General features: G+C 49.7%; 1 long non-coding RNA gene and 8 other non-coding genes across 10 annotated transcripts; 4 read left to right on the top strand and 5 right to left on the bottom strand.

Annotated features, from left to right (window-relative positions):
- Positions 1-7,632: 7,632 nt before the first annotated feature.
- Positions 7,633-7,704, bottom strand: TRNAQ-CUG. The gene has a single exon. It is a non-coding gene; the product is annotated as a tRNA-Gln (tRNA).
- A 3,667-nt stretch (positions 7,705-11,371) lies between these two features.
- On the bottom strand, positions 11,372-11,443 carry TRNAQ-CUG. The gene has a single exon. It is a non-coding gene; the product is annotated as a tRNA-Gln (tRNA).
- Positions 11,444-29,875: 18,432 nt separating this feature from the next.
- On the top strand, positions 29,876-39,543 carry LOC115640053. 2 transcript variants are annotated; one of them, XR_003997803.1, is made up of 3 exons: positions 29,876-30,288; positions 31,977-32,079; positions 38,727-39,543. It is a non-coding gene; the product is annotated as an uncharacterized LOC115640053 (long non-coding RNA). The 2 variants fall into 2 exon arrangements; XR_003997802.1 differs by lacking the exon at positions 29,876-30,288 and having other exon boundaries at positions 31,773-32,079.
- Positions 30,024-30,105, bottom strand: TRNAS-GCU. The gene has a single exon. It is a non-coding gene; the product is annotated as a tRNA-Ser (tRNA).
- On the top strand, positions 38,167-38,238 carry TRNAC-GCA. Its single transcript has one exon. It is a non-coding gene; the product is annotated as a tRNA-Cys (tRNA).
- Positions 39,544-41,826: 2,283 nt separating the features above from the next.
- On the top strand, positions 41,827-41,899 carry TRNAK-UUU. The gene has a single exon. It is a non-coding gene; the product is annotated as a tRNA-Lys (tRNA).
- A 2,006-nt stretch (positions 41,900-43,905) lies between these two features.
- Positions 43,906-43,979, bottom strand: TRNAI-UAU. Its single transcript has one exon. It is a non-coding gene; the product is annotated as a tRNA-Ile (tRNA).
- A 742-nt stretch (positions 43,980-44,721) lies between these two features.
- Positions 44,722-44,795, top strand: TRNAT-UGU. The gene has a single exon. It is a non-coding gene; the product is annotated as a tRNA-Thr (tRNA).
- Positions 44,796-46,209: 1,414 nt separating this feature from the next.
- TRNAS-ACU lies at positions 46,210-46,291 on the bottom strand. Its single transcript has one exon. It is a non-coding gene; the product is annotated as a tRNA-Ser (tRNA).
- Positions 46,292-61,413: the final 15,122 nt, after the last annotated feature.

Raw genomic sequence — 61,413 nt, 5'->3', positions numbered from 1 at the left:
TTCACTGCGCCACTCAGCAGCCATTATCCAGATTAGTGCCTTATGAGCTCTCGTGCTGGCAGGCAGATGCACAGGCTGCTAGGCAGCTACCCTAGTCCCAGGATTTTACAGCATCTACAGGGTAAAAGGATCTATTTGAGGTTTAGACCCCACTGGGAGCTGGGTAGCTGAGTGCCGGAGACGGGAGCACTTCTTCAACTGTTTTCAGTTAAGCCTTCAGCTTGTGGGGGACGAGGTTCAGCCTTGGATCTGTGTTTGCAGCAGGCAAGTGCCTCTGGCTCAATCGGCCCCCCTCTCTGTTTTAGCAGACTAAAACCCGGAGCAAACGCACACGCCTTGCAAAGGAAGAGGAGCCGGGATCTCGAACAAATGTCCACATTTTATTAAGATGACGTTCAAAGAAAAAAAAGGGTATGGTACAGCATTTAGGCGTAGAAGTTTCTGGGGATCAGGAAACAACATACAGATTACCCAGGGGGTGCGAAGTTCGGATTAAGATCGGGTGGCATAAGGAATACATAATCTGCAATAGCCCCGACTGGGGGTAAAAGGTTAATGTATAGACATTGAATTAGAAGGGTATGTTGTCCATGTGAGGACTACATTCATGTGTGGAGCATAACAAGCGGATATGAAGACGAGGATGGATTGACCCGCGTTTGGTGAGTTTTAACATTCAGTGTTTTTAATCTTTGCCAAAAACTAGTTTAAGCAGGGTCGGTATGAACTCTGCCTTGCCATCTGTTCGTGATCTGTTGTAAAGGCCTTTTGAAGTTGATGTAATTTGCATGGTTACACCCACCCCAGATTGCATGATGGGAGTGCATTTTTAAACCACAAAAAGAAAAAACCATAAAATCTGCACTTATATACTTCAAAAAAAGACCCATAACACTAAACATAAATATTCATTTTCAATTTCTCTTAATTCACTTTGCTTTGGAATCCATGTCCCTTGCCTAACGAGATTCTTGTGGGTTCGGGTGAGTCCTGAAATCATGAACTGCTAAGTACTGTTCAACTGTCCTTGATTCATATCACCAGGATAACTACATTTTATTACTCCTGCCCTAATAAGAAAGATACTGGGGATCCCACAGCAGCTGAAATGACCATTTGGACAAGCACCCCCATCATGAAATGCAGGGTGGGTGTGACCATGCACATCAGCAACAAAAGGCCTTTACAACAGATCACCAACAGATGTCAGGGTAGAGTTCCTTCTCACCCTGCTTACATCCTTCCCCCAGCCAAGAATTGGTGGTCCTGATAAATCACACTCCCTATTATACCAACTCATTGGTGTTGAATGCTGAAGTTATGGCTAGCAAAAGTAGCCACCCATCTCTGCCTTGTAGCATCCAGCTTAGCCCTTGTTAACACATAAGTCAGTGGATTGTTCTCAGTCCATACCTGAAACTGAGCACCAGACAAGTAGTCTCAAAATTTCTCAGTGATGGCCCCTTTCAAGGCCAAAAACTGCAGCTGGTGGATGGGATAGCGAGTTTTGCTATCAAACAGTCCTCAGCTGGCAAAGGCTACAGATTTACATTTGCCTTTCACTTCTTGGTACGGGACTGCTCCCAGACACTCCAAACTGGCATCAGCATGCAGGATAAATGGTTTTTTTTCGGTCAGCGAGGACTAGGACTGGCACATGAATCAGGCAAATAATGATTTCCCGTAAAGCCCTGTCACATCTTTCATCCTACCATGTCCCAAATGGAGAGGAGAGGAGCCCCTCCCCTGTCTCAGGCCAAGTACACCAGATCTGTAGGGGTGAGGTGTCTATGGCCCAGCTCATACCAGGCCAGGCCTGCCAGAGCTGCTGGGGAGAGGAGTTCCTCCCTCAGCCCAGGCTCACCGGAGTTGCTGTTGCAGTGGGGGAGAGATGTCTCTCACCTGGTTCTCAGATGCTCTGGTGAGAGGGGGCAGGGGGAAGTTTTTTCTTCCTCCCTGCAGCTTAAACCTCTCACCCCTCCCACCACCACTATCTACTCTAGCCTGATCTCTCTCTCCCACCTCAATTCTCTCTTTCCTGGCTTGGTTCCAGAGCCCTCGCAACCCAATTCTCTGCCCTAACCCTGAGCCCTCTACTGCACCCTGAACTTCCATTCTAACCCCACTCTAGAGCCTGCACCCCTAGAGCCAGTGCCCTCAGCCCCCTGCACTCCAGCCCTCTGTCCCATGTAGCCTGATTTAGGGTGTACCAATAATATTAATTTGGATAACATGATGAAAATTTAATTTATTAGCTTACATTTTATTTAATTTAATTGAGTTACAAAGTTACAGTAGCATTACTGCTATTCAAAAGATACATATGGCATTATGTGCAACAAAGTTTTGGTTAATGTCCTCACACCCTTCCTTGATAACTTGGTAATAAGAGACACAGGACCAGCCTTGCACTTCGGGTTTCTCAATTCTTGAGTGAAAGATGCAGTGCTTAGAAAAAGCTAATGTTACTTAGGGTTTACTTGACTATGTTAAACTTAAAATCAAAACCTAGTAAACAAAGAATAAAAACTTAGGGAAACTGAACTTAGCCTAGTTCCCTTGAAACTTAAAGTTTAAGAACAAGTACAGCCTACTGATAGTACATAGAGAGAGAGTGGAGGAAGTAAATCAGAATGATAGAGCAAAGTGCTCTAGCGAGGTGGGTTACCTCTTTTATAGGGCACAAGTGCCAGAAATCCTTCCTCCTATGCCCAAATTTCATTCCTCACCCACAAAAGGTTAGGGTATGTTTACTTCATAGGCTAGTATGTTTGTGCGTGTTGATGACATGTACATATGCACATAAGTTCCCCTGTGGTGTACCTGTTAAGTCTGTGGGTACAACACTGAAAAAAAACCCTATGCCATTCTCCATTGTCGATTGGTCTAGGTAAAGGTCTTAGACAGGCATGGGTACTTATCTATTTAAGTAACAAGATAAAGGTCAATTTACCTTTCTGAGTAAAATGTCACAATATAGATATGCTAACTTTGCCTTAACTTACCATACAGGATATGGCCTGTAGGTCCTCGTAAGTCATGTGCCCCAGTCCCCTAATCATTTTTATTGCCCGTCGCTGGACTCTCTCCAATTTGTCCACATCCCTTCTCATGTGGGTCCCAACCCCAGAAGTACTCACATTTCACCCCATTGGCCCCAAAATGCCAGCTTTTAATATGTAAATAGGGTGCTGCCATGGTCAAGTCACTCCCGTGCTCTCCAGCGGAGCCTGCTGGTGGAGATCAAGGTGAAAATTAGCCAGGACATCACTCAGTCAAATCCCTGTGCTCCCAGCAGGTGGTGTCGGGAAAGCTCCGAGATGGCTCACTTCCCTTTCTCTCATCAGCTTCAGGCCCCAGGGTTACAAATGCACAAACCAGTTGGGATTCTCCTCTGGGCTCAGGGTGTGGGGCTGCTCTGAGGGGATGGACTTGCACACTTGGGATATTAGTGCAAAGATACAATTTCAATTTCTCTTAGAGAAATTGGAGGGCAATTTATATTTGGTAAAAATCTTATTTAGTGAAAGGAAATCTGCAGTGACAGCCTGGTTACTGGGGTGCAAGACACTTTCCTCCTGGGAGAAACAAGAAGTTAGAATTAGAAATTTACATCATTTGTTCTAATGTTGGCACAGGTTTAATTTTACTTCTGTATAGGTTTGTTTCAGGCTGTGACCATTTTGGTTTATTGGATTGTTTTGGTTTTTTTAGTTGGAATGGAGGTTTTAATTGACATTTGCTGGATGGAATGGCAGACCTGCAACACCAGTTTTGACATAGTTCTGCATATTTTATACAGATTTGGCCAATATTCAAGGATTCAATTCCTTTATAGGCGGTTTCTGTAGTCATGCTTATTTATTTGATGTTATTTTATCATCCTGCTGTAGCACACCTTTTTGATAAAATGTTGAAATTATTAATTTACAGCATTTGTTAGCTTTTATTTTTAAAAACAAAGTTTTCTTAATGTTTGGGTTTTAAATTAAGCATTATTTTGGTTTCAATTTTTCATTTAGGCTTTGGTTACTGATAGGATCTTTAAGAACTTTGGATTTAATACTAAAATTTGAACAGATTTAGAGTATTTAAAGTAAACCCTGTTACTATTTTATTTTAATAAAGTTTGTATTGCTCTAAACCCTGGCCGGGGGGAGAGGAGATTAGCCTGGCCTTTCACTGAGAAGGAACAGAGGCATGGGAGGCATGGCCCCCGTGAAGAGTGGGGCAAAGTGATGTGGGGCACAGCCCCCCCAAATTTTTTTTGTCTAGGTCACCTCAGTCCCCCACTAAAGGAGAAGAGTCTGATGCCACCTCTGCTGGTCACTCGGTGTCACTGCTGCTCCATGGGAAACATGCTCTGTGCATTATGCAAATTGGTGCATTACCATGAATGGTCCGTGGGTGTCACTGCTCGTAGAGGGCAGACACACGCTGTGCATTACACCACCTGGCCACTGGGTGTCACTGCTGTATCAAGGGAAACAGCTTCTGTGCATTACCCTGAATGACCACGAGGTGTCACTGCTGCTCCAAGAGATACATACTCTGTGTGTTACCCTGATTGGCCACTTGGTGTCACTGCTGCGCCAAGCAAAACACCTTCTGTGCATTACTCTGACTGCCCACTAGGTGTCACTGCTGCTCCAAGGGAGACATAAGAACGGCCAGACTGGTTCAGACTCAAAGTCCATCTAGCCCGGTATCCTCCTGTCTTCTGACAGTGGCCAGTGCCAGGTGCCCCAGAGGGCATGAACAGAGCAGGGAATCATCAAGTGATCCATCCCCTGTTGCCCATTCCCAGCTTCTGGCAACCAGAGGCTACAGGTACCATCCCTGCCCACCCTGGCTAATAGCCCTTGATGGATCTATCCACCATAAACTTATCTAGTTCTTTTTTGAACCCTGTTATAATCTTGGCCTTCACAACATCCTCTTGCAAGGAGTTCCACAGGTTAACTATGCAACTGCCCTGAGTTTATCCTTCCTCAGGTTGTATATGGAAATGAGGATGAGGATGAGGAGAGCCATGATGTGTCTGTCACTGGCTGGTGACTCAGTTTCCTCTAGCCAGCAGTGCTGCAGGCTCCTTTGGTCAGTGCCCATGCAACTGTGTCTGGGGAAGGGGGAGTAGAGGCTCATGCTCCCCAGCCCCACGCCCCACCCCTAGCAGCTGGGGAATCCAAGCCAAATTTAACCCTGGTAGCTGGGCTGGGATTTGCCTGGGCTGGGGTAGGGCTGGGGAGGAATTGGGAGGGAGACAGACGCACCTGCTGTGAGGGAAGATCCTCCCATTCCCTGCCAACCCCCCTCACTCCTTGCAGCACGGCACCCCCTAGCAATTCCTTCTCTGTCATGGGAGCTCTCTGCTGCCTGCTTCTCCCTTAGCATCGTCTCTCCCCACCCTGGGGCACTGGCATTGCCCGTCCTGTGCAAACAGGCAGGCCCTGGTGTGCCCCATGGCACTGCCCTGCAATTGTGGGGGCAGCTGTTGGATGGAACCATATCGAAATATGAGGGTCGGCAAGGCTGGGGACCAGGACTCCTGGGTTCTCCCCTCAAATGTGGGAGGGCAGTGGAGATTAGGGGGTAGAGTGAGAGAGGGGCAGGGCTGGGATCCAGGGATACTGCTTTTTCTGGTTTTCTCCACCTCCTGCAGCTGCCTCGGTCCTTTCAGTGCGTTTCTTGTTCCAAATTCATTTGCTGACTTGTGTAACTCACCCCAGAGGTGGCTGCATCTCAGTGTTGGGTGAGGCACCCCTGGCTGCATCACCTCCTAACCGTGTCTCTCTCCCCCTTCTGGTGACCCTGCAGCACTCAGCAAACATCCACAAGATCATGGGGCACTTTGAGCACTGGGCAGGCAGGGGCCAGGCGCCCAGCCCTCCCTCCAGAGAATGGGACCCAGCACCCCCTACTTTTTACAGGGATTAAAAAGGGGCAAAGGGGGCAAATCAGAAGAGGGGGTGGCCAGGGTCTGAGCAGGGGGTGGAAATTGACTGGTCGGGGGATCAAGCAGCTGGAGGCAGAGTTAGGAGAGGGACTGAAGGCAAAGTCAGGGAGGGGGGAAAGAGCTGGAGTTAAGCCCAGAGGGAGGCGCTGCCAGAGGGTTAAACCCCGGCACAGGCAGGGACAGAGGGGTAACAGTTATCCCGGTGGGCTGAGACTCCAGTGTTTGCAAACATGGGTGGGGGGAGCAGAGGGCTTTTTTATTTCCCCTCTCACAGGCAGCACCTCTCAGCATGGACTTCCCAGGGCTGGGCTCTTAAAGGCACAGGCATCCCACCGCCTAGACACTGCAGCTCCTCTCTGATGTAACCTACCGAGGTGCTGCAGTAGGAGACTCAATTCAGTGAAACTGGGCATTCCCTATACGCCCCCCCAATCAGGGGGCTGTGCACCCCCTTCCCCGAATTTCCCCAGCATCCCCTCCCTCAGTGGTCAGGTAGTTACATGCAGCGCTGCCAATGTTGTCATTGGTTGCAAATTTGAATGGAAATTGAAACGTTAACACACACTTTAAAAGCAGATACAACGTATGAAAACTACTTGTACCTGAGAAAGTAAAATAGGTTTGGAAAGTCTGGACAAAGCCGGGTTTCCTCACCCAGCTGTTGTGTTTGCTGACAATGTTGGTGCATTGGCTTCGGCAGTGTTGGCCAACCTTAGAATTTCAAATGATGATTTGTAAGCGAGGTGTGAATGAGCTCTCCCCTGACAGCTACTGATGACCAGGGTTGGGAGGAGGCTTTGGGACCAGACTGTATTTACATGAACTCACCTACTCTGCCGAGGTATCCAGCAGACAGAGCTGTGCTGCCTCTGCTCTAGGTGCCCGGAGGAGGGAATGTGTGTGGGGCTCCAGCCTGGGACTCTTCCTCCCTCCTGCCAAGCCCTGACTATTAATCCTGTCCTGGCACTCCTTTCTTCAAGCGCCATGTGGGCCAGAGGAAAAGTGTGGTAGGAAGCACAAGGGCCAAACTTGTGAACATCAGGTACAGCAGCTAGAATCCCAACTATCAGGGTAGCAAGTTCTAGAGCCCTAACCCATTGTGGCCATCCCAGCCAAAGACCTGGCTCTAGGAGGTGTGAGTCACCCAGCAGGAGGGGAAAGATTCACTCTTACACAGCTGGAGACAGGGAAGTTGAGCTCTGGGGCTTTACCACAAGCATGGGTGGCAAGTTTGTAGAAATTTTGGTGGTGCCCAGAACCCATCCCCCAACTGCCTAAGGCTCTGGGAGGGGAGATCAGGGTGCAGGCTTTGGGGGTGGGAAGAGCTGCACCGTCTGGGAGGGAGTGCAGGGCTGAGGATTAGAGATTCATGATGCAGGACAGGGCTCAGGAGCTTAGGGCAGCCTGCCTTGCCAATAGTGGTGAGCAGGCACTAGGACCCTGGGGCAGCCAACAGCAGTTCTGCTCAGAATTGCTCTACTCCAGCAGTAGGAACAGCAAAGGGACAGGCACATGCTGCTTTTTGTCAGGCAGGGAGGGACATGCAGGACCCAGTGCCAGGGGAAGAGACCCAGCGCCACGTATTGCTGGAGCAGGGCCCCGCAGCCCTGAATATTCCTGAAGCCCGAGCACTGCAAATGTATATAACCTGCTGCCTATGACCACAAGCCGACACAAGGTCCCACTGAAATTTGAACTCAGATTACAGGATTCAGAGTCCTGAGTGCTGCCCATTACACCATGGGACCAGATTGTGCTGCCTTCTCTGCACATCGGTGACCCTCATGGGGCTGGCTTGTGTAAGGGGGCTCTTGGCCCTTTACTAAAACTTAGTGTGTGTGTGGGGGGGTTGGTTGGCTAGTTCCCAGCACCAATAGAAGGGGGAAGGATCAATGGGAAATCAGGACCCTGAGACTGACAGTCCCCATGGACAATGGGGAGAAGCCAAAGCTCCAAGCTAGCTGCCCTGACAGGCCAAGCAGTGTAATGAGGGAGTCACCAGGCCAGGGGGTCCCATCCTCCATGTGAGCTGGAACTGCCTGGGCGAGAGTGGGGCAGAGCTAAGGAGAGAGCAGGAGCCTGAGAAGAGCCGGGGAGCAGAGCTGTGCAGGTGTAGTGCCAGAAACTGCTGCATGTAGGAATTTGCAACCTGTAGCAGTTACTGATACCTGAGGTTGTTCTTATTTGATGACCTGTCCTAATTGGCTAAAACTTGACAGTGGTTTCTCTAGCAAAGGTCAGTCCCTGGCCCCTTGGTCCAGACATCCTCCTTCATATCAGGCTAGGGTGACCAGATGTCAAAGATGAAATATCAGGACGCGGGGAGCAGAGCAAAAAAAAAGCCGGAGGTCCCCCCCGCCACCAAGCGGCAGTGGCACAGCCCCATCTCCAACCAACTCTTGGCTCCAACCCCCGCTACACCCCCAGCTCCCCCATCCCCTCGCTCCTGGGCCCAGTCTGGGCTCTGAGCTTTGCAGCCGAGCCATGATCCGGGCCCCTCCTGCAGCTCCCGGGCAAGGGGTGAACCAGGCAGCTCCCAGCAGGAGCGTGTCCACCCCACATGTGTCTCCATCACCCGCCCACCTGGGCCCTGCCTGCTCCGCACTGCCCCCAGCCCCACTGCACTGCCCCACAGGCTGCAGGGCTGGAGCAGCTTCCGCGCTGCACTCCCGGCCATGGCCATGGCCCGTGTGCAAACCTGGGAGGGAGGAAGAATGCCACGTGCTTGCGGAAGAGGCAGGGCCAGGGCCAGGAGACCGATCCAATGGGAGAATGAGGGGGCAGAGTCGGGGGGGCATAAGTATCCCTCCACACTATGCCTGTGTGCCGGAGAAGAGGACAAAGTTATTTATTTCTCCAGGGTCCTGACCAAACATCGGTCGGGACACGGAACAAACAAGCAAATATAGGGACAGTCCTGATAAAATTGGGAAATCTCGTCACCCTACATCAGCTTCAAGTTGAGAATCATTTCCCATTCCCGCTCTGTGGGAGGGGAGACTTTTAAACGTGCTCTCTGTGCAACTGCACATGGCTAAGCAAAGAGAACAAACCCCAAATCCCCCCCGTGCTTTGGGAGCCAGGTTTGCTGTGGGAATTCTGTAGTTCAGATGACTTCACACCTGGTCATTGTGATTCTTTACCAGTTTCTCTGGCAGTGGGGTAGTTTTGTGCTCACAGCTATGATGGCCAAGTGGTTAAGGTGTTGGAGTTGAAATCTAATAGGGTTCCCCTATACAGGTTCAAATTCTGCTCACAGCAAGGCCAGTATTTTAGCCAGTCTCTAACCCGGGCAACACCTCTCTACAACCTCCTGAGACACTCTCAATTCTCTCCCCAACCAAGAGAATCCTGTTCTGCTCCTTTCATAGAGATCCCTGGGGCACCACCTCACACTGTGTCCCTGAGGTGTCAGGCAAACTCTCAGCACCTGAAGTCTCTGCCACTCACCTGGTGCCCCATAGATCAGCCATAGCCCTGGTTCTGCTCCTCTCTCTAGTGTGCGAAAGGAGCCAAGTCAGCGACTCCATGGGTGCTACAGGGCTGCAGAACCAATAGAGGAAAAAAAAAAGGTGCCCAGCAGACACCTCTGCCCCTGCACCTCCCACCTGCTAGCAGGCCTGGCTGATAAGCTCCTCCACTTCTCCTTCAGCGCCTCCCGCTGGCCATTGATGGGGTGTGCTGGAGGAGTGAGGAGAGAAAGAAGTGGGGCAGGGTGGGATGGGAAGAGATTTGATGGTTTGGGGGCAGGGCCTGAGGTGGAGCAGGCATTGAGCACTGCCCGGGAACTCTCAAAGTCAGCACCTCTGAGCGCAGAAGCCTTCCCTGAGTCTGAGCTGCCAGGATCCCTGCCACAAGTCTCAGCCTCTCTGTCCCACACATGGCTCTGGGCACCACCAGGAATCATTTGGCTCCTGGCACACAAGGCAACTTAAAAGCTGAGTCCCTGGACAGCAGCTCAAACCCTGGCTCCTCCCATTAAGAGCCTGATGCTCTACTGACTGAGCTAGCCAGGCTTGCTAGGAGCCTCCACCCCTCCTCTTCTTCTCCACGGCCACTGCCAATTCTTCCTCCTTCCTGCACCTGAGGGTCACTAAATCTCCTCACCTAGACAGCCAGCCCGTCCACTGCACCCCAATCCCTCATGCCTGAGCCTCCCTGCCAAAGTCCTGCACCTGGCTCCATAGAATTAATTCTCACATGTCGCTGGGAACTCGACTTCTTGTGCCCAGAGAGTCTCGGCCTCGCTCAGTAGAAGACCCGAGAAACACTAAAGAAGTGCTTGGAGGGGGCTTTTGTCCCCTGACGATGTGGCCTAATGGTTAAGATGTCTGACTTAAGATCAGGTGATTGAGAGTTCAAGTCCTTTCATGGTTGTGCTTGTGCAGTTTTAACTTCATGCTGAAAGTCCTGCTCCCTTCAGGGCTGGAACCTCTTCTTGGCTGCTCAGGCCAATGCTCTGGCTTCAGCTAGAGCCCCAGGAAGGAGTTGGGAGTTGGGTGTCACAAAGGCTGGGGCAGGAGCCCCAGGCCCTTCCAGTCTAGACTTTGCCCTTCCTGACTTGCCAAAGATAATGGGCGGCTGCTCGGGCTGGCATGTAGAGCAGTTTCCCTCTTCCAAGTGTGCACCTGTCCCTGTACTTGAGGGGGCTTGGTAAATAGCACCTTGGGAGCCTGCGTGTTTCTCTGCTTCTCGCCAGCTGGGGAAAAGCCTCTTGGGGTAAAATCTCCTGCCCCACTGCAAAAGTGAGCACTGTGAGTAGGAACAGACAGAGGCCACACCAGGGAGCTGGCCCTGCTTTCCTACCTTCTTCTGATGTTGGCCACAAAGCATCAGCAGCTGCCCTGCATGCTGGTCTGTGGGTCGCTTTCAGTGGGTGTTTGGCATGAAAGGGAGCAGCCTGGCCAGTGGTCTTTGTGGCTGTCTGCTGGCCATGCATAGGCATGGTCCCCCCCTCCTCTTGCCCCGCTTTCAGTTGCTCTGTGGCTTATAAACCTTCCCTTGGAGCTGTCAACACCAGCCGCCCCTGCTCTAGGTGTCCGGAGGAGGGAAGGTGTGAGGGGTTCCAGGCTGGGCTCCACCTCCCTCCTGCCAAGCCCTGACTATTAATCCCGGCCCTGGCACTCCTTACTTCAAGCGCCGTGTGGGCCAGAGGAAAAGTGTGGTGGGAAGCACAAGGGCCAAACTTATGGGCATCAAATGAAGCAGCAAGAATCCCAACCACCAGGTCAAACCACAGGACTACAGGCAGCCATAGCCACCTCTACACCCCAATCCATTGCAGCCATCCCAACCAAAGACCTGGTTCCAGTGGGTGTGAGTCACTCAGCAGGAGGGAAAGGACTCACTCTTAAACAACTGGAGACAGGGAAATTGAGCACTTTGAGCTCCAGAGCTTTACCACAAACCAACACAAGGTCCCACTGACATTTGAACTCAGACTGCAGGATTCAGAGTCCTGAGTGCTGCCCATTACACCATGGGACCAGCTTGTGCTGCCTTCTCTGGCCATTGGTGACCCTCACGGGGCTGGCTCGTGGAAGGGACTGTTGGCCCTTTACTAAAACTTAGTGGGGTTTTTGGTTGGCTAGTTCCCAGTCCCAATAAAAGGGGGAAGGGTCAATGGGAAATCAGGACTCTGAGACTGACATGCCCCTGGGCCAGTGGTCACCAACTAGTAGGGAAAACGTGAGAATTTGTTAATGGAGAAAAATTCCTGGTGAAAATTGGCAAAGCTGTGCAGATTTTGAAAAGTTCCAGTGAATTTACACATGAAGATACAAACAGAGAGACAAACACACAGAGAGAAAGAGAAAATCACAGACTGCACAGGCCCACACAGACATAAACAAAAACCAAACCCACACAAACCCACACAGCACACAGAGGCATATACACAAAAGGGAAAGCCACACAAAATATAGAAAGAACAAATCCACACCAAAAAATACAGCAAAAGCCCACAACAAGAAAGCACAAAACCCACATATCAAAAGAATACTAGGCAAAAAAACAATCTGTATGCAAAAATCATACACACATGCACACAAAACTATGCCAGTCATCCACCAAAATCACACAGGACCCACATGCACATCAACAGGACAGACGAAAACCACATCAACATATAGAAAGTCAGGCAGGGTTTGAGTCTCACAGAGAAGAGGGTGAGCACACATGTGGTTTGGGGAGCAAAGACTGAGGGGGAGTCAGGGGCAGTGCGCTGGGCAGTGCTCTGGGCTCTGCCTGACCCTGGTGGCTGGCAGAGAGCAGAGCCTGGTAGATCTGTGGAATCTGCCCTGCTCTCTGTAAAGCAAGGGGACCTCAGTGTCTTCTGAGCTGCAATTGTATTTTCTGTAGGGTAAACTGATTGGCAGAACCCATTTGCTTAAAGAAAGCTAGTGCTTTAGGTGAGGTTTGAATTCACAACTTCAGCATCACTCCACTCAGCACGGCTACTATAAGTCCTGTACTAACCCATTACCCCTCTGGTTCCCAGCTGAGGGTCTCGCCTCCTTGATTCATGGATGGATTAGGGGTTAAGGGGGTTGCATTAACTAAAACAAATCAATATTAATGGCTGCTGAATGGCAGCAGCAGAGGTGGGGAGCCTTCTTCTGTGTGATAGAGCTGGTTCCCACCTTTCATTGCTGAAGGGAAGGTTGGTGCTTTGAGCCCACCCGGGGCAGGAATGTCCCATGGGTGAGATTAACTGGACTCAAGAGAAGGGAAGGGAAGTCTTTTCTAACCCTGCCTAGCTCCATTGGTCTCCTGCGGCCCTTTGGGCTCTCTGCTCCCGCTGGGGAGATGCAGAGACAAGCCCCCATCTGGGTGAGTCACCGAGAGGCTGTGTCCCATGGGTGTGTGTGGGAGAGGGGGAGGGTTGGATTGGGCTCAAGGGGAGAAGGTTGTGTGTGACAGTGTGTGGGGGAGGGGGAGGGTGTGTTCCTTAGGATATAAATGATGGAAAACACAGGGGCAGTGACAGTGAAGCCCCGTGTCTCAGTGTTATGACCCTGTGTCGTGTGCTGCCATTCACTTTCCCCTCCTATGGTCTCATCTTTCATTGAATCCAGCATTTTTTCACCTGTCATCACCACAGAGGTGTCCCACATGCCTCAGAATCAGAGACGCCAAGGACTGGAACTGATTTCAGCTGCTGGACAGCTCTGCTAGGTCTTTATACATTTGCACAGGAAAATGCTGAGTGTTTAAATTCATTTCAAGCCCCCCCCCATTCAGCGAACTCCTGAACATACTGGAGATGGGTCTGGAAATCGATTTTCATTCAACAAAGTTTTTCAAGGAATCACTTGGATTGGAACTAGGAACCTATTATCCTGCAGGGAAACATTCACCCACTGATCTATACTCGCAACAGAGAGTGTCATGTATAGCTCAGAGCAGGAACAGTTTTTAACCTAGGGGTTACTAAACTTTCTCTCTATACAAACACCACAGCTTACAAACTCCCCACCCCCGCTCTGTGTCACCAGAGCACAACAACAACTCTCCTTGGAGCATGCACAGCTCCCCAGCTCCCTGCCCGTCAGTCTCTCCAGGATTGCTCCAATCCCTTAAAGCAGGGTCTCAACCTCAATTTACCTTAGGGGCAGTGCCAGTCCTCCAGTCCTCCCAGTGGGCCAATAATGTCACTCATACCACTCAGAACCTGCCCCCCAAAACTCTGCCCCCCATCTGCCTAAGGCTCTGAGAGGGAGATGGGGGGAGGAGGTCTAGGGTTCAGGCCCTGGGTTGGGGCTGGGGATTGGGGTGCAGGAGGGGTGCAGGCTCTGGGGGGAGTTTGGGTGCAGAAGGGGTGAGAGGCTGGTCTCTGGGAGGGAGTTTGGGTGCTGGGTGCAGGCTCTGGGCTGGGACAGGGGGAGGGGGAATAGGAGGAGGGATGGGGGTGCAGGCTCTGGGAGGGAGTGTGTGGAGGGAGGGGGTGCAGGCTCTGGGAGGGAGTCAGGGGTGCAGCGCTTACCTGGGGCTCCAAGGCGGGGCAGGCTGGGGGGCCTCTGAATGCTGCTGCCCCCAGGCATCACCCCCACAGTGTCCCATTGGCTGCAGGGGCTTGCAGTGGGGGCAGCGCGTAGAGGCACAGCTCTGCCCCGCCCTGCCATGGGGAGGGGCCAGCAGCCACTGGAGCAAGCAGGCAGATACTGCACTGCCAGGGCCCCTGGAGGGGAGCACCTGGGGGCAGCAGGTGGGGCCAAGGGAGTGAACTGGTCCCAAAACTGCTGAAGCCCCACGGGCAAGACCTGGGAACCAGGACTGTCAGCCAGACAAACACCTTTAAGAGGAGACGTCCCTCTCCCTGTCAAGAACTGATCTTCCTCCTTCAGTTCAGTGACAGCCTGAATTGTTCCTTATCCCAGCAGAGCCAGAGGATTGAAAGCAGCAACATCGAACCCCTGTGTAGCTCGCAGGGATGGACATAAACACTCCCTGGTATCTGAAGAGATGTTCAGCTTTGCCCTTGGTCAACTACAAGGCGAAAGGGAAAGGAGGTGGCACCAGATATAAAGAGTGAAACACGACACTTCATAGTTATGCCCATGGTGGCTGCAAAATCTTTTTATGTTCTTCTTCTTATCATCGGTGTATTGTTTTCTCTGGAATCTAGGCCTTCACCAAGAAATTTTTACCTTGATAAAATAATCAACTGCTCTTGGTGAAGGCAATGGACTTAACACCCACTGGGGTGTCCCTACACAGGTACAAGTACTAACAACATGGCTGCATTTTGGCCATAGTTTTTAATAAGGGCAATAAATTGAAACAAACCCCTGTTAAATCATTTCCCAGCCTGAGTCCTTCACCCACATTGCTTAGGGCATTGGGCCACCATGTGGACGTTTCATTTCCCACCTCAATTTCACACAGAGACTCAATTTCCTTTGCACAGATCCATGAACAGAAAAACCTCCCTGTGTCTCTGGTCTGAGCCAGGGCACTCGATTCCAGTGCACCCTTCTCTCCTGCGATGGCGATGGTCAAACAGAGGGGACGTGGCACCTGCATCCCTGCCAGGGAGATATTGGCTCGGCTCTTTCTTTCTGCTGCTTGTTCGTCCATGAAACATCGAGGGTGAAATGCAAGGCTGAGTTCATGCACCAGCCCCCGGAAATATTTCAGTGCCCCAGAGAAATCCTGCCCCCTGCTATTGGAACGATGTGCTGGAGATTTGACTAGGAAAGAGACTGTCTGAATTGTCAGAGTGGGGAATGAACAACAATCTACAGCAATGTCGTTCACACAAACACACTCTCATCCTGCTCCAGCCGGAAGGGAAATGGGCAGGAATTCTCACTGTTCAGCCAAGGACACACTTACACTGATGCGCAGCCATGAGTGTGCTGGGGAAGCTGGTCTGAGCAAACAATTGGAATGACAATTCAGTGAGAACAGAATCAGCATGTAGTGAAACAAATATATTTTAAGTAGTTGTGGCTGAGTGGTTAAGGCGCTGGGCTAGAAATCCATTGCGGTTTCCCAGCACAGGTTAAAATCCTGACAATTGTGGTGGTGGTGTTATTGCACTCTTAGTGCCTGAGCATCCACAGTGTGAACTGACGCCAGATCTAGTTTCACTCTGTCTACACTTAAAACACTGCTGTGGCGCTGCTATAGCTCTCTGGAGCAGACAGTGACTGGAGGGGTTTTCCCATCCCTGTAATAGCTACATTGACAGAACAGTTCTTCCTTTTCTTTAGCACTATCTAACCAGGGCTTAGGTCACCTTAACTCTATGGGTTGCGGGGGAGATCACACCCTGAGAGACGTCGCTCTGCCAGTTCAGTGCCCAGCGTACACCAGCCCTTAGATCCCTCTTGGTATTTCAGTGCAGGCACTGACCTGTGAGAGGAAAACATCAGCTCACAAACACAGAGACTGAATTCCCCACATTTAATCTCGCTGCACTTTCCAGAAAGTCACAAAATTCCATTCATTCTTGCTAGGACAGAGAAAAAATAAGTGACACTAAGTTTTTGGCTTGTTAAATAAAATTAAGTGTTTAATTAATATAGTAAAAAATCTGTACTGATTCCTCTAACTAACACTAATAGGAACAGAGACAAATCGTGTCAGTGGTGGCTAATTTCGCAAATGATCTTCCCATTATTAATTTCCACGCTTCCCCCATTGGAGGTCTGGGCATCTCCAGTGTCATAGCTCTGCATTCACCTTCCCCTTAGAATTGTTCTCAGACATTCGCCTTCCTCTGCAGCGTGGGGCACGGGTCACTTGCTGGAGGATTCCCTAGACCTTGAGGTCTTTAAGCCACAAGTTGAGGACTTCAATAACTCAGACATAGGTCAGGGGTTTGTTACAGGAGTGGGTGGGTGAGATTCTGTGGCCTGCATGGTGCAGGAGGTCAGACTAGAAGATCAGAATGGTCCCTTCTGACCTTTAGTCTATGAATCTATGAATTTATTCCCAAATTTGGAAAATTGTGCAGTTCAGAATGTGAATAGTGACCCTTCTCCTTCCTGCACCTGCTCTACATTGCTCCCCAACAGCTTCTCCCCCTGCACAGTCACCCCAGCATGGCAGTGCAGCCCCCCAGGGTTCAGCAGGGGCCCCTGGAAAGGACAGTGGGTGCAGCTAACAGTCTGGTGTGCCTGGCAGTGAGGCAGCTGTAAAAAATCAACACTCCCCCTCAGAAGTACAGAGATTGCATTCCCCAACTTTAACATCATGACCCCCTGGTGAAAGCCACACGTGCCAGTTGTATTTTCACAGGGAGATGCAAAAATCAAGTGACACCAATTTTTAAGTTGAGTAAATAAAGTTGAGGAGATAGTTATTAACCTCACAAATATACTAAAGATCCCTCAACATAACACCTCAAGGTGAAATATGTACAGAGACAAACCTTGTCAGCAAAGGCTCATTTCCCAAACAATCCTCAAAATGTTACTAATTCCCACCCCTCATCCACAGGAGCTCTGTGCAGTGTAACTGCTCTGCAGGCAGCTTCCCATTAAATGCTGTTGTGGGACATTCCCAGACCTGGAAATGTACGAACAACAGAATTTGAAGAGCAAACCTGGCTCCCCGCACCAGGCGGGATTTGAGTGTTTTGTCCCTGTCACTTAGTCTTTGTCAATAGTACAGACGCCATGGTGGACTCTAGGCTCTGCTTGAGGGATCCTGGCACAGGGGCTGTGGGGCAGAAAGGATTGTAGATTCTGACCTGTGCTCTGGAGAGGAGGTAATAAGTGAAGGGGCATTTTTGACTTCTCCCCTCCTCAGTGTCCCAGGGCTGGAATTGTACATTCCACAGGGCCAAATGAGGGGGTGACACCATTTGGTTAATGAAAACCAGTGCTCCAAGTGAGGCTTGAACTCACAACCTCAGCATAGCTCTCTCAGCACTGCCCTATAAATACTGTGCGCAAACCAACTGTGCCACTGGAGCACCTGTTAATTATGATGCTCTGAGACTCCTAGGTTGATGAAGGCGAGGAGTGACCCCAAAACATTCTCAATGGAGCTGAGAGCCGGTAGTGACAAGTGTTGGTACTCAGTGGGGTTGCAAGCAGGTAGTGTTGTACTCGGTGGGGTGGATACTTCTTAAGGGTTCCAGGCACCATTTCACCCTTTTGTTCGTCCCTGTGTAATAACAGAGCTGGTTAAGACTCACTGTAGAGACTTGCTGCAGACCAACAGATCTGAAATCACTGATCACCAGGTCTAAGCATTAGTCCTGCTTTGGGACAGTGTCTCTCATCCAAGAAACTGCCTAGTCTGTGCTAGCAGTGAGGCTCCCTCACTAACACCCACCTCAGCCCCCCCACCCGCCCCGTCCCTGGGCCCCCCATTTCCCCATCCTCCCTCCGGTGACTCCCTCTGTCTGTGGGGCCCCTCCCCCCACCCATCCCACCTCCCCGTCCCATGAGCCCGCCCCAACCCCCTCCTCCTCCCCCCATCCTCAGAGCCCTGCCCCTGACCTCTTCCTCCCCCGCCCTTAGCGCCCTGCCCCCGACATCCTCCTCCTCCACCTCATCCTCAGCGCCCCTCCCGCAATTGCCTCTAACCCATTTCTCCGTTGCTGGGCCCCACTTTACCATCTCCCTACTCCCCCAGTCCTTCCCTGGGTGTGAGGTTCCTCATCTCATAGACTCATAGACTCATAGGTCAGAAGGGACCAATCTGATCATCTAGTCTGACCTCCTGCACAAGGCAGGCCACAGAACCCCACCCATCCAATTTTATAACAACCCCTATCCCAGGATCGAGTTATTGAAATCTTCAAAATTGGTTTGAAGACCTCAAGCTGCAGAGAAACCACCAGCAAGCGACCCGTGCCCCACGCTGCAGGGGAAGGCGAAAAACCTCCAGGGCCCCTGCCAATCCGCCCTGGAGGAAAATTCCTTCCCGACCCCACCCCAAATATGGCGATCAGCTAAACCCTGAGCATGTGGGCAAGAGTCACCAGCCAGCACCCAAGAAGGAATTCTCTGCAGTAGCTCAATTCCCATGCCATCCAACATCTCCCCGCAGATCATTGAGCAGACCTATCTGGTGGTAATCCAAGATCAATTGCCCAAATTAACGATCCTATCATAACATCCCCTCCATATACTTATCAAGCTTTGTCTTAAAGCCAGAAAAGTCTTGTGCCCCCACTACTTCCCTCGGAAGGCTGTTCCAGAACTTCACTCCCCTAATGGTTAGAAACCTTCGTCTAATTTCAAGTCTAAACTTCCTAATATCCAGTTTATACCCATTCGTCCTCGTGCCTACATTAGTACTAAACTTAAATAATTCCTCTCCCTCCCTAACGTTAACCCCCCTGATATATTTATATAGAGTAAGCATATCCCCCCGCAGCCTTCTTTTGGCCAGGCTAAACAAGCCAAGCTCTTTGAGTCTCCTTTCATAAGGCAGTTTTTCCATTCCTCGGATCATCCTTGTAGCCCGTCTCTGAACCTGTTCCAGTTTGAATTCATCCTTCTTGAACATGGGACACCAGAACTGCACACAGTATTCCAGATGGGGTCTCACCAACGCCTTGTATAACGGTACTAACACCTCCTTATCCTTGCAGGAAATACCCCGTCTGATGCATCCCAAAATCGCATTTGCTTTTTTAACAGCCGTATCACATTGGCGACTCATAGTCATCCTGCTATCAACCAGCACCCCAAGGTCCTTCTCCTCCTCCGTCGCTTCCAACTGATGCGCCCCCAACGTATATCCAAAATTCTTATTATTAATTCCTAAATGCATAACCTTGCATTTTTCACTATTGTATTTCATCCTATTTCTATTACTCCAGTTTACAAGGTGGTTCAGATCTTCCTGAATAGTATCCCTGTCCTTCTCCGTGTTAGCAATACCCCCCAGCTTCGTGTCATCCGCAAACTTTATTAGCACATTCCCGCTCTTTGTGCCAAGGTCAGTAATAAAAAGGTTAAATAAGATCGGTCCCAAAACCGATCCTTGAGGGACTCCACTAGTGACCTCCTTCCAGCCTGACAATTCACCTTTCAATACGACCCTCTGGAGTCTCCCCTTTAACCCGTTCCTTATCCAACTTACAACTTTCATATTCATTCCCATCTTTCCCAATTTGACTAACAGTTCCCCATGCGAAACCGTGTCGAACGCCTTACTGAAATCTAGGTAAATTATATCTACCGCATTTCCTTTATCTAAGTAATCCGTCACCTTCTCAAAGAAGGAGATCAGATTGGTTTGGCACGATCTACCTTTACTAAATCCGTGTTGCAATTCGTCCCAATTACCATTGACCTCTATGTCCTTGACTACTTTCTCCCTTAAAATTTTTTCCAAGACCTTGCATACTACAGAAGTCAAGCTAACAGGCCTATAATTACCCGGATCACTTTTACTCCCTTTCTTAAAAATAGGAACTACATTAGCAATCCTCCAATCATACGGCACAACCCCCGAGTTTACCGATTGCTTAAAAATTTTTGCTAACGGGCTCGCAATTTCACACGCCAGTTCCTTTAATATCCTCGGATGGAGATTGTCCGGGCCCTCCGACTTCGTCCCATCGAGCTGTTCAAGTACGGCCTCTACCTCAGTTGCGGTAATATCCACTTCCATATCCACATACCCATTTATCATCCCTCCATCATCGCAAGGTTCACTAGTCTTATTAAAAACTGAAGCAAAGTACTTGTTTAGATGTTGGGCCATGCCTAGGTTATCCTTAACCTCCATTCCATCTCCAATCTCTGCTACCCCCCAACCTGCCGGGTTCCCCTTTTCAGCCACTGTGGGGCCTTGCAACCCGCCCCTGCCTCTCCTTGCTGGGGTCTCTAAATCCCACAGTCCCACAGTGCACTCTGGTAACACCACCCTCCTCTCCCCCTAATCCTCCTAGTCTCTTCCCCTGGGTCCTCCTAGACACCCCAACCCACAGTGTGAAATATTTATGAGTGTTTTAAAATTTCAGTGCTCTGCATTTTTCTGCTGCCACTGTCACCTGGCAGCTCAGGGATGTGAGATTCTCCTCCATTGCGTTTCTGCCCACGGAAAAAGAAGAGAGATCACACTTCAGCACCTTTGTAAGTAAAAGCAGCCTGGAAACAAACCAACTGTCTCCAGAGTGTGTAATTTGTGTTTCTTTTGTTGCAGTTGATGTGTGCGCAACATGCACGGTGTGTGTGCGTGTGTATGTGTGCAGTGTGTGCAGTGGACAGGGGCATGGTGTGCGTATCTATGTGCAGTGTGTGTGGTGGAGAGTGGCACTGTGTGTGTGTGTGTGTGTCTGTGTGCAGGGCCGGTGCAAGGAAGTTTCGCGCCCTAGGCAAAACTTCCACCTTGCTCCTCCCACCCCCAGCCCTGCATCAGCTCCCCACCCTCAGGCACCCCCCCCATGGCAGCTCCCTCCCTTGGGAGCTGTGCAGTACCTCCCTACCCCAGCTCACCTCTGCTCCGCATCTTCCCCGAGCCCGCCGCCCCTGCTCTAATTCTCCTCCCAGGCTTGTGGCGCCAAACAGCTGATTGGCGCTGCAAACCTGGGAGGTGGGAGAAGTGGAGCAGCAGCTGTGCACTCGGGGAGGAACTGCTGTAAAAAAAAAATTGGAGGCACTGCTTTTTGGCGCCTCCAAATCTTGGCGCCCTAGGCAACTGCCTAGTTCGCCTTAATGGTAGCACCGACCCTGTGGGTGTGTGGTGGACAGTGCCACTGTGTGTGTATGTGCGGTATGTGTGGTGGACAGTGGCATTGGGTGTGTGTGCAGTATGTGTGGTGGACAATGGCACTGTGTGTGTGTGTGAGAGTGTGTACGTGCAGTGTGTGTGGTGGACAGTGGCACTGTGTGTGAGTGTGTGTATGAGCAGTGTGTGTGGAAGACAGGGGAAGTGTGTGCTCACACAGGAATTCATGGGGAACTCACCACCCTCGGCGCAGTATTTGACTTGTCCTTGGAGTGAATGTAGCTCTGTGGAGTGTCAGCCACAGAGCATCTTCTGACAGCTCAGAGGAGCAATTGCAGAGAACGTCCTTCTCAACCCCAGGCTGGAAAATGCTCAGTGAGCTCTGTGGGCACGGAGCAAAAGACCAGTGTCTGACACAGCCTGCAAAATGGTCTCTCTCTGCTCCAAAGCATGGAGACACTGTAGCTTAATGGTAGTGAAAAAAATGGCGCCCTGGGAAAACAGGCGTAAGGCCCTTTCTGGAAAAGGCTGAAACTTTTTTGCTGAAATTAAAAAAAAAAAATTCAGTCTGACTGGCTGTTAATGACCCTTGCAGAAAGTCCTACTTCTTGCCTACTATGCACGTGAAAGAACCATTTCCATTTCAGTGCCAGGAGAAAGGAGACCCAGAAGAAGCCTCTGTGCCTCAGGCACTTCAGAAATGCATGGGAGGGGTCAAATAATCAGATCAAAGATTACAGTCCATGATGGGGTGTGCATACCCCGCACTAGGCAAAAAAGGGTTAATTCCACACTATGGCTGGAGCAAATCCCGCCCCTCAGACCATGCTGGGTGTGCTCCAGCTGCTGTGTCAGTACAAAGGAGAACAGCTCAGCTCAGTCTGGGCTGGCCATTGAGGAAGACGCATGCTTGGTGGAGGCTCCAGGCCAGGAGCCGCTACAGCCCCTGACTGTGGGACCAGAGATCCCAGGCACCAGACTGGAGACTTGCTACCTACAGTCAATTGGTGGGAGTCAAAGTTCTATGGAGCTGCCAGTGCCAGGGAACCCGGAGACTCTGACGATAGATGGACGACAGCTTCAGGAAACAAGGTAGGAAGTGGCCCCGGGAGGCAGAGTGAGTGGTATCTCGTACCTGTGTAAGGTCAGCAAGTTGTGGTAGGATCCTGGCTGGCTGCATAACGAACGCACTCAACTTGAGAGGGCCTTGGGCTGGGACCTGGTGGACTCAGGTGGGTCCAGTTCCCCTTAATCCAGCCACTATCCCTGTTTTGAAGCAGCCCCCTGATCTGACCATTAGGCCTTGCAGACCTGAACCAAAGGGTGGCCATATTGACTCACTCATGCAATGCTGAACCCAAGGACAGCCACGTTGACTCTGGATTTAGTGCACCTAAATCTTGAGTTCAAGGACAGTCCAACCTTTCCAGTGATATCTCACATGGCCCATCTTGCATAAAACACATCTTAGCTGCGCCATATGCATATCATAACAATATTCTCTATGAAGAATACGGGGCGTAGGGTCACAGCTCCTCTGGCAAGGCAGCGACTGGCAGGGACCAGGGGAAGCTAGAGAGAGCTCCTGGCTGGTTGCTGGGAGTTGCAGGCTCGAGACCCTGAGAAGAGGGCAAAGAACATGCTGGGGATGCTGGGAAGCGGCCTCAGGAATTGAAGCAGCTTGGGGGATGAAGTTAAGGAGAGGAAGTAGAAGCTGTTAGCTACAGGATCCTGGGCTGGGACCCAGAGTAGTGTGGGCCTAGATCCCAGCCACTCACCACTGGAGAAATGGCTGGATTGGGAGACACTTCACCACACACTCGCCTATGTCACCCTGGAAGGGAGGAGCACAGATTATGGCACGGCCGGATGGCCGAGTCATAAAGCGGATGCTGCAGTACTTGGACTGAGGCAGGTCTGCAAGCAGTGACAGTGATGGACAAGGCACCACCAGGAGAGGGAACACTGGTTGAGCGAGCTAATCCCTGAGACAAACAGCAGGAGGTGCCACCCTGGCACCACCCTAGCATCACCCATTACAGGGCCTGAGTGCATGCCTTCCCCTTCCTGGGGATCTGGCCAGGCTCTGCCAAGCGAGGCTCAGCTGCTCTGTGAGCCCATCCAGGGAGCTGATACCACCCAGACATATGAGTGTCCTCAGGGCAACACAGTTGCAAAAGTGAGCAGCAGCAGGCTGCAGCACACACCACACTTGCTGGCTCAGCCTTGTGCATGCTGGGGTGGCCACCTCTCCGTTGATGAGACCTGGTCCGACGTCTTCCTAGAGCTCCAGTCTGCCCTGCTGCCACCCTTGTCTGTGTTGCTGTTGTCTGCTCTAGCAGCTGACTGGAAGGGGCGCATTGGCCCCAGGCCACGTAGCCATGAGGTCTGGAAGGCTGAAAGCAGGAAGAATGGTGCCTTCCTAGCTCACCCAATATTCCATAATATAATTAAGGAAAATATTTCTCAATGAATTCTCAGTAAAAGATCAGAAAACGCCAGTGTCTGCATCATGCTACGGGCATTGCGATTTTCTTTAAATTTGGCAGACCAACCTAACACACATTTGAACCTCTTCTTTTCACACTGTTGCTCATTCTCAGGGTCTGCTTTCTCTCCAGACAGATCCATTCTCTTTCAGAACGGCCTTGCTCTTCCTGTCTGTTTCACTCATGGACGTGTCGGAGTAAACACTCCTCTTCACTCTATTCTCAGACAAACACTAGTATTAATTGTTTGCTACTGAAGGGTTTAGAAGCATTTATTGCATGAAAGATTTCTGGGGGATTGTTCCCAAGATTCAGCACTTTGTGTTCAAACATCTCCCAGCTTCCTTGGTGAAAATAAGACCAAGGTTTCTTTGCAGTGTACAAGAATAAAGGAGGTTTTCACGCCAGGTAGGACTTGAACCCACAATCTCTACCGTAGAAGACCCATGCCTTATGCATTAGGGGACTGATGTACACCTAGAAGGACAGAAATTCCCTCTCATAAATGCACTTTCCTCATATTCGCTTGGAAGCCAAATACCCCCTTTCTGCACCCTGCAGAAATGTCTGTATCCCCTGGCAGCAAGGTGACTAGGCAGGTGACTGACAGAGCTGAGCACCACCTTTCTACCAGCCATCTTTAGAGAAGAACCCCATCCTAGAGTCACCCCTCCCTCCTTCAGCACTTCCACGTCTGTGGCTCTGAGTGGCAGTAGGATGATTAGGGGATGAATCCGGGGCTGGAAGGGGGGGTAAGGTCAGCCTGTAAGGAGTAACCAGATGGGGCAGACCCAGGGGAAGGCTGAGGGCTGCTGGTCAGTTGTTGGGATCTGAGCTCTAGATCAAAGCTGAACAGTGACCTGACACCCAGGGTTACAGGGCTGACATAGTGAACCCCTTACTGGCCTCGATGAACCCCAAACCCTTGTTACTAAGGGCATTGAGGAGTCTCTGTCCATTAATAACTTCTGGGAGCTCCCCAGCAGGCTGCAGGTGTCAGCCGCCTTCTGCCACACAGGTTAGACTCTTGGCGCTGTGCCAGCCGCCCCCTCGCTTGCATGCCCAGTGTAGGAAGAAGGAGGCCTGGTGCTGGCAGAAGAGGGTTTTGATTAATCCACCTCTATGTTATGGGCACAGGACGCTTCCACTGTGTCCCTCTGCTGGCTTTTCTTCAGCAGCACCTAGCGGCCCTGGCTCCAGGCTAACGACTTGAGAGCTCTGGCACTGGCAGGAAGCACTGCAAGGTGCTGGGCAGCGGCCCTGGCAAACAGCTGCTGGTAGGTGTCTCTGTGGTATCATGGGTCAGTGAGTTCAGCTGTTAATGGAAAGGAGGGGGGGGTTTATGCTCCCCCAGGGGTGCCACTGAAGGCTCCATGTGGGCTCCTCAAGGTCTGCTGGGAGACTTGATGTTCCCCTTTTGCCGCCTTGAAGGCTCCCTCTTGGACACAGTAGGTTCACCTGCTGGCTGGAAGAGTGTGGGGGCCACGCTGCAATAGCCCATCTCTGAGCAGCCATGCCGGAGGCTCAGGCTTAATCCTGAAGGCTGAGCGCAAACCTTCAGCTGGGAACCTTTCACTCCCTTCCCGCCTCCGCCCAAGTGGAAGGGAGAAGCGGACGAGACACGCCGGCTCAAAGACGCCTCCCTCCCACTTCCCTGTATGCAGTGCAAAGCCCTTGGCCTGCCTCATGCCTTGTCAGGAAAGAGCGGCCATGCTGCCCAAGCCTAAGTCATGTCCGCAGCCTGGCCTGCCCTGGCTGACGGCGCGCAGAGCCACGCGAGTCAATGGCAGGTCGAGTCGGGAGCCTTGGCTCTTTCCCCTGACAGCCACACAGCACTGCCCAGCGCCCCGAGAGCCTCCCTCGTGTTCTCCCACAGCCTGCCGGAGTGGGTAGGAAAAGGGGACCAGGAAGCACTGCAGCCTCATTCTGGGACAGGAGGCCCTGGCAATGGCTGGACCTCCCTCTTGCCTTCAGCCCAGGCAGCCACAGGTGCCAGGGAGCTCCCTGGCAGGCCGCTGCCTTAGCCACCTCTTGCTGCTCTGCTGGTCACCACCTCGCTGGAAGTCCCAGAGGGAAAAGAAATGAGCACCCATGTAGCAGAGGATGACTTTGAGCCATCAACCTCTGCCTTATGGGCCCAGCACACTTCTGCTGCGCCACTCTGCTAGCTTTCCACAGCCCTTCTACCCAGCTGGCACTATCCAGATTAGTGCCTTACGAGCTCTCACGCTGGCAGGCAGATGCGCAGGCTGCGAGGCAGCTGCCCTGGTCACAAGATTTTACAGCGTCTACAAGGTAAAAGGGATCTCTTTGGGGCTTGGACCCCACTGGGAGCTGGGTAGCTGAGTGCCGGAGACGGGAGCACTTCTTCAACTGTTTTCAGTTAAGCCTTCAGCTCGTGGCGGACGAGGTTCAGCCTTGGATCCGTGTCTGCAGCAGGCAAGCGCCTCTGGCTCAATCGGCCCCCCTCGCTGTCTTAGCAGACTAAAACCTGGAGCAAACGCACACGCCTTGCAAAGGAGCAGGAGCCGGGATGGTGCTTTTTAGTTGGAATGGTGCTTTTAATTGACATTTGCTGGATTTGAATGGCTGACCTGCGACACCAGTTTTGACATAGTTCTGCATATCTTATACAGATTTGACCAGTATTCAAGGACTCAATTCCTTTATAGGAGGTTTTAGTGGTCATGCTTATTTATTTGATGTTGTTTTATCATTCTGCTGTAACACACTTTTTTTGATAAAATGTTGAAATTATTAATTTACAGCATTTGTTTTTATTTTTACAAACAAAGTTTTTCTTAATGTTTGGGTTTTAAATTAAGCCTTGTTTTTGGTTTCAATTTTTCATTTAGGTTTTGGTTACTGATGGGATCTTTAAGAGAACTTTGGATTCAGTACTAAAATTTGGACAGATTTAGAATATTTAAAGTAAACCCTGTTTACTATTTTATTTTAATAAAGTTTGTATTGCTGTAACCCTAGCCCGGGGGAGAGGAATGTTCCCGGCTGAAAGTTTTTGTGCTCGGCCTCGAGGATTAAGCCTGAGCCTCCGGCACGGCTGCTGGGAGATGGGTTTCTGAATGGCATCCAGCACGCTCTTTGGGCCACCAGCTGAAAGCACTGAGGCCAAGAGGAAGCAAAATGGGACTAGGATGCTCTTCAGCCTAAACCCATGTCCTCGCTTTTCCTAGTGCCCCTCAATCCCAGCCCTCAGTCCCTCCTGTGCACACTGCTCCTCACTCCCAACCAGAGCCTGCTTCTCTTCACCCTTCTCCTCTGTCCCAACCCACAGCCCCCTCCTATTCCTAGTACCCCTCAATCCCAACCCACAGGCCCCTCCTTCTCACGCTGCTCCTCAATCCCAAACCACGGCTCCCTCCTTTCCTCCAGCAGCAGGTGCTTCAGACTCCCTCAGGAAGATTTTCTTGCAAGGTTTCATGTATGAGTCTGCATGTGGATTTTACAGTATGTTGGAAATATGTTGGATTGCTGACCGAAATGATCACTTTTGGCTGGTGTTGGATTCCCAGTCTCCTTGTTATTGGGGCAGGAGAAATAAAGCATTGTTATCCTTGTTGTGTAAATTGAGGGCAGCACAACTGTGCTCGGCAGACCCCGACTGAGGGACTCACGCTTAGTTCAATAGCACTTGCTAGGCAGGGGACAGGGGTTCGAAAGCCAAATGGGCTGGCACCTGGGTCCTAATACTAAAATTTAGGGGTTAGGTCAGTGTTAGGACAGGGTGGCTGTGGAGGGATGAATGAGTCCCTAGACAACATAGTGAGAATAGTGCCTTCTTATTTTCCCCCCTTTCCACCCAGGATGGCAGGTGAACTCTACAGAGGTACCTCTGGGCTTGCACTGACTAAGGACAACAGCTGTGAGTGGGGTGCAGAGAGGGGATGGCTCATGTTAAAGGACTTTTGGTTGCTGGACTTATGAACCTTAGGGGGAAGGACACTGCCCAGCTTATTTGGGGGGTGGGTCTTTTCCTCTTGGTTTATGTTTATGCGTTGGGGCTGCTGACATGACTTCTGCTAACCCTGGGCTTACATTGCAATGTAGACATACCCTGAGAGGGCATCTATAACGTAATAAAAGCAGTGTGGCCCGGCTGGCCTGGATCATCTGACTTGGACTCCTGGGGCTCAGGTTGTGAGGCTAAAAACTGCAGTGTAGACATTTAGGCTCAGACTGGAGCCCAGGCTCAGAGACCCTCACTCCTTGTGGGGTCTTGGAGGCTGGGCTCAAGCCCAAGTGTCTACACTGTAATTTTATAACCCTGCAGCACAAGCCCCACAAGCGTGAATCAACTGACCCAGGGTTTCAGAATAGTGACTTGGGTGTGTTTATGACAGTGCAGACATAATACTACGCTACGTCCATGCTGCAATGAAACACCCAGGGCTGCCCCATGCCAGCTCAGGCTCCCGAGGCTTTGGCTGTGGAGAGGTAAATTTGCAGTGTAGATGTCTCAGCTCAGGCTCAATACTGGGCTCTGGGCCCCCTCAAAGTTGGGAGGGAGTTAAGCAAGCAAAAAAAGTAAAACCGCAATGAAGTGTTACCCTGGACTCAATGGCATTTCTCCATTGGTCTGCCTGCTTTGGGGCAGGGACAATAGCACATCCTGCTGTATTCATTATTTCATAGGGTGGTTTAGGATTTTAATTCTCAGACACTGGGCACAAAGCAGGACTCAACCTTCGGCATAAACTAAATGAGCTCGCCACAGATTCTGGCAGCCACAATGAGCATTTGGTGTGAGAGCTCAGACCTGCCCCTGTCCCAGAGGGAGGGGGTCATCCATGAGGCGACTGGACCACTGACCTACCAGCTCCTAACTCCCAAACGTTCAGTAACTCTGTTATCAGTGCCTGTGTGTGTAATTTAAACCATAAGAAAACCCACACTGGGCTAGACCAAAGGTCCTTCTGACAACAGCCAAGAGCAGGTACCCCAAAAGCCACTCAACAGGGCACCACTGGCAGTTATTATCCCTGCCTCAAAAGCAGACAGACCAATGGAGAACTGCCATGAGTCCAGGGTAATACTTCCCTGCGGTTTTACCATTTCCACTTGCTAAACTCCCTCCCAGCCTTCTGGGCTCCTAGACCTATCCTAATGTTATGTCTACACTATGATTAAAACACCCAGGTCACCTGTCTCAAAGCCCAGGTCAGCTGACTCAGGGTTATGGGACTTGGACTGCAAGACTATAAAATTACAGTGCAGACACATGGACTCGAAGCCAACCTCTGAGACCCCACAAGGGGTGAGGGTTTCTGAACCCAGGCTTGAGTGTGAACACAAATATCTGCACCACAGTTTTTAGCCTCTCAGCTTTAGCTCCATGAGCCCAAGTCAGATGATCCAGGCCAGCCATGCTGCCATCTTTATCCCGGGAGAGATGGATTCTAAGGGTACGTTCCCATTGCAATGGAAGCCCAGGTGTGGCACGCTGTGCTTAAAGCAGCACCCTGCAAGCCCCATATTCACCACTCTCTTATAGTGATGATACGTTTTGAACAAAGTCTGCCTGGTGAGGTATCATTTTAAAAATCTTGAACTGTTCATCTGTTGAACCTTAATGTCTTCTTGCATTCTATGTGCTCACATTGGTTTGGGAAGTTATGAAGTTTGCTCTGTGTGCATTACAGAAATATGTTATGAAGTTGGGAAATGCCCCCCACCAGCCTATCAGGTGCGACAAGGGAGGAGCCAGACTCACTGCTGGCCTATTAAAGGTAGCTACAGTCCCAAGGACTATCCCAGGAACCGTGTACAATGCAGACTTCGCCGAGATAACACAGCAACAATGGACACTGCTTGACTCACATCATAGCAAAGGAGCTTTCTAGAAAGTTGGAAGAAACTATGAAAGAGGGGAAGAGACATCATGACTTGGCATCTCTCCCCCACAAATCAACAGCTGGAAACACACCTGGATGACAAAACTGATTCATAAATCAGAAGATAATAATAATAATACATTCAAACCAAAGTCCCCAAATAGCTAGTACTGGTTTTTCAGCTGAAAATTTTCAGTTTGGGGAATTTTGTTTTCCCAATCAGACCTTGCCAAGGGAAGCAGGGAGAAAATGTTTGAGTTGCCTCCTTCAGAACAGCTTAGCCTAGACACTAGCTGTGGGTCACTGTCATGGCCTTGCTGAGAACTGGGGTATTTTAATAATTTGGGGAGGTCTCAGGGTGTTTGGGGGAGATTATGAGGCTGTTACCTTTTGAGATAAAAGCTAAGACATACAGGACTAGAGAATTTTTTTTTTTTAGAAATCTGAGATTTAGACATTTTATTTAAAGCAAGGGGGTTTCTGAGCAGGCTTTTGTTTGCAGGAAGCAACATTGTTTGATCTGTCATTGTACCAAATGGGGAGATGGTTGTCTAGAAAGGAGGAGTGAAAACTAAATGCACCTGATGAGGATGGGATTTGAACCCATGCGTGCAGAGCACAACAGATTAGCAGTCCATCACCTTAACCACTCGGCCACCTCATCTGAGAGGTCAGGAAATGGACAGGATGAGAAATCTAAGGCCAGCAGAGGTAGGGACACTAAGGTGTTTTTAAATACTAAGCGGAAGCAGGGGCTGAATGAGCTCCCCCCTCACACCTAGTGACCAGCTGTGAGAAAGGCTTCAGGAACAGACCATGTTTGCATAGACACACCTACTCTGCCTAGGTATGCAGCATCATGGGGCCGCTTCCCCAAAATGACCAGTTTTAGCTGGTGGCGGGTTACAAATCACTTTAGCACTGAGTGGTATGAAATGTTATTATCCTTCCTGTATGAGTGAAGGGCAGCAGAACATACCTAGTCGGTCCGGATGGAGGGGTAGGTGAGTGAGGAATAGCAAACTGGGGCTGGGAGTGGGGTGTTGCTTGCTGAAGAGAGGGGTGCAGACAGGAGTAAGGGGGTCGAGGCAGGGCTGGCAATCAGAGGTCCAGGCTGAGGGTGGGGTTGGAAAAGAGCTGGGATAGAGTCGGGCTGACTGGTGCTCCCTCCATGGGGGCTGGCTCAGCCCCTGAGGTGCCCCTATGAATCTTCCTCTTTGTTCCCCTAGGAGTCATGCCCCACATTTTGGGGACCACTGAACCCTACACGTTAAGCAGGGGCTAGTGATGCCAAAGCCCAGGGAAAGGGAGAACAAGTGCAGGGGCCCCAGCACTGGAACTAGGCCCCCTCACTTCTGTCTGTGGCTCTGCCCCCTGCCACACCTTCCACCCACGGCCCCATCCACTATGTCACCTCTGTTCCACCCCTTCCCCCACTAGCCCCACCCTGTCACTCCTTTACCCCTGCCCCGCTGTGGCCCCAAGACCAGAGAAGCTCTGTGCCCCTGCTGCAGCCCCCGGGCCGTAGCACGGAGTGAGAGCTCCTCCAGCCCTGGGGCTGACATGGGGGAGACTTTTCCAGGGGGACCTAATTTCTCCAGGGCCCCTAGTCATGGGCTCCACTGCCCCTTGGTGACACAAGGTTTGGGGAGGCTGAGCCCCCCCGAGCCTCCATTATGTGCTGCCCAGGCTACCGCTGCTCAGTGTGTGGCCAGTCTCTCTGTGTTCTCTGCTGTTTGTGCTGGGGAGCCTGGCTGGCCTTAGGGGTGGGGCCCTCCGGCAGCCGCCCAGGACTTCAGGGGGTCAAAGGGCACCGTGTGCCAGTGCAAAGGTGCTCACTGCTCTCCCCTGCCCCAGTGCTCCTCCATGGCCCCATAGAGGGTTGGGGGGAGAGAGGAGCAACACTATGTGCTCCATGCATCCTGGTCACTTTCCCCACCTGGGCTGTGCTGTGAGGGGAGCATCAGAAGCTGCTGCTCTCTGCCCTCCCCTTATGCAGCCTGGCTGAGGAAAGTGACCCGGATGCAGGGAACAGAAGATGATGTCGCTTCTTGCCCCCGCACCCACCCCCGCAGCTCCTAGGGGTGCCCGGAGGAGCAGCCTTCCAGGGAGGAGTGGACAGCAATGCGAGCTGCTCCATGCACACAGGTCACTGTCCCCACGTGGGTGCAGGAGGGGGTGCAGGGGTTAGGGGTGAAGGGGGTGCAGCAGAGGGGCAGTGGCTGGTAGCACAGGAAGGGAGTGTGGGACTTAAGGGCAAAGGGGACACAGTGTAGGGGTTAGGGCACAGGAGGGGGCAGGAGATAGGGGTGAAGGAGGTGCAAGGGTTGGGAGTGCAGGAGCTGGGGGGAAAGGGGGAGGGGGATCGTCCAGGGGCGATGGGGAAGTGCTAAAGTACAAGTTTTGCCCAGGGCACCATTTCCCCTAACGCTGATCCTTGATAACATTTCTTGCTGGGAGGGGGAGGGGAGAGAGATGAGGCGTTTTCTCTCTGTTTCTTTCCTCTCCATTTTCTGCTCCTTCCTTCAATTCCAGAAACCTCCCTTGTGTTTCAGACTGTGCAGTGACGCCCTCCCTACCCCAGGCCTCTGGAGCCTTTGGAGCAGAAAGATCCCAGGAGCTGAGGAGGAATCCAGGGGTGAGTAGCTGGCAGGAAGGAGTCCTAGCAGCTCTTCTGGGAGTGCAGGGGAGAAATGACTCCCCCTTCTCTAGATTCTCCCCATGGGGCTCTGGGGAGCAGGGAGTGTTGTGTGATTAATTCCATCCAACATCCCCCTTTGATCCAAGCCGAGGGACATCTCAGCTCTGCACGTTCCCCTTGGCAGCACCAAACAAGGGATGTTTTCCACTGCGCAGGAGACCCAGCCAGGGACTGATGTGCTGGAGATATGTTGGGAAAGGGACTGTCTGAATTCCCAAGGCAGGAAACGAACAATCTACAGCGACATCATTAACCACAAACACACTCTAACCATGATCCAGCCAGTAGGGAAATGGGCAGGAATTCTTGCTGTTCAGCCATGGCCACATGTACAGAGCTGCACAGCAGTGAGTGTGCTGGGGAAGCTGGTCTGAGCAAACAATTGGAAATGACCCTTCAGTGAGAACAGAACCAGAGTGTAGAAAGGCCCCTGTGTTAAGTGGTTGTGGCTGAGGGCTTAGGGAGCTGGGGTATGACACCATAGGGGTCTTTCTGTGGAGGTTTGATTTTTGCCAGCTAGGGAAGGCTGGTGTGTGGTGTCTTCATGGCTGTACTTTCAGTGATGCAGGTTTCTCTATCCCATTGTTCCACGGGCATCCTACTAGATTGCCAGCTGCCTTTCAACTGCAGTGTGGAGACTGTTTGTGTGCGGGGAGAGACAGTGTGTGTGTTGAGGTAGGTAAGACCGGATCATTATTATCCCTACTTGAAAGAGGGAGAAGCTAAGGCTGAGAAAGGAGAATTGACTTGTCTTAGGTCACACAGCCAGTCAGTGGCAGAGTTGGGAAAAGGACTCAAGAGCCCTGATTTTGAAACTAACCATCAGATCTTGAATTTCATACATGGAATGACCTGAGTAAAGTGCTCTCACATGAGCTCAAGACCAACAACAGTGCACAGTAATTATTCAGCAAGTATTTGAGGAGAACTGCAATGTTAGAGAGAATCACGAACTGCTCAGAGACCATTAATGCAGAGAAGCAGCAAAATTCTTCAAATATATGACTGGTTATGACTTATTTACTTGGTCTTAAAAGAGAAGAAAAAGGACCTGAGTCTCCTCCTTGTCAATAACCCCCTGCTCAGCCAATCAGGGTAGAGACTGAGGAAGGGAGGCTGAGGGTTCTCACCAGAGGCCAAAGGACGGCCCAGGTCACTGGTGGGGATCACTGCCCGAGCACTATCTCAGCCGCACATTTTTGGGTGGACCTCCCAGAGTGGGAGCTACAGAGCACTCCCCCGCAACACACACACGCACGCACACACACACACACACACACCTCACTCTTGGTGTTGGGAGGGGAACAGGTGAAAGGACAAAAGAAGCAAGAGACAAAGAGAAAGGAGGAAGGGATGGATGGAGGAAAAGGTGAAACAAAAAGGACAAACCCTAATGTCCCCAGTGATTCTAAGGGACAAAATCTCAGGTGTGGAATAAAATTCAGCCTCCTTAAGCTCGTGTTTTCCATGCCTAGAATTCAACTGTCACCAGATGGATCAGACTGAACAGGTTTCAAACCTCGAGGAGGCTCTTACCTTCTAAACAGGGACCTCTGTTTTCTAGTAAAATCAGGCAAAGGGAAGGAGAAAACTTGAAAGAGGTTCCTCCTGGCGCTCACGTACGTGAACCCGAATACTCTCTCAGTCCTCAAAGAGAGACCTGGAGAAGGAGACTTGCTGAAGCAAAGCCACAGGGGTCTCTGAGGTTTCCCTGGCCCCTCACCCCTCTCCTGCCTGGCTGATGTCAGCATCTCTCTGTGAGGTCATCACTTCCCCACCACCTTTGACCAATAGTCTGAGGTCCTGCAAAAGGCTTTTGTGATGTCACTGCCACACCCCTCCCTTGCTGTGCTAATGTCCTGCCCCTGGCCAGGCACTTTGGAGGTTTGAGCTACTCCCTGTGGATCACCCCACTCAAGGAGCGTTCGTTCTAGGAAGCAAGCCAGTAGTTTTGGATCATCTGCAAATTTTGTCACCTCACTGCTCAGCAGATCATTTATTAATATGTTGACTAGTCCTGGTCCCAGTACAGACACCACTAGATACCTGTTTCCATCCTGAAAACTGACCATTTAGTCCTACCCTTTGTTTCCTATCTTTTAACCAGTTATTGATCCACGTGAGGACCTTCCGGAGGTGAAAGTAAGCCGGTATGTTACGGTATGGGGTACTGGCAAGAGCCAGTACGCTGTGCCAGCCCGGCCCGTCTTCCCCAGGCTGGTGATTTAAAGGGTCCATGGCTCCCTGCTGCGGTCGGAGCCCCGGTCCCTTTAAATCACCTTCCAAGCCCCCCTGCCAGAGCCCCGGGGAGCAAATCACTGCCGTGGATGCTGCTCTCTCCCGCTGTGCGAACACAGAGCAGGGGCGGCAGAAGCTTCCTTACAGTGGGGGGGGCACTGTTATCCGAACTGTGGCACCCCCATGACACTCCTTCCTTAAGGACCCCCACTCACAGCACCTCTCCCCTCGAGGCCACACCCACAGAACGCCTCTTCCCCAAGACTGCACCCTTCCCCCCCTCCATCATTTGTCCTAACAGCCAGCAAAGAGTGGTGTGGCCATGGCCCTCTAACCCTCCTGTTCCAGCACCCCTGACACAGAGCTAAGCAGGCAGCAGTGTGTACGTGTATGTGTGTGTGTGTGACAGAGAGTGCTGTGCTGTGCTGAGCTGAGCCAGTGAGAGAAGGGGGGCTGATGTCGGGGCTGTCCCCTGCCTCAGGACTGGTTGCTTCCAGCAGCTGTCTGAACTTAGAGACAGTGTGCCGACACACTCACTCTTCCGCAACACACACACTGTCTCTCCTCCCCACACACACACGCTCTCTACCCCACCACGCACATTGCAGTTGAAAAGCAGCTGGCAATCTAGTAGGATGCCCATGGAACAATGGGATAGAAAACTGTATCATGTGATGCTGTACCAGCCCGTGAGGCATTGCAAACCCTTCCCAAAGCACCCTGCAGCCAGTTGCACAGTGGGATAGCTACCACAATGCACTGCTCTCTGTGGCCATCCAAGAGATGCTAGCATGGATGTGCTCTGGTGACACAGGATGGACATGCAACAGCTGTTCAATTAAAACAGTTTAACTAAAGCCACATCACCCTTTAGTGTAGGCCTAGCATGAAAGTGAGACAAGACCCAGCTCCACTGAAATTAAAGGACCACAACTTCCTCTGTAGTTGGCAGGACTGGAATCTGCACAGGGAGACCACAATGGATTTCTAGCCCATTGCCGTAACCACTTGGCCACAACTACTTGCTTGACATGTGGCTCTCACTGCACTCTAGTTCTGTTCTCACTGAGTGATCAATTCCAGTTGTTTCCTCAGACCAGCTTCCACAACGCACACACTGCTGTGCCGTTGTGTAAGTGTGTCCATGGCTGAACAGCAAGAATTCCTGCTCCTTTCCCTTCTGGCTGGAGCATGAGGAGAGTGTGTTCGTGGTTAATGACGTTGCTGTAGCTTGTCCATTTCCTGCCTTGATCATTCAGACAGTCCCCTTCCCGCCATATCCCCAGGGCTTTGCCAGGGGGTTGGTGGCTCCTTTCTTTCCTCACCCTGGAGTAAACTCAGCTTTTTATTCCATCCTTGATGTTTCAAGGAATAACAACAGATGACCAAAGAAAGAGGTGGACAGAGTGGGTCTCAGGGGAGGGGTCAGAGAGGTGTGGGCGGTGGGCAGGTCAGGCCAGGGGAGGGGGCAGAGAGATGTGGGTGGTGGGCAGGGCCGTCCTCAGGGGAGGGGTCAGAGAGGTGTCCAGGTGTTCCTGGAGAGATACACAGAAGCAAACTCCGTGAATCTAAACAGAGGGAGTCCACCCTCTCTATTTCCAGTCCTGGAAACACAAGCACTTCCCTCCTCACCCAGAGGGAATGTAAAGTCAGGCTAGTAAATCTAACACACACAGATTTCCCCCTGACTTCTTCCTCCCAGCAATTCCCTGGTGAGCTGCAGACTCAGTTCCCTGGAGTTCCCCACTAAAGAAAAACTCCAACAGGTTTTAAAAGAAAGCTTTATATAAAAAGAAAGAAAAATACATACAAATGGTCTCTCTGTATGAAGGTGACAAATACAGGGTCAATTGCTTAACAGAATATTGAATAAACAGCCTTATTCAAAAAGAATACAATTCAAAGCACTCCAGCAACTATAGACATGTAAATACAAAAGAAAAAAACAATAACCCTTATTGTTTTTATGAACTCTGTACTCACAACTTGGAAACAGAAGATTAGAAAGCAGGAAATAGAAATCCTCTCATAGCTGAGAGAGCATAGAGGCAGAAGACCCAAGAACAAAGGACTCACACACAAACTTCCCTCCACCCAGAGTTGAAAAAATCCTGTTTCCTGATTGGTCCTCTGGTCAGGTGTTTCAGATACTTCTTTCCAGGTGAAAGAGACGTTAACCCTTATCTATCTGTTTATGACAGAGGTACAAGCAGTGGGCAGGGCAGGTCTCAGGGGAGGGTCGGAGAGGTGCAAGTGGTGGGCAGGGCTAGTCTTAGGGGAGGGGGCAGAGAGGTGTGAGCAATGGGCAGGGTGGGTCTCAGGGGAGGGGGCAGAGAGGTACGAGCAGTGGGCAGGGCAGGTCTCAGAGGAGGGGTAGAGATGTTTGTGTGGTGGGCAGGGTGGGTCTCAGCTGAGGGGTCAGAGAGGTACAAGTGGTGGGCAGGGCTAGTCTTAGGGGAGGGGGCAGAGAGGTGTGAGCGACGGGCAGGGTGGGTCTCAGGGGAGGGGGCAGAGAGGTATGAGCAGTAGGCAGGGCAGGTCTCAGGGAGGGGGCAGAGAGCTGTGGGCAGGGGGGTCTCAGGGGAGGGCTCAGAGAGGTGTGGGCAATGGGCAGGGTGGGTCTCAGGGGAGAGGGCAGAGAGGTACGAGCAGTAGGCAGGGCAGGTCTCAGGGGAGGGGCAGAGATGTGTGAGTGGTGGTCAGGGTGAGTCTTGGGGGAGGGGGCAGAGAGGTGTGGGCAGGGCAGGTCTCAGGGGAGGGGGCAGAGAGGTGTGGGCAGAGGGGTCTCAGGGGAGGGCTCAGAGAGGTGTGGGCAATGGGCAGGGTGAGTCTCAGGGGAGGGGGCAGAGAGGTGTGGGCAGCAGGCAGACCTTGGGGTAGAGGGTGGAGAGGTGCGAGGAGGCCTTGGGGGAGGAGAGGAGCGAGCAAAAGGTGGACCAACAGGCCTCAGCCAAAGAGGAAGAGCAGGGGTGGGAAGTGGCCAAATGGGAGTGAGGGCAGAGCACAGGTGGGGCCTCAGAGGGAGGAGAATGAGTGAAGGGGGTGGAGTGGGGGGACAGCACCATGGTCTGGGAAGGGCTGCCCAGAGGATTCAGGGGGCCTGGGGCAAAACAATTTCAGGGACCCCTTCCATAAAAAAAAGTTGCAATACTATAGAATACTATATTCTCATGGGGGGCCCCTGCAGGGCCTGGGGCAAATTGCCCCACCTGCCACCCCTCTGGGCAGCCCTGCCCTCAGCCTCTTCTTGTAACTCCTCTGTCCCCTAATCATTTTTGTTGCCCTCCCCTAAACTCTCTCCAATTTGTTTCTGTATTGGAGGGGGGACGCGAAAACTGGACGCAATGCTCCAGATGTGGCCTCACCAGTGCTGAATGAAGGGGAATAATCACTTCCCTCGATCTGCTTGCAATGCTCCTACTAACCTAGCCCAATATGACCAGTTCCCCATATTGAATGCAGACACAGCAATATTTGATAAATTGGTTCCTGTCCATTCAGGAGGTTATTTCCCACCTATTTATAAATAATGAAGATGCTCTAAGTGGAGGGGAGAGAGCTGTCCTGTCAGTGTAGTTAACCCATCTCCCTGAGAGGTGGTAGCTATGTCACTGGGGGAAGCTATGTTGGTGGGTGTGCAAGCTGTGGTGTCTACATGTGTATATAAAGTTTAATCAAACCCCATTTTTAAAACCCCTGTGGTCTGGGAATAGAAAAGGAGCTCTCTGAGGCAGAGCCTGTCCTTCAAAATCCTTAAGATCACTGACTTGCATTTGTAAATGTCATGGGAGTATAGCTCAGTGGTAGAGTGCTTGACTGCAGATCAAGTAGTCCTTCGTTCAAATCCAAGTGCTCCCTTACAAACCTGTTCTTTCAATAAAAGTGATTCCATTTCCAGTATGTTCAGGAGCTCCACTAAATAGGGGTCCCTGAAATGAATAGACACACTCAATATTTTCCTGTGCAAATGAATAAAAACCTAGCAAACATGTCCCTCTGCTGAAATCAGTTCCAATCCTCTAAGTGTCTAGGTTTGTTTTCATCAATTAAATGAAGACACATTTGCAGGTCCTTGGCCTCCATGGGCTACAATGTGCAGAAGAACAAGAACCACATCCACTTGGGAGGAATGGACTAGTTTCTATTACATTTGGTAAATAAGTTGCCACTGGGACTGAAAACTCTACTGGAGATGGACAGGAGCCTGTTACAAAAATAAAATAACCAAGATTTACCAAACTCCCTGTTACACATTCAAACCTCTCTTTGTGCACACAGTATCAATTGGGGCTCTAACAAATGTTAACCTTCCTGTAACACAGATCATTGTTCCTTGTAACTTTCAGATGCATTCAAATGGCAGCTGTTTACAGGTCATGGGCTGCTAGTTCATGAGCAGGAGCAGAGTCTCTGTAAGTTTACCAACCATAGAGCTTGTTATGTCTGCATCTAAGTAAGTGCAGAGTTATTTCAATGGCTCCTACACTGATATCTCCTGCCCCTTCTGGCTGGTTAATTGCACTATTTGGAACCTGCTCCTAAAATTGCACCCTTTCTGGGAGTGAGTCAAAACTGCCCAAGGAAACCCCATTGGGTTTCAAGGGCAGTTCAGGCAAGGAGGTGATGGGACAGCACAAGGGTCTCAGAGCTTCTCTTTTATCGGGCCAGAGGCTGCTATTAGCATGACTGTGGGGTTCTATTCCTAGCTGTAGGAGGAAAGGGGTGTCTAGTGGATTAGAGGTGGGGGCCTAGAAGTCAAAGAGAAAACATCTCCCTTTTCAGCTTCAATGCTCATTGAACAAGAACATGGCTTCTCAGGTTTCAGAAGAGCAGTTGTGTTAGTCTGTTTCCTCAAAAAGAACAGGAGTATGTGTGGCACCCTAGAGACTAACAAATTTCTTAGATTCTGTTGCCATCATGTGGCCATTTCATTTCACTTCTTATTGTTAAAAGGTTTGGGTACTTCACACAGAAACGTTATTTCCTTGGGAAAGACGGAGAAGTGGAAGCTGCATTGATTTAATCCTCTGAAAATTAAATAAGGATTAAAATATTCCCCAGACAGCTCAGTCCCAACCGTTCTCCCTCTGCTGCCAGTGAAGCTCAGTTCTGTCCCACAGCCCCAAGAACTGCTAGGTGAAAGTCCTGGGTCTGATGTGCAGTAAGGAAAAAAAAAAGATAATGGATGTACCCTATCTCCTAGAACTGGAAGAAACCATTGAATCCAGCCCTTTCCTTCATTGGCCAAACCAGACAGTCTCTACGTAAAAGAATAAATGGACACAAATCAGATGTCAAGAATTATAACATTCAAAAGCCAGTCGGAGAACACTTCAATCTCCCTGGTCACTCGATTACAAACCTAAAAGTCGCAATATTACAACAAAAAAACTTCAAAAACAGACTCCAACAAGAGACTGCTGAATTGGAATTAATTTGCAGACTGGACACCATTAAATTAGGCTTGAATAAAGACTGGGAGTGGATGGGTCATTACACAAAGTAAAACTATTTCTCCATGTTTATTTGCCCCCTACTGTTACTCACACCTTCCTGTCAACTGTTGGAAATGGACCATCCTATCACTGCAAAAAGGATTTTTTCTCCTGCTGATAGTAGTTCACCTTAACTGATCACTCTCTTTATAGTGTGTATGGCAACACTCATTTTTTCATGTTCTCTGTGTGTGTGTATATATATATATATATATCCCTTCCTACTGTATTTTGCACTGCATGCATCCAATGAAGTGGGTTTTAGCCCAGGAAAGCTTATGCTCAAATAAATTTGTTCATTTTCTAAGGTGCCACAAGTACTCTTCCTTCTTTTTCCAGATAAATTAATGGAGGTTAAGTCCATGAATGGCTATTAGCCAGGATGGGTAAGGAATGGTATCCCTAGCCTCTGTTTGTCAGAGTGGTGATGGATGGCAGGAGAGAGATCACTTGATCATTACCTGTTAGGTTCAGTTCTTCTGGGGCACCTGGCATTGGCCACTGTTGCCAGATAGGATGTGGGGTTGGATGGACCTTTAGTCTGACCCAGTATGGCCATTCTTATGTTTTTATGAAGGGAGGGGCAAAATCCTGTGACAGAGTTTCTCTAGTGTAGTGGTTATCACGTTTGCCTAACATGTAGAAGGTGTCTGGTTTGAAAGCAGGCAGAAACATGATGGCTTAATTTTCCCAGCTCCTACTGGCCTGTCCCTACTGTTGTAGGAGCAGTGGTGATTTCTATGATCAAAAGGTCTCTTATACTTCCCCTGCTCCCACTTGTGTCTCCTCTCCCTCTCCGAATGCCCGTGAAGTGGCTTTACCCTTCTCGCTCCCTCCTGGACTACTCAAGGGATGAATGGGCTGGTTGAAGAGCAGAAGAGCTTCCAGGCAGACAAGGTGTCTGGGACTCTAATTAGGCAGCACTCACACACCCAGAGCATGGACACTGCCCAAGGTGGAGTGTGACCAACCAGATGCAACCAAGTCATCTCTGGTTGCAGACCATTAGGTGCAGGTCCTTAAAAGGAGAAGGGGCCATGTGCTCAGGAGAGCACTCACAAACTTGTACCTCCAGTGAATGCCCTTTGCCCGGACCGCCTGGCCAGTGGTTCTCTGCGTTGTATTTCACTGTGCCTCAGGAAGACTTACCTTCATCGCACCGTCCATAGCTGTGCTGTGGGACACTTACCTTGCAGAATCCTGACATGTTCAGTGCTGTGCCTGTCCTGGGAGCGTGAGTATGTGAGTGTGAGTGTGACACTCCCCTCCTTCTTCTTTTGAGCTTAGCTGTCAGTATAATAAATGTGCTGCTTTCTGCCAAACTCTGGTGGGTCATTAGTCCTCCCTACACTTACTAGCTGGCCCAATTTTGGGTAACACCTGCGATAAACTCAACCCCAGCAGGATGGAGGGTGGTGAAATGAGCTGAGAAAAAGCCTTAGCTTCAGTATCTCCCATACGGTCCATGCTGGAGCTCTTTTTTGATTCTGGGACTGCATGGTCACCTGTGCTGATCGGTGCTCCACGCTGGGCAAACAGGAAATGAAATTCAAAAGTTCATGGGGCTTTTCCTGTCTACCTGGTCAGTGCATCCAAGTTCAGATTGCTGTCCAGAGTGGTCACAATGGTGCACTGTGGGATAGTGCCCGGAGGCCAATACCGTCGAATTGCAGCCACACTAACTCTAATCCGACATGGCAATACCAATTTCAGGGCTACTCCCCTCGTCGGGGAGGAGTACAGATATCGGTATTAAGAGCCCTTTATATCGATATAAAGGGCTTTGTTGTGTGGACGGGTGCAGGGTTAATGCAATTTAATGCTGCTAAATTCAATATAAACTCGTAGCGTTGACCAGGCCAGTGAGAGCAGCAGGTTTCCCCTATTGTTTCTTGCACTTGTTTTCTTCACTAGCTTTTCCTCTGCCCCAAGTTGCTCTTGTTACTTGTGAGCCTGGCTAGCTCAGTTGGCAGAGCATCAGACTTTTAATCTGAGGGTCCAGGGTTCAAGTCCCTGGTCAGGTGATAAGCTACTCACCAAGCTCTTGACTGTCTTTCTGGAGTCCTCTTTGATGTTACTTTTTCTCTTCAGGATTTTCCCTTTCCTCAGAAGGGCCTTATTCTGTGTGGGTTTGAAGGGGCAACTTCCTGACAGCCCCTTTGTCCTTGCAGCCTGGAGGAATAAAGGCCTCTGGGCATATAGCATGTTCCTTCCCTGCACACACACACACATACAAACACGCAGAATATCCCTAAGGAACTAGAATCACCTGCTGCCTTCCCCTTTCCTGCTGGATCCCCAAACGAGGATGCTCTTCAGCCTAAACCCATGTCCCCTCTTTTCCCAGTGCCCCTCAGTCCCAACCCTTAGTCCCTCCTATGCACACTGCTCCTCACTCCCAACCAGAGCCTACTCCTCTTCACCCTTCTCCTCTGTCCCAACCCACAGCCCCCTCCTTCCCTCCAGCAGCAGGTGCTTTAGACCCCCCCTCAGGAAGATTTTCTTGCAAGGTTTCATGTATGAATCTGCATGTGGATTTTACGGTATGTTGGAAATATGTTGGGTTGCTTGCCGAAATGATCACTTTTGGCTGGTGTTGGATTCCCAGTCTCCTTGTTATTAGGGCAGGAGAAATAAAGGGTTGTTATCCTTGTTGTGTGAATCAAGGGCAGCACAACTGTACTTGGCAGACCCCAATTGAGGGACTCACTCTCAATTCAATAGCACTTGCTAGGCAGTGGACAGGGGTTCCAAAGCCAAGTGGGCTGGGGCTTGGGTCCTAATACTAAAATTTAGATGTTAGACCAACTTTAGGATAGGATGGCTGTGGAGGGATGAGTGAGTCCCTAGACAGCACAGTGAGTACGGTGCCTTCTTATTTTCCCTCTTTTCCACCCAGGATGGTAGGTGAACTCTACAGAGGCACCTCTGGGCTTGCACTGACTAAGGACAACAGCTGTGAGTAGGGTGGAGAGAGGGGATGGCTCATGTTAAAGGACTTTTGGTTGCTGGACTTACGAACCGTAGGAGGAAGGACACTGCCCAGCTTATTTGGGAGTGGGTCTTTTCCTCATGGTTTATGTTTATGTGTTGGGGCTGCTGACATGACCTCTGCTAACCCTGGGCTTACGTTGCAATGTAGACATACCCTGAGAGGGCATCTATACTGTGACAAAATCCCTGTGGCCTGTCTGGCCTGGATGATCTGATTTGGATTCCTGGGGCTCAGACTGGAGCCTAGACTCAGAGACCTTCACCCTTCGTGGGGTCTCGGAGGCTGGGCTCAAGCCCAAGGGTCTACACTGTAATTTTATAACCCTGCAGCACAAGCCCCACAAGCCTCAATCAACTGACCCAGTGTTTGAGAATAGTGACTTGGGTGTGTTAATGGCAGTGTAGACATAATGCTAGGCTATGTCCACACTGCAATGAAACACCCAGGGCTGTCCCATGCAAGCTCAGGCTCCCAGGGCTTGGGCTGTGGGGTGGTAAATTTGCAGTGTAGACATCTTGGCTCAGGCTGAATACCGGGCTCTGGACCCCACAAGGTTGGAAGGGAGTTTAGCAAGCAAAAAAGGTAAAATGGCAGTGGAGTATTACCGTGGACTCAATGGCATTTCTCCATTGGTCTGTCTGCTTTGAGGAAGGGACAATAACACGTCCTGCTGCATTCGTTATTTCAAAGGGCGGTTTAGGATTTTCATTCTCACACACAAATGCACGAAGCAGGACTCAATCCTCGGTGGAAACTAAATGAGCTGCTCACAGATTCTGGCAGCCACAATGAGCCATTTGGTGTGAGAGCCCAGACCTGCCCCTGCCCCAGAGAGATGGGGTCATCTGCAAGGAGCTTGGAACACTGACCTATCAGCTCTTAACTCCCAAACTTTCAGTAACTCTATTGTCAGTGCCTGTGAGTGTAATTTAAACCATGACAACAGCCATACTAGGCTGGTCCAAAAGTCATTCTAGCTCTGTGTTTTGTCCTCTGACAGTAGCCAATACCAGGTGCTCCAAGAGTTACTCAACAAGGCATTACTGGGAGTTGAACCCAGGATCTCCTGTTTATAAAACAGGGGCTTTAACCAGCTAAGCCATGGTACCTTCCTGTAGCTAGAGTACACTGTCTGCTCACACCTGACTCCCTGCCATCCCCACCGGGGCCTGATAAGCTTTGCATGTGTTTGGATTCTGCAAAGCAGAGCAGCAGGTGAGGTTTTCCTTGCAAGTTGTGTGTGTGTGAATCTTTGGCCAGGTCTGCACTACAAAGTTATTTCAGCATCATTATATTGCTCAGATGTGTGAAAAACACACAACGCTCCCTCGGTTGGCAGCTTGTGGCTGGTGTACACGCTGCAATGCCACGTCTGGCGACAAAACTGCCCTGTTTTGGTGACAAAATAAAACCACCTCAAAGAGAGGCCTGGAGCTTTCTGCAGCAAACTTAAAGTGACAAATTGTCAGTGTAAATGCTGCTGGTCATTATATCACCATAACTGGCCTCCACCAGTATCCCGTAATGCCTGCCGTGAACTCTCCTGCCCTGCATTCCTGCTACAGAGGCTGGGCCCCTCCCCTTTCATAGCTCCAGAAAGTTCTAACAGCTGAGCCGCTATCTGCACTGGGATTAGGTTGATAGAACTGCATTGCCAGCCTAAGTAATGTAATTAGACCAACCTAATTTTGTAGTGTAAACCTGTCCAAAGAATCACACACACACCTTGGGAGCAAAACTTCACCTTCTCCTCTGCTTTACAGAAGCCAAACACGAGCAACACTTGTCAGGGCCCAGTAGGGCTTGTGAGAGAGTCAGGTGTGGGCAAACGCAATGTTTTAAATGACAGCTTGCACCATGGCTTAGCTGGTTAAAGTACCTGTTTTGTAAACAGGAGATCCTGGGTTCAACTCCCAGTAGTGCCTTGGGGAGTGGCTTTTAGGGCACTTGGTATTGGCTACTGTCAGAAGACAAAATTCAGAGCTAGATGGACCTGTGGTTTAAATTACACTCCCAGGCACTGATAATAGAGTGACTGAAAGTTTGGGTGTTAAGAGCTGATAGGTCAGTGGTCCAGTCCCCTCAATGTGGTTTTACCATTTCCACTTGCTAAACTCCCTCCAAACCTCTATAAAATTACAGTGCAGACATATGGGCTTGAGCCCAACCTCTGAGGCCCCACGAGGGATGAGGGTTTCTGTACCCAGGCTTCAGTGTGAACACAAATATCTGCACCACAGTTTTTAGCCTCTCAGCTTTATGTCCATGAGCCCAAGTCAGAAGGCCCAGGCCAGCCATGCTGCCATCTTTATCCCAGGAGAGATGGATTCTAAGGGTACGTCTCCATTGCAATGGAGCCCAGGTGTGGCACGCTGTGCTCAAAGCAGCACCTGGAAGCCCCATATTCACCACTCTCATATAATGATGACATGGTTAGTACAAAGTCTGCCTGGTGAGGTATCATTTCAAAGTCTTGATCTATTGAACATTAATATCTTGTTGGATTGTGTGTGCTCACATTGGTTGAGAAGTTATGAAGTTTTGCTTTGCGTGCATTACTGAGATATGTCGTGAGGTTGAGAAATGCCCACCACCAGCCTTTCAGGTGCGACAAGGGAGGAGCCAGACTCGCTGCTGGCCCATTGAAGGTATCCACATTTCCAAGGACTATCCCAGGAACCGTGTACAATGCAGGCTTCTCTGAGATAGCACAGAGACAATGGACACTGCTTGACTCACATTGTAGCAAAGGAGCTTCCTATCAAGTTGGAAGAAACTATGAAAGAGGGGAAGAGACATCATGACTTGGCCTCTCTCCCCCACAACTCAGCAGCTGGAAACACACCTGGAGGAGAAAGACTGAACTGAACTGAATCAGAAGAGAATAATAACAATAATACTTTCAAATCAAAGTCTCCAAACAAACTAGTATTGGTTTTTCAGCAGAAAATTTTCAGTTTGGGGAATTTAGTTTTCTCAGTCAGACCTTGCCAAGAAAAGCAGGGAGAAAATGTTTGAGTTGCCTCCTTCAGAACAGCTTGGCCTAGACACTAGCTCTGGTTCACTGCTCTGGCCTTGCTCGGGTTGAGGGTATTTTAATAATTTGGGCAGGTCCCAGGGTGTTTGGGGGAGATGATGAGGATGTTACCTTTTGAGATAAAAACTAAGAAATACACCACTAGAGAATTTTTTTAAAGAAAACTGGGATTTAGACATTTTATTTAAAGGAAGGGAGTTCTGAGTAGGTTTTGTTTGCAAGAAGCAACATTGTTTGATCTGTCATTGTACCAAAGGGGGAAGATGGTTTTTTACAAAGGAAGGATGAAGACTAAACACATCTGATAAGGATGGGATTCAAACCCATGCATGCAGAGAACAATGGATTAGTAGTCCATCACCTTAACCACTTGGCCACCTCATCTGAGCTGTCAAGAGCAAGACAGGAGGAGAAATCTAAGGCCAGCAGAGATAGGGACAATAAGGAGTTTTTAAATACTAAGTGGAAGCAGGGGCTGAATGAGCTCCCCCCTCACATCTAGTGAGGAGCTGGGGGAAAGACTTCAGGAACAGACCGTGTTTGCACAGACACACCTACTCTACCTAGGTGTGCAGCATGATGGGGCCGCTTTCCCAAAGTGACCAGTTTTGGCTGGTGGTGGGTTACAAATCACTTTAGGATTGAATGGAATGAAATGTTGTTATCCTTCCTGTATGAGTGAAGGGCAGCATAACATACCTAGTCCGTCCTGATGGAGGGGTGGGTGGGTGAGGAATAGCTTTTATTGGACTTTGTAGAAGTGATTGAGAACATAACCCTAAACCAGTGGTCCTCAAACATTTCACCTTGTGCTCTCTTATCCATGGCTGTGGACTTTTGGAAGCTGCGGTCAAGAACCGAGGCTGGGAGTGGGGCTGTTGCTTGCCGGAGAGAGAGGTGCAGACAGGTAAGGGGGTCAAGGCTAAGCTGGAAGCCAGAGCCCTAGGCTAAGAGTAGGGTTGGGGAAGAGCTGGGACAGCGTGAGGCTGAATGGTGCTACCTCCATGGGGTCTGGCTCAGGCCCTGAGGTGCCCCCATGAATGTTCCTCTGTGCCCCCTAGGAGTCATGCCCCACATTTTGGGAACCACTGAACACTACTCGCTAAGCAGGGGCTAGTGATGCCAAAGCCCAGGGAAAAGGAGAACAAGTGCGGGGCCCCCAGCACTGAAACCATGTGAAGGGGCTGCAGAAGAGGGGCAGTGGCTGGTGGCACGGGTAGTTAAGGGCAGAGGGGGCAGGAGTTAGGGGTGAAGGAGGTGCAAGGATTGGGAGTGCAGGAGCTAGCAGTAAAGGGGGAGTGGGGATCATTCAGGGGCAATGGGGAAGTGCTAAAGTACAAGTTTTGCCCAGGGCACCATTTTCCCTAATGCTGGTCTGAGCAAACAATTGGAAATGACCCTTCAGCGAGACCAGAACCATAGTGTAGAAAAGCCCCTTTGTTAAGTGGTTGTGGCTGAGTGCTTAGGGAGAGGGGTTAAAAAACAACAGGCATCTCTCTGTGGAGGTTTGATCCTTGCCTGCTAGGCAAGGTTGGTGTGTGGTGTCTACATGGCTGTATTTTCAGTGTCTGATTACGTATGGTGCCACAGGGAGCCAAGTCTAAACATATTCAGAGGCTCTATGCCAGGGTATCTCAAATTTCCTTCCACTGAAAAAAACCTTACTACATGGCCCTGGAAAGAGGGACCAAGCCCCTCCACACTGAGCAGAGGCAGAGGAGACAAAGCCTGAGCCCTGCCCCAGTTGGGGGAGGGTGAAAACCAGAGCTTGAGAGATTCAGCCCTGGGTGGCAGGGCTCAGACTTTTGGCTTCAGCCCCAGGCACCAACAAGTCTAATGCCAGCCCTGGCAACCCCATTAATACAGGGTCACATCCCACTTTGGGGTCCTGACTCATAGTTTGAGAACCACTGCTCTATGCTGAGGGGAGGGAGTTTTCCTGTGGGTGTAGTTGATTCACTTCCCCATGAGGTGGCAGCTATGTCAGTGGGAGAAGCTATATCGGTGAATGTGCAAGCTGTGGTGTTTACTACATTTAAGAAGTTTAATCAAACCCTATTTTTAAAACCACCTATGGTCTGGGAATAGCAAAGGATGTCGATGAAGCAGGGTTTGTCCTTCAAAGTCCTGGAGATCATGACTCCATGTGCCTATCATCATGGGGGTATAGCTCAGTGGTCAAGTGCTTGATTACAACTCATGTGGTCCTCAGTTCAAACCCCAATGTTCTCTTAAAACTTTCTTTTTTTAAAAAAAAGGAAAACATTTTCATTTCGATTCTCCATTATGTTCAGGAGCTCCACTATACGGGGGGGGCTTGATATGAAGGTAAACATTCAACATTTCGCTGTCCAAATGCATAAAAACCTAGCAAAGCTGTCCATCAGCTGAAATCAGTTCCAATCCTCTAAGTGTCTAGTTTATGTTTTCATCAATTAAACAAAGGTATCATATGAATGTGCATTTGCAGATCCCTCTTCTCCAGGACTATGTTGTGCAGAAGAACAAGAACCACATCCAGTTGGGGTTCAGGATTCTGATGAGCAAAGAGCCAACAAATGTTCTGAGGGCTGGAGAAAAATGCCTTCTAGTGAGCTATTGAAAGAGCTCAACCTGTTTAGCTTATCAAAAGAAGATTGAAAGGTGACTTCATTGAAGTGTTGAAGGGCCTTAATGGAAAGAAAATATTGGGTATAAAAGGGCTCTTTAATCTAGCAGAGAAAAGCATAACAAGACCCAATTGCTGGAAGGTGAAAAGAGACAAATTCATATTACAACTAAGACACAAATATTCAACAGCAAAGATGATTCACCACAGGAACAAACTACCAAGGAAAGTGGTGGATTTGCCATCTCCTGATGTCATTTAACGAAAACTAGATGCCTTTGTGGAATGTGTTTGCCCCAAAAGTAGCTATTGTGTCATACAGGAGGCCTGCGATATGCAGGGGGTCAGGTTAGATGCTCTAATGGTCTCTTCTGGCCATAAAGTTGACTAATTTCTGAAAAACTGAGTGTAGCGCTGGGAGCAGCATCTGATGTGTTACTGTCTAGCCGGCTTGCTTCCTAGAACGAATGCTCCTTGAGCAGGGTGATCCACAGAGAGTAGCTCAAACCTCCAAAGTGCCTGGCCAGGGGTAGGACATTAGCAAAGCAAGGGAGGGGTGTGGCAGTGACATCACAAAGGCCTTTTGCAAGACCTCAGACTATTGGTCAAAGGTGGTGGGGAGAGGATGACCTCATAGAAAGATGCTGACATCAGCCAGGCAGGACAGGGGCAAAGGGCCAGGGAAACCTCAGAGATCCCTGTGGCTTTGCTTCAGCAAGTCTCCTTCTCCAGATCTCTCTTTGAGGACTGAGAGAGTATTAGGATTCACGGACGTGAGCGCCAGGAGGAACCTCTTTTGAGTTTTCTCCTTCCCTTTTCGTGATTTTACTAGAAAACAGCTGTCCCTGTTTAGAAGGTAAGAGCCTTCTCGAGGTTTGAACCCTGTTCAGTCTGATCCATCTGTTGACAGTTGAAAACTAGGCATGGAAAATACAAGTTTAAGGACACAGAATTTTATTCTGCACCTGGGATTTTGTCCCTTAGAATCACTGGGGACATTAGGGTTTGTCCTTTGTGTTTCACCTTTTTCTCCATCCATCCCTCTCTCCTTTCTCTTTGTCTCTTTCTTCTTTTGTCCTTTCACCTGTTCCCTTCCCAACACCAGGAGCGGTGTGTGTGTGTTGCGGGGGAGTGCTCGGCAGCACACACTGTGGGAGGTCCACCCAGAAATGTGGAGCTGAAATAGTGCTCGGGCAGTGATCCCCACTGGTGACCTGGGCCATCCTTTGGGCTCTCTGGTGAAAACCCTCAGCCTCCTGTCCTCAGTCTCTACTCTGATTGTCTGAGCAGGGGGCTATTGACAGGGAGGAGACTCAGGTCCTTGTTGTTCTCTTTGAAGACCAAGGAAATAAGTCAGAACCAATTATATGTTTGATGAATTCTGCTGCTTCGGTGCATTAATGGTCTCTGAGCAGTTCCTGATTCTCTCTAACATTGCAGTTCTCCTCAAATACTTGCTGAATAATTACTGTGCAGTGCTGGTCTGCAGCTCATTTGAGAACACTTTACTCAAGTCAGTCAATGTTTGAAATTCAAGATCTAATGGTTAGTTTGAAAATCAGGGCTCTTGGGTCCTATTCCCAACTCTGCCACTGACTGGCTGTGTGACCTAAGACAAGTCAATTCTCCTTTCTCAGCCTTAGCTTCTCCCTCTTTCAAGTAGGGATAATAATGATCCGCTCCTACCTACCTCACGCTGGGTGGAGGATGGGGATCCATTGGAGAGTGTCACTAGGAGTAGTGCATAATATGAGGTGTCCTATCACGTTTACTCAGAGCAGATTATGACATAATAGAATAGCTGAAATAGTCTTTTTTATTTGTATTTTTTTATTTTGAAATTGTTAAGAACAGCAACTACTTAGCTCAGAGTGAAGCATCTTATCTCATGTTTGTAATCTAAGTGTCTCCTCTTTGTGTGCAACGAGGCAATTTAACACACTCTGACAAACAGGAGATGCTTTTGTTTTGCAACAAAATATTTTTGCAAAGAACTTTCATCCCATTTATTTTGATTTCAAGAAAGAAAGTGGTTTAGTCTGAATGGAATTTTCTGACAGAAATGGTTTCAATTAAATTTCTCCACCATCTCAATTCCTGAGCTCTATCCTTGCCTCTGGGGACAGGGGGTTTGCTGGTTGTTAGAACAGGAGTCAGGACCGGTGGCTTCTCTTTCTGGCTCTGCCACCACCTTGCTATGTAGGCCCTTGGGTAGGTCACTTCCCTTCTCTGGACCTCAGGATCCTCCCCATCTGTCCAATGGGAACAGGGACAGTTCTTGAACTCTGGGCAGTCATTAGCCTGGGTGAGATAAGGGGCGTTAAAACCCTCTGTGAAGGAGAAAGGGGAGTTTCACGGTGTTTAGCACCAAGGAATTCTAAAGTTTGCTAAAATGTCTAGTCTGTGAAAACAAGAAATGGTCGGGGCCAAACTTTTTAACCACTGCCTTTTTTAAAGCCCATTCATGGATGTGTGTCCCTATCCCTTAGGTACCTGGGGTTCTTTGCCCGGAGGAGAAAAGAGGTTCCTGCCTCTGTTTTTGTGGCCTTAACAAACCAGGTGTTGTGCCCCAGTTCTCATCTGAGATCCCTGAAGAAGAACATCTTCCCACCCTTCAACAAGACAGGACCTATCTTTAAAAGGGAACAAAGAGAACTCTGAGACTTACTAGCTCGCCTCACTTCCATAGCTGGAGAGATACTGGAATACATTCTTAAACAATCAGTTTGTCAGCAGCACCTACAGGATAATTTGGTTCTTAGGACTAGTGAGCATGGATTTGTCAAGAACAAGAACAAATCATTCCAAACCAATCCTCTTTCCTTCATGCTTGCTAACGGGGGGATGGGAATAGGGAATGGGGAACCGGGACACAGGCAAGGTTCTGCGGTGTCGGAGCTGGGAAGGGGGATGTGGGGTAAACACTCTGCAGTGTCAGAGCTCATAGACTCATAGACTTCAAGGTCAGAGGGGATCATTATGATCGTCTAGTCCAACCTCCTGCACAACGCAGGCCACAGACTCTCACCCACCCACTCCTGTAACAAACCCCTGACCTATGTCTGAGCTATTGAAGTCCTCAACTCATTGTTTAAAGACTTCAAGGTGCAGAGAATCCTCCAGCAAGTGACCCGTGCGCCATGCTGCAGAGAAAGGTGAAAACCCCCCATGGTCTCTGCCAATTCTCCCTGGAGGAAAATTCCTTCCTGACCCCAAATATGGTGATCAGCTAAACCCTGAGCATGTGGGCAAGACTCACCAGCCGGCATCCAGGAAAGAATTGTCTGTAGGGATGTGGGGTAAACGCTCTGTGGTGTCAGAGCTGGGAAGGGAACACTGGGGAACAGACTTTGTCCGTGTATAGAGATAAGCCTGACTGGTGTGAAAGGCTTTGGAATCTGCTTGCTTGGAAACTAACCCCAGTAAACATCCCTTTGTCTGCGCTTCTGACTTCTAGTCTTTTGCTGCTTGCTGTCTGTGTGACAAGAGCCAGAGAAGTGGGCAGGGGAAGGAAAAGCCCTCTAACAATGACTCCTTGCTCCTCTCCCTCCAGGCTCAGGTGTCAAGGGTGGGCAGGACTCCAGGCTCTGCTTGCGGCATCCTGGCACAGGGGCTGGTGGGGGAGAAAGGATTGTAGATTCTGACCTGCGCTCTGGAGAGGAGGTAATAAGTGAAGGGGCATTTTTGATTCCTCCCCTGCTTCAATGTCCCCAGGGCTAGAATTCTACATTCCATTGGGGCCAAATGAGGGGGTGAAGCCATTTGGTTAATGAAAACCAACGTTCTAAGTGAGGCTTGAACTCACAACCTCAGCACTGCCTTATAAGTACTGTGCACTAATCAATTGCGCCAAGGACCGAGTACCAAAACACTGGTCCCACCCGGTCCCCTCGTCCAACAGGCAGCCTTGGCCCCTGCCCTGGGGCCGCTTTGGCTTTTGCTATCTGTTCCTGTCTCTTGGTGGCCACCCTGTCTGTGCTACGGTGACTAGGCTGTCACAACCCTGTGCTGGAGGAGGTCTTTCAGTCGCTTTAGGCCCACCGCCTCCCCAAATGTCTTTAGCTACGCTGGGGGTTAGGGCGGCGTGGCCGCGTCGCCCAGGAGCGGGTTTCCCTTTTGCACACCCCTGACAGACGGAGCTGTTTTGTCTTCACTGTTCAGGACACACCAACCCTTGGGCCTGGTCTGCACGAGGAACGTAAATCGGCGCGGCTACACCAGTCCGCACCTTGGTGGGAAGAATTCTTCCGTCGACCTAACTCCCGCCTTTCGGGGAGGTGGATGGCCTGCACCAACGAGGAAAACCCTCTCCAGGAGCCTTCTCCGGGAAGAGTGCCCTTCCGTTTGGGGAGATTATGCTGCTTCAAAAGAGAGAAATAGTTTAACTGGGTTTCTCTGTGACAAGGTTGACTTTGTCTTGCTTCCCTTGTGGCTCCTTACAGCAGTTGTGTTCTGAAATCTTTAGGGTTTGACTTCCTTTATGATGAAATCTTGCTGTAACTTTATTCTAATTTGGAATGAGTAACTAGACCTGAGCTTTTTGGTGTGTTATTGGAGGATTGTTTAAAAACCTGGGATTCCACTTTCTGCTGCCTTTCCATTACATTTCCTCTGAAAGCCCACTCAAAGCCTCCACTTCCCACATAACTCTCTCAAACATGCAGTCATCAGGCATACAGAAGATGCTTACAATTTCACTCCATACCAGTCCAGTTCCTTGCTGTTTCCTGTCTAACCACTGCACACAGATGCTGGTATCCCCTCCCTACCCGGAGCTGCTTCCCGGCTTTTGCGCTCAGGATAGGAAAACGAGAATGGAGAGGTAAGCTATGCAGGGAACTCTTCCTCAGCTTGTACTCCACTCACCAAGGGCCTTTCGGGGTCTTCTACGGACTTCAGGTTTCAATTGATTTCCAAGGTTTATGGTCTCATGAATTAGCCATCTCTCCTAATGCAGGGATCCTACGTGTCAGACCAAAGATGGATGGCCCAAAAGAGCTAAGAAACAGAAATAAAGCTGAGCGCTAGGCATTACGTTCAGATGAGCATCCAGAATCTGACTGTGCCCTGGCATGTTCAACGCTGCCGAAAAGAAGGAGCTCGTCAGGTCCCTCTGCTAGCACCCAAATCTGGTGTCTAGTCAGTCTGCTGGGAAATAAGGAAAAGGAAATAAATAGAGAAGCCAGGCAATAACAAGGAAATGAAGAGGTTTGTTGAAGGGGTTCTGTCTGATTTACCATCTTCCCAGCTAGCCATCAAAGTTAAAGACCTAGCCCAGTATCCTGTCTTCTGACAGCTGCCAATGCCAGGTGCCCCAGAGGGAATGACCAGAACAGGGAATCATCAAGTGCTCCATCCCCTGTCGCCTATGCCCAGCTTCTGGCAAACTGGGGTTAGCTAGTGATACCGCTGGCGAAGCACCACAGATGGACCTATCCTCCATGAATTTATCTAGTGCTTTTTTGAAGCCTGTTATAGTCTTGGCCTTCACGACATCCTCTGGGAAAGAGTTCCACAGGTTGACTGTGTGGTGCGTGAAGAAATACTTCCTTTTGTTTGTTTTAAAGCTGTTGCCTATTAATTTCATTTGGTGACCCCCTAGTTCGTGTGTTATGAGAAGGAGTAAATAACTCTTCCTTATTTACTTTCTCCACACCGGTCATGGTTTTATAGACCTCCGTCATATCCCTCTTTAGTCGTCTCTTTTCCAAGATGAAAAGTCCCAATCTTATGAATCTCTTCTTAGACGGAAGCTGGTCCATATCCCCTCATCATCTTTGTTGTCCTTTTCTGAATCTTTCCCATGCCAATAGATCTTTTTTGAGATTGGGGCGATGGCATCAGCACACAGTATTCAAGATGTGGGCATACCATGGATTGATATTGAGGCGATATGATAGTTTCTGTCGTCTTACCTATCCCTTTCTTAATGATTCCCAACACTCCGCTGCACATTGAGTGGATGTTTTCAGAGAAGTATCCACAATGACTCCCAGATCTCTTTCTCGAGTGGTAACAGCTAATTTAGACCCCATCGTTTTATAGGGATAGTTGGGATTATGTTTTCCAATGTGCATTACTTTGCACTTAACAGCACTGACGTTCATCTGCCATTTGGTTATCCCGTCACCCAGTTTTGTGAGATCTCTTTGTGGCACTTCGCAGGCTGCCTGGGACTTAACTATCCTGAGCAATTTTGTATCATCTGCAAATTTTGCCACCTCACTGTTTACCCCTTTCCCCAGATCATTTATGAATAAGTTGAACAGTACTGCTCCCAGTACAGACGCCTGGGGATAAGAGAGGGAAGATCCTCTTCTGACAATGGCAGACCAGGTGCCAGCTCACGCCAAGGCCCCTAGGCCTTACTGAAAAGTGACAAACGCATGGCTGGTAACTAGTCTTGCTCACCTGTTTGTTACTGTTGTTAAAACAGGCATTAGATTCATAAAAATGTGTTTAGTGTTTAGAGTTTATGACAAGCTCGTGAGTTGCTGCATGCATTATTTTCACCTATAATAGCCGTAGCCCATGTTGTAAGGTGATCTATAAGCATTGGCACTACAGCTGTAAACCCCCTTGCCGCCACCCTGCCACCAGTCAGGAGAGAAGCATTACCAAGTGTGAAATGCTAGTTTACCAGAAGAGGCATCATCTCCTTTCCAAAAAGAGAAGGCCCTGACTGAGACATCAGACAAGCCACTGTGGATCATCCATGGACAAAAGACCTCGTTGATTGCTCCCCCTCACACACCCACGAGGAGGCAGAGACATGCACAAACACTTGCCCCCATCAGCTTGAGCTCTGGGGTAAAGGAATAAAAATCCCTGTCAGGAAGAAACTGTTGTCCCCACCCCTGATGCTGCTTGGACTTCATGGAAACAGCATGCCTTCTAAGGGTACAAAAAGAATCCCAGCTGCTTCAACACTTGGGTGGCAAAGTAGAGTCAGGATGCCCAAGAAGAATGTCTATGGCTCCATGTTAACACTATTCTAGTGCCTGAGAAGTTCACACTTGATACGTGGTGGGTGAAATCAAACTGTGGAACACACAAACATGAGGAGCCCCACTGCCTTAGGGTTAGGGTTATGCCATTAGATCTCTTTCAGGGTATGTTTTGGTTCTGAGAGGTAATAGGCTGCTCTGTGTGTGTGTGTGTGTGTGTGTGTGTGGTGTTATGGAGTGAGGTAGCAAAGGTTGGTTGCAGAGGTGGTGCATGTGCCACAAAAATTGTGACACCCCCCTCCCAGCTCTGGTCCCAGAGTCCAGTATTTGCATAAACCCACCTGCTGACCTGTGACTAAGAATTTCACCCTACTAACTCTTCCAGCAAAACAGGCCAAAGAAAGTATGTGCAAGCACTGTACCGCAGCCCCAGTGCTCTTTTCGGTTCCTTCCCACAGAACTTTCACTGCATAGCAGTCCAGTTCCTTGCTGTGGCTTATCTAAGAGCTGCATGCATATGCTAGAGCGTACCCTGAGCTGATTCCTGACTTTTGTGCTCCATACAGGCTTGCTTGTCTGTGGTGCAATGGGTCAGCGTGTTCTGCTGTTAACCAGAAGGATGGTGGTTCGAGCCCACCTGGGGATGGTAATAAGCCCATGCTACTTCTTTGCTTCCCCGAGGCCTGCAGGGAGCCTCCAAAGTCCCATTTTGCTGCCTCTTGGCCTCAGTGCTTTCAGCTGGTGGCCCAAAGAGCGTGCTGGATGCCATTCAGAAACCCATCTCCCAGCAGCCGTGCCGGAGGCTCAGGCTTAATCCTCGAGGCCGAGCACAAAAACTTTCAGCCGTGAACATTGTGCTCCCTTCCCACCTCCACCCAAGTGGCAAGGGAGAAGCGGACGAGACACGCCGGCTCAAAGACGCGTCCCTTCCACTTCCCTGTAGGCTGTGCAAAGCTCTTGGCCTGTCTCATGCCTCGTCAGGAAAGAGCAGCCATGCTGCCCAAGCCTGAGTCACGTGCGCAGCCTGGCCCGCCCCGGCTGACGGCGCGCAGAGCCACGCGAGCCAATGGCAGGTCGAGTCGGTAGCCTCGGCTCTTTCCCCTGACAGCCACACAGCGCTGCCCAGCGCCCCGAGAGCCTCCCTCGTGTTCTCCCGCAGCCCGCCGGGGTGGGTGGGAAAAGGGGACCAGGAAGCACTGCAGCCTCATTCTGGGACAGGAGGCCCTCGCCACGCCTGGACCTCCCTCTTGCCTTTAGCCCAGGCAGCCAGAGGTGCCAGGGAGTTCCCTGGCAGGCGGCTGCCTTAGCGATCTCTTGCTGCTCTGCTGGTCACCACCTTGCTGGAAGGCCCAGAGGGAAAAGAAATGAGCACACACGTAGTAGAGGATGGTTTTGATCCATTGACTTCTGGGCCCAGCACACTTCCGCTGCGCCACTCCACAACCCTGCCATGCAGTCAGCACTATCTAGATTAGTGCCTTACGAGCTCTTGCGCTGGCAGGCAGATGCGCAGGCTGCTAGGCAGCTGCCCTGGTCACAGGATTTTACAGCGTCTACAGGGTAAAAGGGATCTATTTGGGGTTTGGACCCCACTGGGAGCTGGGTAGCTGAGTGCCGGAGACGGGAGCACTTCTTCAACTGTTTTCAGTTAAGCCTTCAGCTCGTGGGGGACGAGGTTCAGCCTTGGATCCGTGTCTGCAGCAGGCAAGCGCCTCTGGCTCAATCGGCCCCACTCGCTGTCTTAGCAGACTAAAACCCGGAGCAAACGCACACGCCTTGCAAAGGAAGAGGAGCCGGGATCTCGAACAAATGTCAACATTTTATTAGGATGACGTTGAAAGAAGTGTATGGTACAGCATTTAGGCGCAGAAGTTTCTGGTGATCAGGGAACAACGTACAGATTACCCAGGGGGTGTGAAGTTCGGTTTAAGATCGGGTGGCATAAGGAATACATAATCTGCAATAGCCCCGACTGAGGGTAAAAGGTTAACGTACAGACACTGAGTTGGGAGGGTGTGTTGTCCATGTGAGAGCTACGTTCAGGTGTGGAGTATAATGAGCGGATACGACAATGAGGATGGCTTGACCCGCGTTTGGTGAGTTTGAACGTTCAGTATTTTTGAATCTTTGCCACAATCTAGTTTAAGCAGGGTCGCTATGAACTCTACCCTGCCATCTGTTGGTGATGTGTTGTAAAGGCCTTTTGAGGCTGATGTCATTTGCATGGTTCCACCCACCCCGGATTGCATGATGGGAGTGCTTGTCCAGAGGGTCATTTCAGCTGCTGTGGGATCCCCAGTCTCTTTGTTATTGGGGCAGGAGTAATGCAGTGTATTTTCCTGTCCGTTTTGGATCAAGGAGAGAGTAACTGTACCTGGCATTTGAAGCCTGAGAGCTTCACCCTCGCCTGAAAAGTACTCACCCATTAAGGGGTCTGGGTTCCAAAGACCCAAAAGTTGGGGAGATAGGAATGGATGTTTGTTTGGTCCCTGGAGGCTTGTGTTTGCTTGCTGGTTTCCTTCTTGCTGTCCCTGGTGTGTAAAGACAGAAGCGTTTTGGAATCTCTTTGAGTTGTTGTTAGTGCTTCAGTTGTTGCTGTTTCATCTTTTTCAGGGTATGTTTTGGTTCTGAAAGGTAAAATGCTGCTCTGTGTGTGTGTGGTGTTATGGGGTGAGGTAGCAAAGGTTGGTTGCAGAGGTGGTGCATGTGCCACAAAAATTATGCCCCCCACCCCAGCTCTGGTCCCAGAGTCCAGAATTTGCATAAACCCACCTGCTGACTTGTGACTAAGAATCTGGTTTCAGAGATTGTTCCTGTGTCACAAAAGCTGTGTCCCACAGCTGATCTCCCAGAGTCCAATCTGCTAATTGTTTTTGCTGTCCTGAGTGGTAAAGAACATTTTCCCCAACTATGGAGTTGTTTACAACTCACAGTGTGGAAATGAGATCAAAACTCAACAGCTTATGTATGTCTAAAAATTGCATTTAAGTATTAAAGACTTGACATCTGTGGCATAGAACCAAGTACATATTAATAATATAAAAAACTCTGTTTTTTAACTAGAGAGATACAAAGAACATAAAATGTGTATTTAGAGATTTTACAAACAATCCATTGTACTAAACACAAATATTCCTTTTCAATCTCTCTTATTTCACTATGCTTTGGAACCCATGTCCCTTGCCTAATGAGTTTATATGTAGGTTCGGGTGAGTCCGGAAATCATGAACTGCTAAGTTCCGTTCTACTGTCTTTGATTCATATTACTGGAATAACTGCACTTTATTACCCCTGCCCTAATAAGAAAGAGACTGGGGATCCCACAGCAGCCGAAATGACCCTTTGGACAGGCACCCCCATCATGCAATCCAGGGTGGGTGGAACCATGCAAATGACATCAGCCTCAAAAGGCCTTTACAACACATCACCAACAGATGGTAGGGTAGGGTTCATAGCGACCCTGCTTACATCCTCCCCCCAGCCAAGAATTGGTGGTCGTGATAAATCACATTCCCTATTATACTAACTCATTGGTATTGAATGCAAAGTTATGGCTAGCAAAAGTAGCCACCCATCTCTGCCTTGTAGCATCCAGCTTAGTCCTTGTTAACACATAAGTCAGTGGATTGTTCTCTGTCCACACCTGAAACTGAGCACCACACAAGTAGTCTCGAAATTTCTCAGTGATGGCCCATTTCAAGACCAAGAACTGCTGCTGGTGGATGGGATAGTGAGTTTCGCTATCAGACAGTCCTCAGCTGGCAAAGCCTACAGATTTACATTTCCTTCCACTTCCTGGTACGGGACTGCTCCCAGACCCTCCAAACTGGCATTAGCATGCAGGATAAACCACTTGTTTGGGTTAACAAGGACTAGGACTTGCACATGAATCAGGCAAATAATTATTTCCCGTAAAGCCCTGTCACTTCTCTCATCCCACCATGTCCCAAATGGAGAAGAGCGGAGCCCCTCCCATGTCCCAGGCCAGAAACACCAGGTTGTGGGGAGGAGAGAAGTCGCAGTCGCAGTCGCAGTCGGTCCAGGTTTGCTAGTGCTGCAAAAGAGAAGATTTCCTTCTTCAATCCAGGTCAACTGGAATTGTTGTTGTAGTGGGAGAGAGATGTCTCTCATCTTTTTCTTAGATGCTTTGGTGAGAGGGGACAGGCAGAGGTTTTTTTTCCTTCTCTGCAGCTCACATCACACATTTCTTCTCTGGTTTTTGCTCTAGCTTGATTTCTCTCTTGCATCTCAGTTTTCTCTTTCTTGGCCTCATTCCAAAGCATTCACAGCCCAATTCTCTATCCTAACCCTGAGTCCTCTATTGCACTCTGAATGTCTCATTCTAACCCCACCTCAGAGTTGGCACCTCTAGAACCAGTGCCTTCATCTCTCTGCACTCCAACTCTCTGTCCCATGTAGCCTGATGTAGGGTGTACTAATAATATTAATTTGGATAATTTGATGAAAATTTAATTGATTAGCTTACATGTTATTTAATTTAATTGACTTACAAAGTTACATTTGCATTACTGCTATTCAGAAGATACATATGGCATTATATGCAACAAAGATTTGGTTAATATACTCACAGCCTTCCTTGATAACCTGGTGGTAAGAGACACAGGACCAGCCTTGCAGTTCAGGTTTCTCAATTCTTAAGTGAAAGATGCAGTGCTTAGAAAAAGCTAGTGTTACTTAGGGTTTACTTGAATATGTTAAACTTAAAATCAAAACCTAATAAACAAAGACTAAAAACTTAGGGAAACCGAACTTAGCCTAGTTCCCTTGAAACTTAAAGTTTAAGAACAAGTACAGCCTGCTGATAGTACATAGAGAGAGAGTGGAGGAAGTAAGTCACAATGATAGAGCAAAGTGCTCTAGCGAGGTGGGTTACCTCTTTTATAGGGCACAAGGGCCAGAAATCCTTCCTCCTATGCCCAAATTTCATTCCTCACCCACAAAACATTAGGGTACATTTACTTCATAGGCTAGTATGTTTGTGCTTGGTGATGACATGAACATATGCACATAAGTTACCTTGTAGTATACCTCTTAAATCTGTGGGTACAACACTGAAAAAAACCCTATATCATTCTCCATTGTCGATTGATCTAGGTAAAGGTCTTGGACAGGCATGGGTACTTATCTATTTAAGTAACATGATAAAGGTCGATTTTCCTCTCTGAGTAAAAGGTCACAATATAGATATGCTAACCTTGCCTTAGCTTAACATACAGGATATCACATGTAGGTTCTCATAAGTCATGTGTCTCAGTCCCCTAATCATTTTTATTGCCCTCTTCTGGACTCTCTCCAGTTTGTCCACATCCCTTCTCATGTGGGTCCCAACCCCAAAAGTACTCACATTTCACCCCATTGGCCCCAAAATGCTGGCTTTTAATATGTAAATAGGGTGCTGCCATGGTCAAGTCACTCCCGAGCTCTTCAGCGGAGCCTGCTGGGAGAGAACAAGGTGAAAATTAGCCAGGATGTCACACAGTCAAATCCCTGTGCTCCCCGCAGGTGGTATCAGAAAGCTCCAAGATGGCTCACTTCCCTTTCTCTCATCAGCTGCAGGCCCCAGGGTTACAAACGCACAAACCAGTTGGGATTCTCCCCTGTCCTCAGGGTGTGAGGCTGCTCTGAGGGGATGGATTTGCACACTTGGGATATTAGTGCAAAGATACAATTTCAATTTCTTGTAGAGAAATTGAAGGGCAATTTATATTTGGTTACTGGGGTGCAAAACACCTTCCTCCTGGGAGAAACAAGAAGTTAGAATTAGAAATTTACATCGTTTGTTCCAATGTTGGTACAGGTTTAATTTTGCTTCTGTGTAGGTTTATTTCAGGCTGTGACCATTTTGGTTTATTGGGTTGTTTTGGTTTTTTTAGTTGGAATGGAGCTTTTAATTGACATTTGCTGGATTCAAATGGCTGACTTGCAACCCC

The sequence above is a fragment of the Gopherus evgoodei genome, unplaced genomic scaffold (assembly GCF_007399415.2).
Source record: "Gopherus evgoodei ecotype Sinaloan lineage unplaced genomic scaffold, rGopEvg1_v1.p scaffold_188_arrow_ctg1, whole genome shotgun sequence".
Classification (NCBI taxonomy): Eukaryota; Metazoa; Chordata; order Testudines; family Testudinidae; genus Gopherus; species Gopherus evgoodei.
This window is presented reverse-complemented; position numbering and strand designations above follow the sequence as displayed.